Source organism: Lissotriton vulgaris, chromosome 12 (assembly GCF_964263255.1).
Source record: "Lissotriton vulgaris chromosome 12, aLisVul1.2, whole genome shotgun sequence".
Taxonomy (NCBI): Eukaryota; Metazoa; Chordata; class Amphibia; order Caudata; family Salamandridae; genus Lissotriton; species Lissotriton vulgaris.
In genome coordinates this window covers 291,544,356-291,616,444 of record NC_141700.1, presented here as the reverse complement: position 1 = coordinate 291,616,444, position 72,089 = coordinate 291,544,356, and the positions used below count along the sequence as shown (strand labels likewise).

General features: G+C 46.5%; 1 protein-coding gene across 2 annotated transcripts; it reads left to right on the top strand.

The window, feature by feature from the left end:
• The first annotated feature begins 44,477 nt into the window (after positions 1 to 44,477).
• Positions 44,478 to 71,613, top strand: DUSP23 (dual specificity phosphatase 23). 2 transcript variants are annotated; one of them, XM_086945077.1, is made up of 3 exons: positions 44,478 to 44,598; positions 46,536 to 46,824; positions 71,092 to 71,613. In XM_086945077.1, exons 2-3 carry the CDS (start codon positions 46,555 to 46,557, stop codon positions 71,275 to 71,277), a joined length of 456 nt encoding a protein of 151 aa, XP_086801203.1. In that variant the 5' UTR covers positions 44,478 to 44,598; positions 46,536 to 46,554; the 3' UTR covers positions 71,278 to 71,613. The 2 variants fall into 2 exon arrangements, with proteins under 2 accessions (XP_086801203.1, XP_086801202.1); XM_086945076.1 differs by lacking the exon at positions 44,478 to 44,598 and adding an exon at positions 45,415 to 45,677.
• Positions 71,614 to 72,089: the final 476 nt, after the last annotated feature.

Sequence of the window (72,089 nt, the reverse complement as noted above, 5' to 3'; positions counted from 1 at the left end):
CCCTTATCTTCCTTCCCTCCGTCTTGTTTGTGTCGCATTTTTTTAATATGTGGCGATTCTTAGACTTGCTTGATAGATTTGAGTGTATTCATACCACTTCAAGAGGGCCGCTATGTGAGTTTAAGCAGACGGGTACATCATGCAGTACCGTCGTTTATGTTGATGAGACATCAGGTGTAAACGCCATCCAGTTACTGGGTCGGTATCTTTCCGATCGCGGGTCGCGAGGAGAACACTGCGTCTTCAGTTTGATTATGGAGGTGAGCACAGACTGCTGTTTGTGTTCCTGATGGGAAGCATTAGCAGCGTAGCAGGTTTATAAAAGTGTATTCTTTTTTTTAACAGAACACGGAGGTTCGTGTGGCATATTAATGTTTTGCACTTCAGCGTTTCGTCGCATTTAAGGTTGACAGGGGCACCCTCAGCTTTACTTTAGAGGTGAGCAGAATTCTACTCGCGTTGATGAAGTGAGGCATTTACAGCGGAATAGGATACATTCTTTTTCAGAACTTCCAGGTTCGCGTGGCAGACCCAAACAGTGGTTGTGTATATTACACCATAAAAGTGTGCCCTAAGGGATGCAACCAATTTATAATTGGAAGCACAGTTAAAGCTATTAGACCCAAACAGTGCACAACAGTGTTTCAGTGTATCGAAGGTAAATTTCTCGGGGTTAAGCACCGCGTATATACGTTGGTGAATCACGAGCAGCCGTGTGTATTTTGTTCCAATATTCATTTATTCTTCATTCAGGTTTCCGCAATACGGACAATACTTGTTTTGTTTTTGGGAACCCGGTAGAAAACGGTGAAACATTTTGGATGTAAGTTTCCTTCATTTTTTTTACTGCGGTTGCCATTTGCGGCACGCAATGAGGATTGTACACAGTGGTGAAGGTTCACTCGTATCTATTATTTCCATTTAGCACCACAGACTATGTACCTTTGACTATTTTTCTCATTATATGAACACGACCGATATGGTGTAACTTGATGTGCAATGGGAATGTGTTAAACAGACAATAGTGCCAGTAAGGCACCCTCCACCCCGCCGGAGCCTCGCATCACTCTGCAGTCTCTGCCTCGCGCCCGCCATTGCCCCCTCCCCTTCAATCTCTCTCGCGCACACTCCACCCCGCCGGAGCCTCGCATCACTCTGCAGTCTCTGCCTCGCGCCCGCCATTGCCCCCTCCCCTTCAATCTCTCTCGCGCACACTCCACCCCGCCGGAGCCTCGCATCACTCTGCAGTCTCTGCCTCGCGCCCGCCATTGCCCCCTCCCCTTCAAGGGGACTGAGCACGTGCTCTCATTATCTCACCTCCCTTTATAATTAATTTACGGTCTTTGCAACTCCCCAGCCATATGTTGCTTTGTTTTCGCTGCTTCTTTGTTGTTGTGTCGCCCAACATCCGCCTCTCACCGCACCGACGCCACCTCGCCTCAGACGGCCCCCTCCCTCCTCCCCCCCTCTCTTTCTCACACACTTCTTTCGCCTCCCTTTGAACTTCTCCCAGCTCAATTACTCTACCCCTAATTTCCCATCACTTCCCTTTACAGCTCTTTTTCGCTCTCCCTCACAAATTCCCCCTCCTTTCCAATTCCAACAGATCACCCCTCCCAATACTGTTCGTCACTGGGCTATAAGTCGGATGCAAAGGTGTTTGGGGGAGGGGGTCTCCAAAAGGTGTTTGGCCTATTTAATTAAGGGTGTGGCTTAAATATGTAAACTCATTTTCTGTGATTTCCATAGTATGTGCCAGCCAACCTGACTTTTGGTTCCTCTCCCAGCTTTCCTTTATTGCATCCAGTTATAGAACACAAAAATTGACGTGCACCAAAAACCTAGCAGGACTATTGCAATTTATTTATTTATGTGTTTTTAACATAGCGCGTACTTTACCCAGAGTTGTCAGAGCGCTTTAGACTAGAGCGAAGTAAATTACATAAGGAAAAAGTGACATGGTAGTAGACAACACTACTTATATGTACAGCAGTTACTCGTGACGTGAGTTACAGATTCACAAATTACATATTCACTCAAGATTACATATTAAGTAAAATTGGAGCGATCAAGGCTGCACAGCTACATAATATATATCTATAAAATTGAGACAGAGGGTCCTAGTAGCTCTGGATGAACTAGCTCCACATCCACCACACCCACATCCACCACACCCACATCCACCACCACATCCACCACCACATCCACCACCACATCCACCACCACATCCACCACCACATCCACCACCACATCCACCACCACAACCACCACCACAACCACCCCCACAACCACCACCACAACCACCACCGCATCCACCACCACAACCACCACCGCATCCACCACCACATCCACCATGATATCCACCACCACATCCACCACATGCATCACCACATCCACCATCACATCCACCGCATCCACCACCACCACCGCATCCACCACCACATCCACCATCACCTCCACATCCACCATGACATCCACCTCCACATCCACCATGACATCCACCACCACATCCACCACATGCTCCACCGCATCCACCACCACCACATCCACCGCATCCACCACCACCACCGCATCCACCATCACCTCCACATCCACCATGACATCCACCGCCACATCCACCACCACCACATCCACCACATGCACCACCACCGCATCCACCACCACATCCACCACCACATCCACCACACCCACCCCCACCACATCCACCACCAGGTGCAAATGCAATGTTCTTGGATTTTCGTCACAATAAAATACACTGAACATAATCTTCACAAAATTAATTTACAAACGTTTAAGCTATTGCCATTATAAATTACAATAAATTTTATTTAAGTATTAATTATTTACAAAATTAAAAGCCATTGTTATTTGCAATATCAATACATCTAAGTCACGTAAAGACAACACACATTGCATTACAAATGCTATAGGTGTCACATTTGCGAAAGTTAAAACTATTGACATTGTAACTGACAAAGCTATTACTTTTGCTATTTTCAAAACCAACACATAAATAAAAAAAGTGTCCTTTACAATACCAATTGCTCAAACTTTCCTAATGCGAGACCTATTGCATTTCCAATGCTTGTTCTTTCTTCCTGACAACGCTGTTGTCTGGGCTTTTCCCTCAAGACACGTACTCTTAGTTAGTGCCGTTTTGGTTGTGTCTGTAGGGATAAGCTCCTCTATTTTCTTTGTGACCATATTGGTAAAGTGTAAAACCAAGGCTAATTCCGCCTGGTTTATTTCTCCTCCCTTGTTCTGGGTTATAGTGATTCCTGTTTCCCATCCTGCTGCAAACCCTTGACGTAAAGCTTGTAGCTTATAGATGGACTATGCCCACTCCCCCATTGGTCTTTGCATCTCTGTTGGAGATCCTGTTTCCCTAAGAGGTAAAGACTTATTTACCTACCAGTTGATTTATCAATACACCAGACGTGGATCCTTTTTTTTGAAGACATCAATGAGATGTCCAGCCGGTAAGAGATAGTGTGTCTTTTTTTAGAGCTTGCACTGAGTTGATTGTGGATTATACTATTGGGAACGGGGACTAACCTTCTTTATATGTATGTTTTTATTTTCTGTCTCCCTCTAGACCTTCGTGATTACCCTGGGGGAAAACCGGCTGGGGGAATAGGAAGACTTTTATGCTGTATTCCAATCCTCACATCTCTCTGGGACATTGTAGGGGTGAGCGTGTAATTTAGATTCTCGCCCTTGGACTGTTCCAGGGAGAGTGGGCGAATTATCGTCACTCCCGTGGATTGAGCCTTGAGTTGGGCCCCTGGTCAGAGGTAGCGGCGACAACTATTTTGTTCTGCACTGCAAAAAAAAAATTCAGCACCACTTTTTTGAGTTCATACAGGGCGGATCGATCATCTCTCGAGTACAGTGCAGCAAGGTTCCCCCGAGTCAGAGGTGTGCTGCACTAGATTAGTTTACTTCATTCCCAGAGGACGATGCTCCGCCAGTGTGGTGGGCTGATGGGATTCATCTCAACATAGTGGGGCTGAATCTGCATTGTTTCTACACTGTATTTATTATTATTTTTCTAGATTCTCGGTCTCTTTATAGATTGACCAGTTTTTCTCCCTCTTTGTTGTGCGTTTAGTGCCATCAGATAGTCTTAAACAAGAACAGTCCACCCATAGTTCTCCCTCAGGGTCTAACAAAGGTGTATCCTTTAGATCTATTCTTCCCTTAGTTTGTTCTTCTGTGAGAAAAATACAGTCATGCAAATCATGAGCTTGTTCTGCTGGCAAAGGTAACATTGTAGCTGGGTTCAATGTCAAGCAGCTCTTAAGTGTGATATGAGGTTTCAAAAGCGTGAGTTCATATCCTGTGAGCCTAGCACTAGTCAAGTGTTGTGTCTTAGTCTGATTCAGGAGTGCATCCACAGAATGTGGTACCATAACCATAAGCTTGTTACTAAACACTATTCCCTCAGATTGCCGTATAGAAATCGATGTGGCAACAACCGCTCTGAGACAACCTGGAAATCCTCTGGGCACTGGGTCTAATACAGCTGAGAAATAAGCACAGGGAGGATGCTTGTACCATATGGTGGGTCAAAACTTACAATGCACATCCTTAACTCTCGTGTACATATAATATGGAAGGCTTTGCATAGACTGGAGTGCCTAACACTGGAGAAGAATAAAAAGATGCACGAAGCTGCTGATATGCTTCCTGACATTCAGATGTCCATGGTAGAGGAGAGGGAGTGTCTTTAGTAACAAGAGACAAAAGCGGTGTGATGATAAGGGAGAAATTTTGGGATTCACTGCCTCCAGTAGGAAGTAATTCCAATAAGTGCTCTGACTTTTTTTGGGGTACTTGGAATAGGATTTTTTTGGATAGTTTGAATCCTGTCTTTAGTCAGAGTGCGACCTTCCTTAGACAAGAGGTGACCTAAATAACTGACCCCAGATTGACAATATTGCAGCTTATTCTTAGAGACTTGACAGCAAGGTGCTGTAAGAGAGAGAGCGGCCTCTTTACAGTGCTCAACTGTGTTTGCAGCTAGCAAAATGTAATCAACATATTGCACTAGTGTAACTCCTGGTGGCAAAAGAAGTTCATCCAACTGTCGGTTAAGTGCCTGACTATAAATGCTAGGGCTTTCTGTATAGTCTTGTGGAGCCCTACAAAATCTAAATGAGCGACCTCATAATGAAAACGCAAAAAGATATCTACTTTTTTCATGTATTGGAATAGAGAAAAGGGCATTTTTGAGGTTGATAACAGAGAATACAGTTGCTGTAGGTGGGATTAATGTCAACAAAGTCGTAATATCAGTGACAACAGGATATTGAGGGATCACTATTTTGTTGACCTCTCTCAAATCGATCACAAATCTGTAAATCTTATCCCCTGTTCCATCGCCCCGTTTTAGAATGGGGAGAATGTGGCTACTGCATACATTAGAGGAAACTTCCTCAACAACTCCTGTACGTATCATGTCGTCAATGATAGATATCAATGCATCCTCACCTTTTTTTGATATTATATATTGTGGGACCCTTGGTAAGGAAGCATCCTCTCGGACCTGTATATGTACTGGGGAAATGTCCATTCTTCCCACATCTGTGTCAGCAGTAGCCCAAATACATGAAGGGACAGAATCAAGATCCGAACATAAAGAAAAATTATATTGTTTAGGCAATGTCTTTTCCCCAAAAATAACACGTACTCCAGATGGGGAACAATGTACAGTAGCATGGAAATATTTCAAAAGGTCAAGCCCCATCAGATTATCTGGAACATGAGGGGGAAGTAAAAAAGGAGCTGTAATGATGAAATTCTCATCCTGCAAAGGTAGTTTTTGAGACACAGGGCTAGGAGTTGGTGTTCCATCAAATCCTATCGATATGATCATTTGGTCAGACAAGGTTGTCCCAGGGACCGGTTTCTGAGATATCGCACTACGTGTTGTCCCTGTATCCACTAAAAATTTCTGATACTGCCCAAGTATAGTGGCTGTTATATAGGGCTCTGACTGATCTACAGGTATCTTAACTGGTCCTCCTTGTCCTACGCTGTCCTAGGAAAAATGTGTTCCCACAGTTTCCTCTGATTCTCAATCCTCCAAAGAATATTGATTATTTTGTTGATCAAAATAATTTCCTGACCTATTTTTCTCTGGAGCTTGAACCTGCTGTGGCTGCTGTCGGGGAGCTGAAGTCCCTCAATTTCTATTCACTTGTCCCCTTCCTCTCCCTCCAGCAGCTAAAACAGGATATTCAGAATGCCAATGTCCTTTCTCTTTGCAATAAGCACACTGATCCAGCCCTAAAGGAGTTTGTCCATGTGGTGGCCCTACTGGAGGCACTTGTCTTTTATTCTGACCATAATTTGGGCCTATGGACCTTGGGGTCCATAGGCCTGAACCATCATCACCTTAGTTTTCAATTATTTTAGTTTTCCTTCTTTTCGTTCTTGCTCAGTGGTAACTTAATTCTGGTAATACTGAGCCATATCTCATAGCTTTCTGAGTCACTGAAGCCCATGTGCTCTCAGAATTCTTTAACCCTTTCGATGCTCATGACGAGCTCAGCTTGTCATGATGCACGGTTGAGCTGTGCTCATGACGAGCTGAGCTCGTCATAAAACAACAATAATGAGAAAAAGTCAGCACAGAAGGGGAAAACACCTAGCAGCCAAGGTGTTAAGCGAACCTATATCTCAGGAAGCAAATTCCCCACAAATCTATCTACAAATAAATGTGCACCAGTAGGTGTAGATGTATCTCGCCCACTAAAATCATGGAACACTTCCTCAAAGCGAGTAAAGAAATCAGGGACGATCTCTCCCTGTTTTTGTTTACAAGCAGTAAGGAGTACCCAATCTATTTTCCTAGCTGGAACCATCGTTTTTATGTAAGTAAGTATGTTACCAGGAAGATCCAGTAATAGCAGAATAGGTTTCTGACCAGGTTTCCTATCTCTATGAGCTGCTATTATGGTAGCCCAATCTCCTCCCAAATCAACAGCATGATCCTGTTTCCGGGTAAGTCACCACATATCTGGTGGCAGGATCATACCAAAAAACATATCAATATCCGCTAAAGTCATGATACAAGAACCATGGCTGCCTGTACACCATCATAAAATCCTCTAGGATTTTTCCGTATGTCTGGTAGGGAGGCTTTTAAAGTGAGTACATCCGTTCTTTTCCAGGGCGTATATATCCAATTATACAAAAAATGAGCTCTAGCATTAGCACTATTTGGGTCATCATTATCTGCATTCCCTCTTCCAGGAATGAACTGTGGCGCAGCTCCTTTCATAGGTCTTATTCGGTGAGAGGGAGAGAGTTCATTACAATATCCAATTATCGTTGCTATCCAATTATCGTTGCTATGGCAGCATTAACTCTACTCACAGGGAAGGTCCCATCTGACATTGTCGATTAATAGCTCTAACATCATCTGGGCCATTCTGTCATAGTCATCTCCCATTGAACCATCAATTGAAGAGAAAGCTTATTTATGAGACAAAGGAGCTCGCCTTCAGAAAAATCCTGTATCTGATTGATCATTTCTCCTACCTCCATTTCTAGATCACTCAACCAATTTAATACCATCAATCTTATTGCATCCTGACGAAACTGTTGCACAGTAGAGCGAATAACTCGAGGGGTCAGAACAGATGCAGGAAGTACTGGATAATCAGTCATTTGAGATGCAGTGGCCTGAGGTGGAGGTGCAGAGGCCTGGGATGGGGGTGCAGTAGTCTGGGTTGGAGGGGGTAAGGAATGTACTGGTTGGAAAATATGGAGCTGGACAACCACGGGCAAAAAAGGGGGAGCCGGGGGTACAAGGGGGGGCAACATTTGGTGGTCCAGGGGGAAGAGGTGTTAAGGGTATATATGGGGGCGGGGGACGTTCTATCAACAACCCATCAATATCTGAGTCCACATCTTCTTGGTGGACCTGATCTGCTACGGTTGGTCTAACTATATATTCTTTAGATGTTAGTAATCTATGCTCTCTATCTAAACATTCCTTTTTCTCCTGAACTTCCTTAGCCTTCAATTCCTTATACTTCTGATACTCTGTTTTCCTTTCCTGCTTCCTTTTTACCTTCTCTGCCTTGATATGCCGCTCCTTCACTTCTTTCCTTCACATACGCAAACTGTCAAAAACATAGCTGGCCTAACTTTCTATAAAAACAATTGTTTCTCTAAATACTCGAGTTTGTGTGGCTCCATGGTTCCCTCTAGTGGCCATTGTAACTGGGGATCCCCTTTTGTATATTTGTTCCATAATGTACTACACATGATGGGACAAATACCATATTTGATGCACATCTCAAAATTCGGCATACCTTCTGGTGGCGCCGGCTGACTTTTCTTCCAAAATGCTCATCGCAGCAGCAACAACAAAACTTCCAAAGGGTGCTAAACACAGGCATGTTATATAAGATATAAAAAAAACTTATAAACAGAGAGAATAAAAAAAAATCTGAAATTACCTGCAAGAAAAATGTTAGCCAAAACAAATAGCAAGTTTCAAAACAGATTTCTAAGATTCAAAAACACCAAGCAGATGCCAAACGGATATCAACAAAATACCAAGTCAAGCAAATACCAAATAAATCCTAACCAAATGAACCAGTTCAATACAGATTTACCTCATGTGTAGTCTTCAACTCCCACCTGTAGATCCTCCCTGATCCAAAAATGACCGTCTGAAGGCCCCAGTCAAGGCCAGCAGCCGCCAGGAAGATCAGAGTCGGAGAGCTGAAAAATCACCTTGGACCACGAGCAACTCTAATCTCTTCAGGTGGTGCGCCCCTCAGCAAAGTTAATCTTACCGACCAGTTCTCCTCCCCTGGTCCAACTGCACGCCTTTGATGGGGCACCGCGTTCGGGCACCAATTTGTGGAGCAGATTAATTCTAATCTGCTGGTGCAGGGTCGCCATTCTTGCCACGGGTTCAAGTAAGGAGGAATCGACACTGGAGCAAAGTCAAACCATAGGTCATTTATTAATCATTCATGAATGGGTCTCCATCCAACGAGCACCAAGGAGATACTCAAGGAGAGAGCACACTTGAACGATGGTTACATGGGTTTTTATAGGGAAGATCACAGACAAGGAATGCCCAGAGGTAAATAGAGCTCTAGGAAAGACACACAAATTGGACAATCGGTAAGAATCAACAACCTTGGTGCCTTGTGCAACTGTCGCATCCTGAAGCTGTATGACAAGATAGGCTATCTGAGCAAACTTTATCTACGGTTTTACCATTGTTTAAAAAAACATATGAGACCCACAGTGCAGACATCAGCTATTCTTTTGTGCTGACTTTGCATGTTTACGCAGTCTACAATGTCTCAATTTAGATTTGTTACCTAATGTTTATGCAGGTGTGGTGTCAAGGATAGAGCCAGCCTGAAAACAGGACAAAGGAGAGCATGGATGAGGCGCAGCTGAATTAAAAAACAAGAGATTTAGATCCTAAAACAAGAGCTTCAGATTTTAAAGTTTCACAAACGGATCTCACGTGAACAGACGGAGAGAAGGACTGCAACACCAGTGGCTGCAGGTGAAGCCTGCAGCGGGAACGATCCCTACCAGAATGCAGTTGAGGTTGTGGCGCCTATAAGCAAAAAAGGATTAACCCCCCCTGCCATAGCAAGGAGATGGGAGAGAGAACTCCGACTCGGACCAGGCTTCGGGTTCCACGCACACAACAGAGGTTTCCCTCCCACAGGTTACCCCACGAACAGCAATTACCTCATTTAACATTATGAGTCAGGGAGCAGTGGGACTATGCTTGGGGGTGGGAAGGATGGCAGAGTTTGCCAATGTGCAACATTCCGTCCATCATCCTGTGTGTTTCGCTGTTCACCCTATGTGGGAATGGTATGCCCAGACGTGGGTCCCGTGCTCACTACGCCACTGGAGTCAAGCTATCCTGGCTGATTACGGCTGATAGCCAGAAACCGGTCCTAGGATGCTTGTGTTATGAGCGCGTTCCCGGTAGCGCACTACAACTCCTGTGATCCTTCGCAAGTCACGTTTGACGTCGCGAGAAGACCGCATATGTAGGAAGTAGCTTCCTGGAACGATGTCGGAAATTCTTCGTCCTCCTTGTTCTCGGCGGCGTTCCTTGGATCTCTTAGAGGCTGTCTTTTAAGGGTGCTCGGCACCAGTTTTGTTCCTTCCACTTTACTCCGTTGGGGAGCATTTCGCTCGTGCGGAGGCAGGCTTTACCTGGATTTACATTGGCCGGTATTTTCGGCAGGCAGCGGGGGAGCTGGTAGTTCCTAGGGGTATTCGGCCAGCATTTTCGGCAGGCGGGGAGGCTCCCTGGAGTATTGGCTGCAGTGCCATATCCTTCTATAGCTTTTACCATCTTGAACTTGGCATATTGGTGTCAAGTTCTCACCTTAGTTTCTTCAGAAACGCCAAGGAACTGAAGAAAGGTCCACCACTTCACCCAACCACCTATTGTGTCTGGCTACAGCCAAGCAACAATGGTAATCCAGGGAAGAAGGGAAAAAAAAAACCAAGGGTAGGAAGGGAAGAAATACCTCAGCGTAACTCAATCACTACAGGATTCTTCTTCACAATCAAAAAGGCTGGAAGAATAGGAACAATGGGTTAGGAGAAAATCTAATAACTCTATGGTCAAATCTCAAAGCCCCTCTATGTTTACCTTAATTTTCCCTTCTTCTGTGTGGAAACGAAGATGTAAAAGGAGTAGTGTTGAGCAAGTGTCTGTCTGCGTAAAAAGAAATAAAGTTGTGAACATTCAAAAAGGCTAATATTCTAGAATTAAATCCACTACTGAGAAAACTGCCCACCTGTACTTGCTTAACAATGTAGAGGAATAATGTCCTGTGGAACTCTCACTTAGGTGCATCTAACAACATCATTAGAGTGCCTTTGGGCATATATCCTTGTGCTTTAAGGAGAGACCCTATTTCCTGTAGGATACGTATGTTAGGCAAGTGCTACAATAACTTTGAAAATAAGTAAAATAGAAAATGGCAGCGCAAAAAGCGCTGTTACCGTGTTCATGGTTAGAAGAGATAATCCCTCTGTTATCCAATTATTCACAGAGAGGATCCGAAGTTCATGTATGCACAGCAGTTTCAGGGAGTCCAGTGAGCCAGCGGGAACAGGAGCCCCTAAGTCCGGCCTGCGAGCGGGACAAGCAGCTCAGGAGTCCGGCTGGCTCAACAGAACCGTATACCGATAAGCCCGGTCAGCCAACGGGACCACCAACCACAGTGTCCGGCTCACTAGCGGGACCAAGAACTGAGATGTCCGGCCAGCCGGCGGGACGCAGTGTCCAAAGAGTCTAGTGCAGCATCGGGAGTCCAATGCAGCGTTGAGGGAACCGAGGAAGAGGAAGCGGGAGCAAAGGGCAAAGAGTCCAGACCAAACGAGAATCCTAGCGGCGAAACAAATCTTAGGAAACCTGCGGAGGGAGTGCAGAGCACGGCGCGACCCGGAAGTGAATACGACCGGAAGGGGGAAAACACTAGAACGCGAAGCGCAGGCATGATAGAAGAGTCAGGCTTTAAGCTTGCCTGACCTCCTCGTGCATGCGCGTTCTTGGGCCGCCATCTTGCTTTCCATTACGCCGGCAATCGTGACAGTACACCCCCCAAACAATCCCCCCTACAGGCTTGGGTTTATCGGGGTGTCTTCTGTGAAATGAACGCAACAATCTAGGAGCATGCACTTGACTAGCAGGCTCCCAAGTAGTTTCTTCAACTCCATATCCTTTCAAATGTATCAGGTACTGAAGTCTACGTCTAACTCTTCGTGAATCAATAATTGCCTCCACCTCGTATTCAGGTTCGTCATCAATTAATACAAAATCAGGAGTATCAGGAAGACGGGTGCCTGGTTCTACCGGTTTCAACAGGGAAATATGAAACACTGGATGAACTTTTAAGGAGTTGGGAAGCTACAATTTCATAGCAACCGGGTTCACTACCGTGTCTATTTTGTAAGGGCCTATGTATTTGGGTTTGAATTTACATGACCCTCTCAATGTCAAATATTTAGAAGATAACCACACTTCATCTCCCGGTTTGTATCCTGGTTCTAAACGTCTGTGGCATCCGCTCCTTTCTTGTACCTAGCCTTGGCTTGTTCTAGGTGTTCGTGTATTGCTTTATGAGTTGTCTGTATTTCTTGTATGAAATCAACTACTGCTGGTGTAGAACAGGAAGAGTACAGGGGACTGGGTAAGATCTGTGGGTGATATCCATATGAGCTATAAAAAGGAGTGTAAGTAGTGGAAAAGTGATAACTGTTATTATAGGAGATTTCAGCTAACCAAACCAACTCATTCCAATCCTTCAGGGAGTGTAGCACCAGGCATCTGATGTATTGCTCAAAATACTGGTTCACCCTCTCTGTCTGCCCGTCTGTCTGGGGGTGGTGACTGGAAGACAAACGTGCATCTATCTGCAATAAGGTACATAACCCCTCCAGAAATTGGAAATGAATTGAGCCCCCCTGTCTTAAACTAGAACCGATGGAAGCCCATGGAAGCGGACCACTTGTTACAAAAAAAACTGAGGCTAATGTTTGTGATGTAGGAAGGCCTATCAAAGGGATAAAATGAGCCATCTTTGTGAATAAATCCACTACTACCAAGAGAGTATTATGCCCCTTTGCTGTGCGTGGCAATTCTACTATAAAATCTAAGGAGACCGTATGCCAGGGACAAGGAGGTGTAGGTAAAGGTTGTAATAACCCTACAAGATTTTGATGAAAGGCTTTTCCCTGAGCACATACATGACATGTTTGTATGAATTGTTAGTGTCTTTTCCCATAGCAGGTCACCTAAAGTGTTTTTGAAAGGATTTAAGTGTCTTCTTGTGCCTTGGATGCCCTGCTAGAGGATATGTGTGACACCACGCCAGGGTTTGCACTCGTAGCTCTTGAGTTGGGAGTACCATCCCTCCCTGTACATACATGAATTCATGAACCTTGGTACTCTCTTGTGTGCCTATCATTTCTTCCATCTCTACGGATCCTTGTACTGCTTTGATCTTTGCTAAGAAATCTTACTCAGAACATACAACTCCTATTATTCTCTCTAGCAATAATAGGGGGTGGTTCTTCCAGAGATTCCACTTGATCATAGCCCAGACGGGACAAGGCATCTGCCTTTCCATTCTTTCTTGCTTGGAATTGAATGTGAAAATCATAGTCACTAAAGAACTGGGTCCATCGTAATTGCCTCATGGACAGCGCTCTTGCGGATTTCAAGAACTGCAGATTACGATGGTCAGTTAACACAGTGATCGTGTGATTGGCACCTAGTAAGTACTGCCTCCACTCTTCAAAAACCCTCTTTATGGCCAACAATTCTTTGTCCCCTATAGAGTAGTTTACCTCGGCGGGTGTCAGTTTTCGTGAATAAAATGCCACCGGGTGAGGAACTCCTGTGGTAGGGTCTGCCTGAGAAAGGACACCCCTAACTGCCACTTGAGAAGCATCAGCCTCAACCACAAACGGATAAGCGGGATTTGGATGTCTTAATATGGGGGCTTGCGTGAAGACTTCCTTTAATTTACAAAAGGCTTTTTCTGCCTCAGAGGTCCAGAGAAATGTCTTTCCTTTTCTCAACAATTTAGTGATCGGAGAGGCTAACTCAGAGAAATTGCATATAAATAGTCTATAAAAATTGGCAAAGCCAAGAAAGTTTGCGTTTCCTTTACGGTCTGTGGCGCCTGCCAACGATGGATGGCTGCTACTTTCTGAGGATCCATACTGAGTCCCTGTGGGGAAATGAGGAAACCTAGAAAGGCGACTTGCTGTGCATGAAACCGACATTTCTCTAGTTTGCAGTACAAGTTATTGGCTCTTAGACGTTCTAGGACGTTTCTCACATGTATCACATGTTCCTGCATAGATGAGGAGTAGATCAACAAATCATCGATGTAAGCTATAACATACTCTTCCAACATCTTTTTCAGAACCTCATTGATAAAAAACTGAAAGGCTGAGGGGTCATTACAGAGCCCAAAGGGCATCAACAAATATTTGTACAACCCATATTTGGTGCAAAAGGCAGTTTTCCATCCATCTCCCTCCTGGATGCGCACAAGGTGGTATGCCCCACGTAGATCTAATTTGGTGAAGACCTGTGCATCCTTTATTCGATCAAGTAGGGAGGAAATCAGTGGCAAGGGATACCTGGTTTTTATGGTAATGGTATTTAACGCTCTATAATCAATACAGCATCTAAGGCCTCCCTCTCTCTTCGGTATGAAGAAAAGAGAAGAGGAAGCAGGGGACCTAGAAGGGCGGATAAACCCTATCTTTAGCATATTGTCCAAGTATTCTCGTAAACATTTTCTTTCTCGGTTAGAGCATAAACTCTGCTACAGGGAATATGAGCTCCTGCCTGCAAATCAATTCTACAGTCGTAGACCCTGTGCGAGGGAAGACTTGTGGCCTGTTCAGCATCAAATATGGATCGTGGATCCTGATAGACAAGGGGCAAGAATCCTTCATCTGAGGTAGTAGATGCAACTTGATTTATACTGTTGTCTGAGGTATGGAGAAGCTGCTCACTACAAAAATCTGGACTAAATTCTAGTGTCATCTCTTTCCAATCGATAAGTGGGTTATGCAACCGTAACCATGGTAACCCTAATATAACTGGGAACTGCGGTGAGTGTATGAGATCAAATTCCAGATATTCTCGATGTTTCTGCTCTATGTTTAACTGCAAGGAAATGGTAATAGGGCCTGATTTCATGGCACTACCATCAATAGTAGTAACCTCTTCCCAGATTGTTTTGGGTATTCGGTCAATGTTATGCTTCTTTTCCCATTGGTCATCCATGAAATTGCCTGATGCACCCGAATCTATCATTACCTGAACCTCGAGTGCTTGTTGTTCCCAAGACAATTGGGCAGTGATATAAAAATGACGTGGCTGACATACCATTATATCTAGAGACGAGACAATTAATCCCGAATTACCCGAAGTCTTTGTCTCATAAGGCCTCAGGCTTATTAGTTTTTCGACTTCCTTGTCTGCTTTGGTTTTATGGGACATTCTCTAAGGAAATGGCCTGGTTTCCCACAATACAGGCACAACTTGTTATCTCTTCTTCTCTGTCTTTCTTCGTAGCTTAATGGACCCCTTAGGCTCCCTATTTGCATATGCTCTGACTCGTCTACTGCTTCTTCTGATTCAGGTTTCTTTTCTCGATAAGCAACCCACCTACTTTCGGATCTACCTCTCTCTCCTTTACGCTCGCTTATACGGTGGTCTAATTTTACTACTAAATCTATTAATGCTGAACATGTTTCAGGAGAATCTACCACCTGTGCTAAAGCATCTTTTATGACATTTCTCAACCCCTTATAAAATAGGGCACTTCGTTTTTCCTCGAGCCACCCTGCTTCTGCCACAAACCTGTGAAATGTGGAAATGTAAGAGGTTAGATCCCTAGTCCCCTGTTTCAAGGTCAATAACTCAGTATCGGCTGAGTGAGTGAAGGTGTGCCTGTCAAACAATTTTCTGAGTTCTTGTTTGAACGCATTGTAATCACGTAACAACGGATCATCTTTCTCTATCAGGGGTATGGTCCAATTAGCAGCTGAACCCCCAAGATAGGAAATAACAAAAGCTACCTTAGCTTGGTCGGTGGGAAAACAATTTGCTCTGCACATAAAGTGCAACTGACACTGGCTAATGAAAGCCGCGAATTTAGTAGTATCTCCTAAGAAATGTTCAGGGGGGGCTAGAGGAAGGGACTGAGGGGTGGATACGTGTATCACAGGACTTGGTGTGCTAGGACCTAGGCTACCTACAGTAGCGTCTGCCCTTCTTTCTCTCTGTAAGGCATCTACTCTTGCTCTGACTCATTTTGGCACTGTCATACGCTTGGCGGAGATTGATTGGGCGGGTCTGGTGAGTCTGGGCTAGCAGCAGGAGCAGCCGCAGGAGCGAGCCCCAGCGCTCCGGCGAGAGAGCCCGGGTTGTGGCGGTTTGCGGTGGCCAGAGACCAGGGACCTGAGAGTTTGCTGAGAGTGGCGAGTGAGGCGATCAAAGCGAGCCCCCCCCCCCCTGTCCGAGCGCTGAGAGCAGAGCGGAGACGGAGAGTTGGGCCATCAAGAGGAAGCCTCTCCTGCATCCGTCAGCAAACATCAATCAGTGTAATCCCTGTGATACTCGTGAGGCTACAGTAGGTCCGGAACGGTCTCTTTTTCCTTTTCACCATACACGCGCCTGCCGGCCTGCAAAACTTGTCCCAGAGCCCCCATTTTTTTCAGCCAAAAGGAGTATGCAGGGCCTCCGCCCCGAACCTCCGAGGCGCCACTGTGGAGTACACCGCCCCCCCCCCCCCCCCACCCCCACGAGGCAACTGAGGCAGAGAAGGTGGATCGATTGATCTGTTAATCAGGGCCAATAAAGCAGAGGGAATATTACACCCGAGTGTACAAGTGGGCAGGAACCACTAGGAAGCAGCCCCCAATCAAACTAATCAAATCAGTGCTGCAATCTGCTGCCTACAAAACTGTGTGAGCCATACCTTAAGACTGCCCCTGCCTGGTGCTTGGTGGGGGTGGGCAAAGGGAGGAAGGTGTTGCCCACTGCTTATGACTGCGTATGGCTGCTTAGGGCTGAAGCTCTCAGCGTTTTGTGGAGGCTGTGTGACGGTAGATGCTGCTGGAGCCACACAGCAACAGAGTCCTCTGCCAGGCCAGGTGCAGCAAAGACAGTGGCTAACAGTCGCTGAGCGGCAGGGACCACGAGTACTCACAAGCCCATCTCTAGCACTACAATTGTCAAAAGATCTTTCCCTGGAACGACAGGTGCCGGAAAAAAAAGGGGCTGGCGAGCGCAGCGGAACTCAAGAGTTATTTTCTGAAGCGGCAGGAGCAGTACAGGAGCAGTACAGTACAGTGTTGTGCAATCAGGGGATCAAGTGAAGACAACCATTGGTGAGACTGTCTCAGCGTAATCTCAGTCTAAGCTTCCAGCTTAACCTTCAACTTTAATTTCGAATTTTGTATACTACATCAATGGTAAGGTGGAATCTGCCATGGTGCCACAGGTTGAGCCGGGTTGAGTTGGGTGGAGTTAGGTTGAGTCGGGTTGAGCTGGGTAGATCTGGGCAAGAAGGTCCTTGCCTCCCGGCTTTGTGCTCTGCACCCCCTGCTCCCCTCGCTCCCCAAATACTACATCATTGGTAAACGTTCCAAGGGTTTTATCTCCCTTTTAAGTAAACCACCACTGACAAGTAGGCTTGGTATAGTGCAGCATGAGGTCAGGTCGCGTCTGAGGAGGTCCAACGATTAAAGGAGGAATAAAAAAGCGCAAACGACCCACTGAGACGCTAGAAGGGACCAGGGATGAAAAACCATCTAAAACCAGCTTAGCAGTACAGAGTGACTGCTCCTTAATTGAAATAACAACAGAAATAACAGATACAAACACTTTAAGGAGCAAGCAACCATCAAAAATAGAAAAAACAAACAAAACAAAAAACTGCCAAACCTTGTTCCAACCAAAAATGTACACTAAATTCTGCTTCCCCCTACGCTTCACATATTCCTACAGATTAACATGTACTGCAGTTATATTATCAAAAGTTGAATGGCTTGCTTTAAACCCTGCCTGCTCCAGTGGTATGATACACTTTTCCTCTGTAACAAGAGGGCACAGGCAATTATGTATCACATCACATGGATCGAGAGAAGATGAAGTAACTGTACCCATGTATTTAGTTTTGCCAATGCCTCCTGGCCCTCACTACCAATAGCAGGAGAGCATATTTATTTTGTCTCGGGACTGAAAGCAAACCCTTAGCTGTAGTTGGGGGGGGGGCGGTCTTGTTATTTGGGCCTAGTGCTCTCCAAATCAAACACAATCCTAAAGAACATGTCAGCAAATATCTTCTAAAAACAGTGTAGAGGGAGAAGGGAAATAGATCAAACTGATATCTCTGCTCAGAAGTTTGGTGATTTGACACTATGCTAGAGGTAGCAATGAATTCTAGAAGAATAAGACAATTAGGTCGCCTTCTGGAAGCAACAATAAATGAAACAAGTGCCCTGGCAAACGTTAACAGTAGAAATTGTAGCCATGAGGCAGGTAACGCTTCAAAATCGTATGGTGCTCTGTATGCTTCAGGCTGAAAAAGGGGGCGTGTGTAAAATTATATGTACGGAATGCTGTATATTTATACTCGATCAGACTAATGCCCTTATGAAGGATGAAGTGATTATGCAAATGATGGCCTATATGAAAAAACTGAACGACCATTTTATCTGTTACTCTATAGCTACTTTTCTATGGGCATATATAAAGCGGAGGAAACACTGTTGATTTGGTAATTTATTAGCTAGCAAGAGACTGTGGTGTATATAAGGGACTCATCGGGAGGGTTACGTGGGGGCATATTGTATTCTTTTTAATCTGATGTTTTTATAATACATTTTTCCCTTTTCTGTCGCTCACTATGGGACAGAACTGTTTGGTCAATGAGAGAATTTTTGATTTGTAGATGATTTAACAATCTTATTAGTGCGTATAATCCCTGTGTTATGGAGGAGAGAATGGTTTGATTTGTAATTTTTAACCAGATTTGCACTTTTATGATCTATGTTTTTAAATGGATCGAATGAAGTGCAATTAAGGAATGGACACCGATGGATGGGGGAGAGAGGAGAGGTGAGGTGTTCAAAGGGCAGATTGAAAAAAGCAGATAAAGGGCCACCGCTGAGAACAGTAACTATTTTGTATCACTTGCAGCAGTTTATTCTGGTCTTACCCATTTGAAATAAATCTTGCCTTAAGCTCCCTTCTGAAAAGTGAGAAAGTGTGTGTGTGCATAGAGAACTGCTTACTGTATTTGTGCTACATCCATTATGAGTTATCTGAACCTTTTAAAGGAAGCAGAACATTTTTAACTACAGGCTTATGTGAATATGAACCGGGCGAACCATTTGGGTGCAGACTGTGCTTTCGGACACGCTATGTATGAATAATGGGAAATTGCACAGCTTAAAATATTCTGTGAACGGCTATAAATAATGTGAACTCGTTGCATCCAGCAGAGCTGTTCGAAGCGCCTGGCTTCACATCTCTCATTTTAACTTGCAATCAAACACTCTGCACGACTGACTGTGTGTCTCCCATTTGAAGTACCAGATTTTTTGCGTTCCCACAACCCACCACGAGAGGTCCATTCTCTCTCTCGTCCTCCATCGTGGGGCACAGAGCCACGGCAATGTACATTTTATAAAACACTACAGGTGTAGCAAGAGGACAGGAGCAGCACCACTGCATGTCTTGCATAACTACAGCATGTAGAGGGTAGGAACAGCAGGGCATGGTTGCCAAACTACAACACAGAACTGATAGAGAGAAATAGGAGAAGTGTAAACTTCACACACAGCTGCATACCCTTCTCAGACAAAAAAAAGTAGTAAAAGTACAGATGTCTTGAACATACTTGTCATTTACTGCATATATAGCATCACAACTGTTAATATGAGTTAAAACTCACCTTTTACATTAATGCTATACTTGCACTGGGGGCATATGACAGCATCCGGCATTCCTGGCAAAGGCAGCACTGAGCCACAATCTGGGCAAAAGTCAGACTCCGAAGTGAAAAGCGAACAGTGGATATCCATTTCTGCAAAAATAAATTAGAAGGCAACTTGAAAATAGTTTTTCTGTCAATACCACAGCAAAGCTGAAACCCATGTTTATTTACCTCTATTCTTAATAAGGTGAAAGTAGGGAGCCCTGGAGGCTGGTGCCTCCAATAGCTCGGTAACACTCAAGTAACATCAGGTTGATAGGTGGCAGGGCTATACGTCTGCATTTCAATTGAACAGATCTCAGTCTGCCACAAATTCCTTAGTTTTCCATGCAGACAGTCCACTTTGCTTAAGAATATTGTGCATGTCCGTCTTAGGATTTTTTTATTTGGGGTGATTGAATGAACAGTAAAAGGTTCTCACTCAGCACTGTATAAGGCTTATTCAGTTACAATTCTAGGAATCTATAGGATTAATTTCTTATAAACATTAAGAAGGGAAACAAAATCTATCTTTGGACAGCACCCAATTAAGCTTGGGTGCGATTATTCGTCATAAATATAATAAAGGACATTGATGCCTTAAAAACAAAGAAATAAGATTGGTTATTTACTTTTGTGTTATTGATGTAAATATCCAGGGATGTGTCCCAACAGTGTTTTGTAAAACCATTTAGCCCATCTATAGACAATCTCAATTTTAGGAAGTAAGGTAATAAATGAAGGACTGCTTATTTAAATATTAAATTAAAACTATTCGGAAAAATAAAGAGTTAAACAAAATAAAAGTGCACCCCAGGACATAGGATATCTTTTTCCACCACTTCAAATTATAAAAGGAATATTTAAAACCAACAATTCAAAAATATAGACTACAAGGAAGCCACTCAATTTGCAAACCCAGCACTGTAGTACAAAAATAAAACTGTTAACTTACTGGTACTGGGCACACTGAGCATAGTTATGTATTAGAATACTTCGATTGATAATGTTCTGCCTTATACATGGGCTATTGTAGTTGAAGTATTATAAATATGGAGGGAGATACCCTTTTTCTGGAAAAGGAATGGGTAGATAGATTCAAACAACAGAAAGTTCCCTTTTCCACAGAATTATATAAGAGAGAGATCCTATGAGTTCCCTGCCTTCTTGTGAGAAGGGGATGTACTATGGGGACAAAGTTTACCCAGGTTACCAAATTTACAAAACTTCGGTTCAAAACATTGTAATTCCGTACATGAAGCAAATCAAATGTAACTAAAATACCAGAATGCGATATATATCTTCTTTTATTATTATTGTTCTTAAGTCACCAGTACATTGTCAAAGTCATTATCAAAATAATTTTTTTAAACACTTAATCATATTATTTATTAAAACATATCCAATTAAAAATTAAAAATTAAAAACATGTTTATACAATCAAAAAAATCAAATGTGATGTTCTTATGGAACAACTTGTAGTTGAACACATTCCAAATATGTTATATTTTAAATCTTTCATATTCAACAGCCTCTTAGCGACTTCCAAGAACGTAAATATTTTAAATGTCTGTTGCATGTTACCACTTCTTATTCACCAAATCATTGCCTCTACACGGACAACCAGTTTAGTCGGTCACAGAGCCATCTCTTACGCTCACAAAAGAGAGCAAGACAAAAACATAAAATGTGCAGAGCTAACTCCTGCTTGTTAGTTTACATAATCTACATATTTTTACTGTAAACCTCTTACTCCAATGCGGCACAAAATCCATTATTGGGATTATTAACCTTCATTTAAATCTTGCCGGAAAGCTTGCAACTTGATATGGTTGTTTCTGAAGCTGGGCATGTGAATTTAAAACTACATCAAACATGAATCCTTTTCCGAATTCTACTTTTTCCATTGTGCACAAGATTGTTTCGACTAATGTATTTACAACAGGTTTTAATGAAGTACGGAGCAACGTAATTCAAACAATTAAGGACATATCATTTTAGTGTCCTGTATGTAAAGTGGTGAAGTGCAGGAGCAGGGCTTACAAAACATATTTTTTTAGACTGTTAGCAGTTTAAACATTAAACAGTACCTCATTTGTTCATAGCTACAGGTCAATGACTCAGTATGTGATTCTGGAACAAAGGAAGAACAGGAAACGTCTAACATAAACGGATGCTACTGGAGTTGTATGCAACGTCTGCAGTACAGCCTGCAGAGAAAAGCAAAGAATCAACTCTAGAGCACTTTATCATTCCACTTGTGGCTGAATGAGCATTTGAATTAGGCCCGTCTAGTACACGAAAGCACATTTGCGCCTTATGAGCAATTTAGCTGCTGTTGCCAGACCAACTAAGTGATAAACAGCTGCTTTATATTTCAATCAGCATTCCAGGTTGTATTCAAGAATCGTGAATAAAGTAGCAGTGTACAAGCGTAGCACAGCAGAAATATACCAAATACATTCTTCAAAAGTTGCGTTTCTGCTGCTCTTTTTAGGATTCTATTGTGTAGAAAATCTGCCTTTTCTGCACGCTCACCTCAGATGTTTTGATTTTTACTGGACCTTACTTTTTGCTACGCGCTCTACCCCCTACTAACTAGGAGTAAAGTCTATGTGTCCCCTCCCACAAATGGTTAGATTGCCTTCTTTGTATGTCAATTACGATTAAGCCAAAGGGGGTCCAAGGGAATATTTACCGACCCTGCATTGTTATCATCCCTAATAACTATGAATACCAACAACTAGGATAACAATGGGTCAAATAGCAAACTATCTATAAACTGTGTGTCTAAAGGGTACAACCGCGAAATCCACTGAGAGTATATCGTGGTGAAATAATTATTCCCATCAGATTACCAACCTGTACCGCCCTACATCATTTGGGATCCTTCACCCTGAAGGAAAGTGGTTTTACCCACAGTAGATTAGGCAGGTCGTAGCCTAATCTAATGAAAATGCCTCAAATGTGAGTGTGGTATACTGTAGCATCAGGAGGTAAACTGACTAGCAGTGCAAAATGTGATGAAATAATATGTGCCGAGTGCGAAAAATTGTTAAAATTGGGTAGTGGAAATGGAAAAACAGTTTTAATAGAGTCCTATCCACTCCCAAAATAAAAAACAGTGCATAGTAGTGTAAACAAATAACTACTGGAATTGATGTTTGGTCGACATGTTTCTGCAGTGAGTGCGGAGCCTATTGGTCTCCTACTGCTTCTTCAGGACCTTAGTTTATGCTACTGCGTGATGTGAATAAAAGGTGAAAAGAAATAAACGATATCACCTAAAATTCGCCTGTTATGATGGTCCAAAGGTCACCCAATGTCCGCAGACGAATATATGAAAGAATACACAGAGAATTTAGATAGTAACAATACATCCAAAACATATGTATTATATTTCATACAGACGGTGCCATGAACTTCGTAGAGCGCTTCTATATCTACTTTGTAATTAACACGTTAAATGGCCACTAGAGGAGCCGCAAAAAAGACATACTACACCATGATAGAAACAGAGTGTTTATACAATACACTTTGACCCTGACCAACTGGGTTTTCGTCTAATATATACCATGCAGCTTTTAAGTCCTTCCCTTACTTTCCTTTCTTTCCCTCCAATAGAGCGGTGCTCCGTTTTACCTGAGCTGTAGCCAGGTGAGGTGGGGCGTGCATTCCCTGAAAATTAGGTGAGTGGAAACTACAAAAAAGTTTTTTTTTTTTTGCCTAAACAGTAACATGGCATTTAATAGGTTACTTGAATAGAATCATTGACCAGTAAAATAAGTTGGCAAATGAAATATAATACATATGTTTTGGATGTATTGTTACTATCTAAATTCTCTGTGTATTCTTTCATATATTCGTCTGCGGACATTGGGTGACCTTTGGACCATCATAACAGGCGAATTTCAGGTGATATCGTTTATTTCTTTTCACCTTTTATTCACATCACGCAGTAGCATAAACTAAGGTCCTGAAGAAGCAGTAGGAGACCAATAGGCTCCGCACTCACTGCAGAAACATGTCGACCAAACATCAATTCTAGTAGTTATTTGTTTACACTACTATGCACGGTTTTTTATTTTGGGAGTGGATAGGACTCTATTAAAACTGTTTTTCCATTTCCACTACCCAATTTTAACAATTTTTCGCACTCAGCGCATATTATTTCATCACATTTTGCACTGCTAGTCAGTTTACCTCCTGATGCTACAGTATACCACACTCACATTTGAGGCATTTTCATTAGACTAGGCTACGACCTGCCTAATCTACTGTGGGTAAAACCACTTTCCTTCAGGGTGAAGGATCCCAAATGATGTAGGGCGGTACAGGTTGGTAATCTGATGGGAATAATTATTTCACCACGATTAATCGTAATTGACAAATGTTTCTTGCTGGTGAGTATGAGGAGTAGATAATACACCTAGAGCCTGAAAGTTTAATACCACTTGTAAACTACAGCACATATTGAGCCATCAACAAAACATTTCTTCAAGCCTATGTTGTAGCTGGACCGCTGCAGTGTAAAACCTGCTGTGCAACCTGTCAAACTATCCCTTTTTGACAGGCAAAGAACACCCTTTTAAATAGGTCACTTTTATGAAGGTCTTGAAGTCAACAACCTATGGTGCATGATCTTTACAAGTGGGACATGTAGAAAATGAATGTCACCATGACCCTACAGTGAAGGGCACCAAAAGCTATTTTCACTGACCTGGCGGTCCTCTTCAGAAAACAAGAGTACAGATTAAAATATTAATATGAATAAATCCGGTTTGGGACCAGCTGGAAAAGTAATGAAACCACCATTTTAAGTTATGAAAAATCTGACTTCACCATTGAATTGGAATTTTAATAAGTATTAATGAAAAGTTACTTTCAACCTTCCTGATGCTCCTGTGGGCTAATCAGTATTAGCCCTCCAGCAGCTGCTCAGCTTCTGCTTGGCCTTTCAGGAGGTGTGATATTCCTTCTAGGGGCTACGCAAAAGTCCACTTTGATTGATAGGTCCACCTGAATGGGTAGGATGACTCCCCTGAGCTGAGATGGACAGTCAGGGTGGGGGCTGCTGCCTCTCCTGATGCCACAACAGTGTCAAACCCTGCCTAGAAGGCCTGTCTAAGGCATATGTAAAACATCTGTGCAGTTAAAAGGTATTAAAAAGGCCAATTAGTGTGTGTCACCTGTCTGTTTGCTGAAGGACCGCACTTTGTATTACCAGACTTGTGTCTCATTTGTTGTTGTGTGTCTAGGGCTGCTCCCAACTGGATTTTATTATAGACGTGGGAGGACACTGGTAAAAATGTCCATCATACACTCCCCTACACGTCTGAGCTCTCAGAGCCCAAGTTCAATGTGGCTGAAGACTTCAGACATCTTGGAATTGCCCTGACACACACCATTTTATGCAGTTTGCAGAAAGGAAAACAGAACTACAGAAATATATATATATATATATATGTAATAAGGTCCGTCAGGGCCAGGTAACATATACCAGATTGGTTAGGGAGTGCCCTGGACCCACCCTGTCAGATCTCCATTCAGAGAACCATAGGGAAGGCTGGGATTACTAGGCAGACAGTGGTGGTTGGGGCTTTTACTCCTGCTGACATGGGGCACAACCTGCTATGAGCTCTGCACACTTGTCAAAGCACTAGATCAGGACTTGGCTCAGTGGTCCACGGGTAGAGCAGTCCAAGGTATTTGAGGGAGAGGTAGAGTGTAAGTTTATGAGTAAACACACTGTCCAGCAACCCTATTAAATCCGGTACTGCACCTATACAGCATTTTATGCAATAACAAGTATTTATTACACACATTAGTTCAAATCTATCCCAGCGAAATACTCAATTCCTTGAAGAATAATTTCTAGGACTTCGGACAAGTTCAGAGTCCATCCGGCTTAGACCCCTCACCTGTTCCAAAGTGTTAAAGTTATATGTGAGGCGACTCTCCCATAGGATCAACCCACTCTGCTCTAGCCTTCTGTCCACGAAGTTCGCAGAAAGAGTCTGTAAATCTCTTACACAGTTACCACATCAGCACATCACGCCTTTGTCCCCAAGCATTAATGAGACTTTGCGCGAGGGTTCATACTAAGGCTGCAGTAACAACGCAACACTCCCCTTCTATAGTTTTAAATTACGTTTATTTGGACAATTGGTCCACAAACAATACATATATTGTTAAAAGTTCATCTAAAATACACTTCATTAAACACACTAAAACATATCTTAAAACACATTCAATTATAAAACCTTCCAATTACTATGATAGGAGCTAAACTATTGCTAAAACTCATTAAAAAGGTAAAAAGGAGTGCCTTCACTCTTTGCATAAATTTCCCAATAGCAACGGCAATATCTAAATGGGTCATTTCAGTCATCAAAGTTACTGCCTGGGCCCTTGTTTTGAATTCATATTTCTTAAATATCGGTTTTAAGAACATCATTCGTAAATCAAGAAACTTCTGACAATCTATTAAAATATGTAACAAGTCACATGAGGTGCCCAAAGTACAAGTGCATCTTCCCGTCTTATCAATCATTACGCGTTTTGCCACATTATTCATATAACACAGGTTCACCCCAATTCTTACCCTTAGAACTGCACTTCGCAGTCGGCAATCCGGTAACCTATCAGTGTAGGGAAAGCATTGTTCATTTTTCCATGCAACAGTCATAAAATGCACTGAGGTTTTATTTGCAAGGTAGTTTTGGTCCTGTGCATGAGATATTTCCTTCCCCAATGTCCTAAGTATCTTCTTGTCAATGCTAATCATAAGGGTAGTGGGGCACAAATTAACCTCCAGCATACGACATAGCTTCATCATAATCGCCCTAGTCTCTCTTGCCCATTTTAATTCGCTATTCTGTATTTCGTTTTTACACCATTGTGATATTTTGGTGTTTTAGTCTACTCCTTGACGTTGCCAGAAGTGAAGTAGGTCTTTGTGGGAAAAATTGGGGCCCCTGCCTTAAAGGATGAACCCTGGCAAGGTAAAGTATTTTTGGGAAAGGAAAGAACACACCGGGTTATGTGTACTGATTATTCATGAGTATCTTAGACATGTATTATATAATAACTAATTTTCCACTCTTAGAAATCTGATTTATGTTATTTATTTATTTATTTATTTATTTTTTTTTTTTTTGCATCTTTGATATTTTTTTCTCTTTGTAGTTATGTTACTAATCTATCTTTTTTTTCCTCTTTTTTTTCCACAGAAGTGAAGTAGGGCCAGACCGGCTAGAATGCCCCATGAAGTCAGTCCTAATTCCAGTCTTACTGTCTGGACCATTGTGGACAAGGGAAGTGTGAATAGATTTTTTAGGTTTTTACCTTCCTCAACATCCCAGCTCTCTTTACCGCTCAAGTATAGCAATTCTGCGCCATACAGAAATTGCGGAGATACCATGGCCGAATGAGCTTTTAGCACTGGCCTGTCTGACATCGCACCATAGGCTTTGTTAAACAGTTTCAGGCTGCTAATCGATGCGGAGGCTCTTACTTTTGATGCCTCTAGATGGGTGGACCATTTCATACTTCTTTCAAACCATAGCACCAGGTACCTGTATTCAGTAACCAATTCCACTTTCTCTGTCCCCAGCCACCATGTGAACCCAGCTTTCCTTCTGCCAAAGCCCCTTCTATACTCCGGCACGTGTTCCAGTGATTTAAGCCTAGCTGGGCAAGTGTCCTTTGGTGGCGCAAGAACCTTCTTGGGCGGTGAAAGACCCCTTCTGCAGGAGTTGCCAGTCTAGCGGGAAGGCAGAAACCTTCCAATCGCTCAGAATCCTCCTCAGAGGGCATGACTGGCAGTCAATGACAAGTAAGCAACTCACAAGCTTTTTGTGCCTGGTGGTGTGCACACACAGGGTCACCTATGACGGCCTCGACGTCACGAGAGCACAGTCTTTCAGATTGGAAGAATGGGGGGGGGGGGGGGACAATGGTCCCAACGATGTCCTTATGTGATAGCCCATAATGCACAGGCAAACCTGCCCTTGGTGAACTGCGCCTGTCCCACAGCGAAGTCAGTATCTGATGTACCTTCCACTTCACATCTCGCTCACTGGGATCTTCGTCTCTGGATTCCCACTGGGCCTCCCTCGTCTCATTCTCACAGTACACACCAGTCTTGGGAGGCAAGTAGGTAGGTAGACTACTGCTCCAGGCTCAGGGTAAGTGTTCTTTCTGTCCTGTGCAGTGTACCCTGCCCGGCTGGGAGCCCATTAGGCCTCGATACTTGGTCCTGATTGCAGTAGCTCAAGTCATGGTGATCTGGACACAGTGGATAATTACATTCTTACCTATTACAGTTAAGCTTTGTTGTGAGACTTCCTATATTTCAATCTATTTTTTTACATTTGTAATCACGTACAAATGACATGCATAGGTCTCTTTGTTCTTTCATATTTGAATGAATGAATATTTCTTTATTCGGTTTTGTAAAATTTGAAAAACTATAAAAGCATTATCAGAAGTTAAAAACCAGATAGTTCAATTTTAAAAATTTGTTACAGATCAATATAAAACGCAATGTCCGAGGATAACAACAGAGAACCCTAACCCTAGTGTCTAATACATAGTAAAACTGAATCTATCTAAAACAATTCATTAAGGAATTATCACAGGTTCATTCGGTGTCTATAAATGCATTTCAGAAATTTAACTATGTATTTAGAAATCCATTCCGTCTCTAGAAACTGAAGGCGTGGCAATGCTGGACGACATCTTCTAATACCCAACAATTTTAACAAAGGTAGCAGCCAAATCTTTCGGTGCCCAACATAAAATTTGCAGAACAAAAAAGTATGGATGGTTGACTGTGCAGAAATCTCATCGCAAGGGCAAGGTGGTAAAGTTGGAACCCAACTGTTTCTCTCTGGGAAAGTAACCAAATGATGGAAGATATTTAGCCTAAACCTCGTCAGGAGCAATCTCTCGAATGTAGAGAGGTTAAAGGCTAAATATGGCTGGATTAAAAGAGTGGTTTGAACCGCCATTGCATGTTGAAACGAAGCTTTGGATACTTCCTTCGCGATTCGTAGTTTTTTCAGACGACTAAGGGCCATTACTTTCAAGGTCTTCCTTGATATTGCCCGGACCGTACTTGGAGCGGAATAATAGCTCCCCAGTCCTAGGTCATTATAAAACTTTTTTACGTACGATAACCATCTAATTTTGTATGAATAGTCCAGTAGCATACAGTCTGCAATTATTTTTTGGGTAAATACGTTTTTTTCCGAGCTCCAGATTCGGTGCCAGAGGAGAATTGTTTCAATTTTGGCCAAATCTATTAGGTGGGGGAGCCCCAATTCCATGTGACATCCAAGAATAGACGCACTTTTGGGTACCGCTAGCAAAAAACTTTAAAAAGTGTTCTCGGCCACTTGCAAGCTACTAATGTTCGCGTACCCCCACAAGCCAGTCCCGTAGAGGGCGACTGCCTGGCATTTAGCTCTGTATATCCTTAACAGTTCTACGGGTGGCCTCTTACCCAGCTTTTGAGAATAATTTATGAGTGCAGAAATTGCTCTCATGAGGTGGTGTCTTCTTGCCTTAATCGCGGGCCATTTAGTTTTTGGTCAATGATAATGCCCAAATATGAGTATTGGCCAGTAGTTTCAAGTTTCTCTTTGTTAAGGTATATATCCTTTACCACTTTTTTCCCCTGGGCCTGCTGTCATTACATACATTGTTTTAATGTTTATGTGTAACTCTAGGCTCCCCATAAACTCTGAGTATCTGTCCAAAGCCTTCTGGAGTTCGCGGGGGTACGAGCCAATATCACGGCGTCGTCCGCGTAGAGCAGAGCGGGAATCGAGCGGTGATTTACTTGTGGAAGATCCTGGCCCCCCCTCAGCATGGCCGCATCCAGGCCATTAGTATAGAGAGAAAACAGAAAGGGGGGCAGGACACAACCTTGCCGGACCCCCCGCTCCACCCCAAACAACGTCGACAATTCGGCTTTCACCTCAAACCGCACCCTTGCAGAGGCGTTTGCGTATAGTTCTCTTAAGAAGTCCACCAGAGGTGATTCAACCCCCATTGTCAATAGGACCGCACATAATTTTGCGTAGGAGACGCAGTCAAACGCCGCGGACAGATGGACATATACCATGTATAATCTGCCCGGCTTAGCACAGACGTATTTTCCCTGTAACATAGATAGGTTCAGAGCTTGCTCAGTTGTTCCAAAACCTTCCCGAAAACCAAATTGAAGGTCCGAAAGGACCCTGCCGTCGTCAGCCGACCACTGGAGACGCTCAAGGACAACTCTACCAGCCACTTTGCCTAGCGAATCCAGCAGCGAAATCGGGCAGTAGAAAGAGACCTCCTGTCTGTGTCCTTTTTAAATATGGGGACCATGATAGATTTGGTCCAGGAGTCCATTAGTCCCACCGTCGTTACTGCATTAAATAACCTTGTCAATATTGGGGCCCACAGATCCAAGTTGTATTTGAATAGATCTATGGGAACCCCATCTGGACCCGGGGCCTTACCATTTTTGCTTGCTATGAGGGCTTGATAAACCTCATCTAGGGTGAATTGTAGAGCAATGGGGTAAGACACTACAGGAAGGCTATTGGTGGTACCTGTATCAGCGCCCATTAACACTGGGCTTTTCTGGAATATCTTTGCAAAATGAGCCACCCAAACGGACTCCTCAATAGCTACGTCAAGGATCGGGCAATTTTTCGTGTACGCCAGGAAGGGAGATTTAATCACTGGCCAAAAAGCAGTGCTGTTTTTTTCCATGCAGCTGCTATGTAGTTGGTCCCATAAGTCTGTTTTAACTCTACCTTTCTCTCCTTTAGAGCAGTCTTATAATCCTTTCTTAAAGTTGCTATTTCCTGTGGTATTCTTTTCGTTTTTTGCAAAGCTACTTTTAATTTAGTATGTGCGGCCGTACATCTGAGGTTAAACCACCCTGTTTTCTTGGGGCGACTATTTTTTAGCTTAACCATCAATGAATCTTTTATTTTACTTAGAATTACACCAAAATGGTTTAGAACTTCCTCATTTACTACTCGGTGATCTAAGCACTTAACAATTGCGGGATAGGCTGCTTTTATAACTTTGCTTGTTATCTCCAAAGGGTCTACCTTCTCCCATTTTAAAGAGAAACCATTAATCTTATCCAGATGCAAGGCATTTTGACTTAACATACTAGGTATACTTTGAGTTATATGTTGGTTGATCAATCAGAGTTCTAGGCTGAGGGCACAGTGATCGCTTAAAGTATTAATTAGTGAGGCGAAACTCATTACACGACTGACCAAAACTTTTGACATTAGAATATAGTCGATCGTTGTCCCACACCCCCTCCCCAAAAAGGTCGGATCCAACTGCCGTGATACTTTGTCCATTTTGTTAGCAATGACAAGACCCAGATCTGAGAGAGTTTCATTTAAATACTTTCCTATGGTAAAATGATGGAAATGGACAACAGGGTCCTCATTTTCATCCACTAACCCACAAAGATTACTGTTACTAAGTGAACAAGGATGTTGATTGAAATCGCCCCCCAAATAATATTGACCCCTGCTCTAACTTCTGAGTCATACGTTAAGGAAGATAGCTTTTCCCGTAAACTATGCAAAACCTTCAGCGTCTCCCCTTCCAATAAGTTGTTATAGAAATTAAGCAAAAAGACATTGTCCTTGTTATTAACCCCTCCCCTGCTGGTGACGGAACCACTCCGTCATCAGCCGCGGTCGCGCTGTGCTGATGACGGATCGGTTACGTCATGGCCCGCTCGGCACGCCTGCGTGGCGCGGATTCCGCACCTGCGCTGAGCGTTCCATTGAGCGGGCGGGGCCGTGACGGAACCGCTCCGTCATAACCACAGCGCAACCGCAGCTGGTGACAGAGCGGTTCCGTCACCAGCATGGACCCGCCGCGCGGCCGCCCTGCCCCCTTAGCACTGAGGCGGAATAGCCGCCGCAGTGAAGGGGTTAAAAGACAGGCTGAGGAGCTGATAGTTTACGTCCAACTCTAATACTGTTGTTTTCAGAGCCCCTAATGTGTTAGCAATAAAAATGCTCAAACCTCCTTTAGCCCTACCCGATGGAACAGCTAGTGCGGGGGAAAAATAGGTTTTAAATCCTGCCAAATGGATTTCAGACATGGACCAAGTCTCTTGAAGACAAATCACGTTGTGCTTATCAAGAAAATTCAGGGCACTCCCATCCCCCACCTTAGAGCGAAGGCCAGCTATGTTCCAGAAAAGTAATTTAATCGATGGCTGATCGTTATCAATGGGACTGTCTAATACAAAGGTGGGAGGGACTACCTGCTCGGATAGGCCTTAGTAGATTCCACCTTGTTGTTACTACTAATGAGAGGTGGGACATACCCTGGTAGCAATTAGTCATTATTACTGAAAACTCTACTGCCTCTCCTAATTCCTGAGTCATAGGGCTCGGGCACTGGAAGGTCACTACCCGATAGAGTAGATGGTATACATATCTTGGCCGATATTGGCAATTCAATCATTATCGGGAAAGCGTCAGTGGGTGCATCCCCAGTTGCCTCTTCTTCAAGTCAGTCGACTCCTTCCAGGCCCGAAAGCATTGAAAAATAGTTAAAAGTGGGGACAGTAAAACCGAAACCTTCTGTGGTAGGCCTGTGAGAAGCCATATGCCTTTGGTGGTGTCTTGGCGGGTGAGGAAACAGCGACTGTGGGTAGAAGTAACTTAAATTGTAGGTAGAGATACCTTCGCTACTTCCAGTGTTAAACCAATGACCAATATGTCTCACGGCTCTATGGTCCTTGAAGTTAATGATTATAACGTCCCCCCCTCTATCCTTAGGCCGATTCCCCACCCAACCCAGCCGCCTTACATTCAGGTTTACTCCATTGATGTGTGCAGGCAAAGGTCTATTGTTGCTCAACCAAAATATTACTTTTTTTTTTCAATGCTTGGTGGTCCTCTATTGTTCCTACTGGGAGTACTGGAACCCCTGCCATCACTACGACAAAAGGTGCAGCCTCCGGAGGTAGGTCTATTTTATTATAATTTGGACTACTCCTCTTATTGGGGGCCGTAGGCCCGTTTGCCGTTAATTTGCGGGTTTCCCGATTATTGGCCAGCCCTTCAGTTCTTTCACCCTTATTTATATTGTTATTAGTGGGTTTAGCCCTAGCATGGAGCACCGAAATGTTCTGGGGTTCAGACAGAGGTTGGTCCGTGGTGAGGGATTTAGGTGATGGTCTCTGTCCAGATACAGTAATCTCCCTATGGTCTGTGGAGCCTGAAGGAGCTAATTTATTAAGCAACTCTGTATGTCTTACCATTTCAAGCCTATTCTCTTAACCCTCTCTACAAGGGGCAGGATTAATGATTTAACCAGTTTATCCTTGCTTAACAATAAATCATTGGCAGGTGTGGGCGGGGGGGCTGTTGATCTAAGATGTTTTTAAAGGTGTTTACTTGGACGTCCCCCACCGGGCATTGAGATGGTTTTAAGTTTTTAGCCCTCGTTCCACCCTTACTAGTCCTCCCACGTTTCCTCTTTTTTGCCCTAGGTCCTGTGTCTGAATTCTTTATAACTGCACTATGTCCTGAAGAAGGTATTTCAACCGGTAATATTATTTCTGAAACAGACGAAATATCCACAATAGTATCCAATGTTAGGTCTGTTCCATTAGGACCACGGGTGGGTGGTTTAATTTGTGACAACCGGTTTGGAGCACCTGTCCCTTGTGGATATTGGGGTAGTGGTTGGCTATCATCTACACTTTGCCTTGGGGGAGTAACTGCTAGGTTTATTGTACCCAAAGAGGAGCGTTTTTATTCATTAGCTCAAGGGAAAGACGTTTTTCCGTCAGGACTATTTCCTTCTCTAGAAAGAAGGCATCCCTGGTAATGAAGGCATTTAGGGTTCTCCTAACCGAACCACCCACCAAAGAAAGTCGACCCAAACTGCTACGCTGACTCATGTTCCCTACTTAGCCTTACACTAAGAGAAATTAATGGAGGGGACAATCGTGAATTAATTACGAAAGTTTGTAATGTGCAAATTGGAAAACAAAGAGTCCCAGTGTCAATAGAAGGAAAATAAGCACAATGTTCCTTACGTCGCAGTGTGTCCTGCATCAGATGTTAGTAGGGTGGCCCAGCCCAGCCTTAGCCAGCCCCGGACGGCCACAGACGGAACGCCCTTTGCCCGGGCTTAGCCCGGCTGGTCCCGCGCGCGTCCCGCGGAAGTAGTTGAAAATATATACGGGGAGGAAGGGGGCGGGAAGAGGGCCCAGCTGCAGCGGTGATACTCGCGCTGTGCAGGCTGGTCCTCGCAGTCCCACCCACGATGTACAGCCACTCCTCTGCTTGCCCTAGATCGGCGTTTCAGTCAAGGAGTCTTCACGGTTCTCTCAGTCCCAGGTTGTGGATATTCGAAAGGATAGCACCAGGGAATCAACAAATGCGGTACAAGTCCGTCCTCACGAACGGCTGCGAGCGGCTCCCGCGGAGCGGGGGCTGCGAGCCGTTTTCAGCTACTGGGAGGAGGGGGCGGGAAGAAGACCCAGCTGCAGCGGTGATGCTCGCGCTGTGCAGGCTGGTCCTCGCAGTCCCACCCGCGATGTACAGCCACTCCTCTGCTTGCCCTAGATCGGCGTTTCAGTCAAGGAGTCTTCACGGTTCTCTCAGTCCCAGGTTGTGGATATTCGAAAGGATAGCACCAGGGAATCAACAAATGCGGTACAAGTATGTCCTCACGAACGGCTGCGAGCGGCACTCTTTCATATTTACACATTGCTCAAATAGTTATGTATTCAAATACTGCCTCAATATTGCACCGCCATTCTCCTACAAGAGAATGACTGATGAATCCTCTTTCAATGTCTATAATCCACATTATAGAGGGCTTTCACGGGCAACGTGTTTCTTGACGTTCATGTCTTTGCATCTGTCACTGCAGCTGCAAAGCAGGAAGAATACTCATATTATAGGGAATATGTATGTATTCATTGTAATCTTTATATTTTTGGGGATGTTTGCCATATACCACAGGCCTCATTGACGGTTACTAGTCGTTTGTTTTTAGATTGCCTCCATTATGATAGGGAGTACAGGCCAAGACTAGCATAGCTCAATGACTTTGAATATTTGATTTACATTTTTATAACTTTTTTGGTATCAATTTTTTTATTGGGTTACTCGAAATGGTCTTTCTTAATGATATACCATGGATTCTAACTTAATTTTCCTTCTGTTTCCTTTATTTCCAGTGCCCAGATATTTTACACTATTGGATTATACTTTCCATTTAATTGTCTTTTGGTACAGACTCGCAACACAATGTCTAGAACCTGGTTAACTATTTCAGTCTTATCATTGGCAATTGGGGTATCGTATATAAGAGCTTTATTTTCTCCTTTTGTAATATGGCCCTTTGAATAGTTTTTGTGGTTTAAAAAAAAGAAAACTCACTAAAACATATCCATTGGGGATTTTCTAACCTCTTTCTTATATTTGTTGTTTTTCAGGATTTACCTTTACATAAAGTTTATAATTATTCCAGTTGTTATCATTACAGTCACTGTAGCTATTGTTTATGTTTACCCTTTATATATTGCCATTCTTTTTACAACACTCAGTTGGATGGTTTTATAATTGAGAGCACAGGCAACCTGTTTGTCTTTTTCTTACTGAGTGACCTTAACATTGCTTGGAAGCACGGAACCTTTTTCATACATGGGCATTTATCACAATTACATCTTCATTGATATTCTTACTAACCTATTGATGTCAATTGTATATTGGGGACTTTGACATACCAATAATTGCACAATACAGGCGACGTATACTCGCACGTTTCTATCTTCTTTGTTTCTCTCCTAATCAGTCTTTGTTAACACTTTTGTCTGTACCTTTCATAATTTTTATAAGGATATTATTACAGCCTTGATTAAGACATACTGACGAAATACGTGTTGGCTGGTTCTTTTCTTTCATCATAAACATTCTGCATCAAGTCATGGTCAAGATACATCTGATTTTTGCCCTTTCGTCATGAATACTTTGGGACAATTCAAATCAAATTTCAATAAGCCATGAACTTGAACTTGCTCACTGTTACATTAGAATATGCACTGTATAAGAATAATCTGTCATTTATTTATTATTTGTTATTGTTATTCTTGTAATACAAGGTTGCATCAAAGACTGCACGTTATACTTTTGTTACAGACTTAACATAGTGCATAACACAGCAACTTTGATTGCTTTTAATAACAAGCATTTACAATGCAACAGTCTCGCTTTTGCAAAAGGTAGAGCTATTGGCACTGTAAATGACAACATTTTTATTTATGTGTTGGTTTTGAAAACAGATAAATAAATGGCATTGTCATTTACCATGCCAATAGCTTAATCTCTACCAAATGCCACACACAAACACACAGACCCACACACAAACACACAGACCCACACACACACAGACCCCCCACAAACACACAGAGCACCCACCCACACACACACAGAGCACCCCCACACACACAAAGAGCCCCCCCCCCACACACACACACACAGTCACACACAGAGCCACAAGGATGTGAAATGAAATTCAAGGACAGATATTACCCCAAACTTTCTACGAGAGGGTACACTCATGATTAACAGATGTCAAAGTAAAAAGTGACCACACCTGGGAAACAGACCAAGGCTTTTAAATGTAACCCCCAAATCACCAACAGCTATCAAGAGTCCACCCTTACACAAAGGGAGGCAAGTGCATAATTAGCATGCTGTAACAGGTTTACAAACCCTACCATAAAGTCTCATACACACAGCCACATTCACAAGCCACTTTTGAACTATGTATTTGAAGTTTTCCGGAGAGATGGGCTACCCAGTACCACAAGGTGAAAAGCAAGGTTCAGAATGGCAGTGCTCAATCTAATGCTGCACACCAGCTGTTTCAGGTAAATAAATGGGGGGGGGGGGGGCTTGTTTGAAATTTACAATTATTTTTGACTGGTATTTAAGGCACGTTTGGGTTGTATTTAATGTGCCTCATGCTGTAACATATTGCTGGTGTTTTTTGGTGGCACACTAGGCTGTAACCTTAAGGGTTTTACAGCTCATAGAAACCATTTTCCAGGGTGTTTTTGTAAGGGGGAACGAAGCATTCAAATATACCAAGCAATTTTACAAATAAAACCAATGCTTGCCTGTACTCACACGAGAGTCTGGGGTTGAGGGCCGTGTCGCTGAAATAGCAGTGGTGGTTCCCGTTGTCCTAGGCATGGAGATTCAGCTCCCAGAGCCCACCGCAGCCGTGCGGTGCTCTGGGCTGTGCTACGTGTGCTGGGGCTCGCTGCTCCCAGTCAGGCCGATTCCTCCCCAGAGCCTGCTGCCGCTATGCCGGGCCCTGGGACCTGTGTGCTGCCTGGTTCTCCTGCTGGGGAATGCGGTCCCTGTTTCACAAGCCATGCCCCCAGAGACCGCTCCGCCAGTGTGGCGCTCTGGGGGCTGGGGTCGGTGCGGTCCTATATGTGGCCCCGTTGTCCCAGACATGCCAATCCACCCCACCAGAGCCAGATTAACCGTGCAGTGCTCGGAGGTCTGTGCTCCAGTGCTGGCCGGTCCTCGAGGGGCCTCTCGGGCCCCAGAGACTCTTCATCTCTGCGGAGCTCGGGGTTGTTGTTGTCTGGGCGCGTTGGACGCCTGCCGCGACCTGAACGCAGAGGAAGCAAGACCAACCGCCCTTGTCTGGATTACAAATACGCATCCTATTTATAAATATTATGTTTTGCAATAGTGACTGTCAGTAAACAAAAGGGCAGGACGAAGGGGGATTTGGGGGGCAGCCGAGCCACGAGGTCTGCCCCCCGGGCAGGTTTGGGAGGGGGAAGGGGTTTCATGGGCGCGGCCATTTTGCCGCCGGTTGGGCTGCCTGGGAGAGCCCAAAGGCAGCCCAAAACCTACCAGCAAGCCCAAAAACGGGCTACATAAGGGGGCTTCACTTCCGCCCAGCCACCATTTTAGGTATTGTAACCTGGTGGCTGGGTGTGAAGTATTTTAGCTTGTCGTCGGTTGGGCTGTGTGGTAGTTTTTCTTTCAGGTCGGATCGTGATGGCAGCGGAAGATATACGGGTGCTTGAGGCCATCCGCCTGCTGAGTGAAGCAGGGCGGATGGACCTCTTGGTGGGGCCGCTGGAGGCGCGGCCGGTGAGGCAGGCGTCGTTTCGGGTGGCGGCGGCCGTTCTGGCCTGCTCGCCACCAAGGAAGGCGCAAAAGCTTCAGGTGAGTCGCCGGGGCCGCGCCGATGTCAGGAGCGCGGCCCCGGATGACGGAGGATCGCGGGCGGGGCGCGTTGCCAGGGGCGCCTCGCCGCGTTTCCAAGGAGCGCGGGGAGGCGGGAAGGATGCAGGAGATGGAGGCCGAGCGGGCGCGCGTGGAGTCGCGCGGTCGCCCGGCTGACTGTGAAGGTAGCGGGGGGGGGTGGCGGGGCCTTGGACGAGAGCGGGAGGCGCGGGGGAGGGGCGGGGGATAGGGAGAAAGGAGCGTGGTTGGGGCGGGGGGGAACGGAAGAAGGCAAGGTCGGGGAGAAAGCGTGGTGGGGGACCAGGCCATGAGGAGGCATAATGAGAGCCCCTCGCCGGCCCGGCAGGGGGCGGGAGAGAGGGGCAGGAGCACGGTGAAGAGAGGAGGGCAAGGGGGAGGGGCGGGGGTTGCAGGCAGGGGGCGGGGCCAGGTGGGGACGGCTGTGGGGGGGCTGGGGGGGGACCAGGGGCATAGGGGGGGTCCCCGCTTCTTTTTGATTCGGAGGAGAGCGAAAGGGAGTGGGAGGGGCTGGATGTGTTTCCGTCGTGGGAGGAAGGGATCAGAGAGGCCCGCATGGCGGCGGAGGAGAAGCAGGTGGGGGAGGCGAGGTCGGAGGGGGCGGGGCCGTCGGGGCGGGCAGAGGTGGTTTATGGGCGGGGTGGTGGCGGGGAGAGGGCGGAAGGGGGGTGGGTCGGGGCCGGGGTGGAAACCGCGGGCGACGCAGGGGCAGGAGTAGGGGGGCTCTGTTTGAGTGAGGACGAGGAGGAGGGGGGAGCAGGGGAGAGCTGGGGGAAGTGGCGCTGGGCGGGCGAGGCGGAGCAGTGGCAGGGGACCAGCACACCAGCAATACCTTTTTTATTGCAGGGAGTTGGCCGGCGAGGGGAAGCAGACTTGGTACGGCTTGGGGCGGCCCAGCGACACCAAGGAGAAGGGAGGGCGGAGCCTCCGGCGGCGAGCCTGGAGACCACGCGGGATCACGGCGCGGCTGGCTCAAGAAGGCCCCAGGCGGGCTCGCCGGTCCCAGCACCCACAAGGCCCAAGCGGCTTGGGGAACAGCAGCATGCATGGAGCAACGACAAGGAGGACTATCTTACTTTGAGCGAGGGCAGAGGCGAAAGGAGGGCCTCTGGCAGGTTTAGGTCGGCGCCGCCGGGGGCGCGCCGGAAGTATAGATGGGGAGGTGTGGAGTTGATGGAAGGAGAAGATAGTGCAGAGGAAGGTGAAGTGAGAGAGGGGCCGGGCGGACGGGGGTCCGGTAATGGTGTTGGTTCTTTGTTACAGATGTCACGGGGCCTGGGTGCTGCGGCGGCCCGGACACAGTCGGGAGGCAGATCGGCGGACAGGAGAGTCGAGGAGCGGCAAGGGGATGCTTTGCTTGCAGGTAAAAGCGGGGAGACGCCGCGGATGGTGTCGGTGGGGGTGGGGGGGGGAGGGGAGGTGGGGGCGGGTGATTGCTTGTGCTATGGGAGGTATGTGGTGGACCGGGGTGTGGGGACGGATGCGGCTGCGCTTGGGGGTAAGGGCGGGGGCACTGCGGGGTTGCCGGAGGGGAAGGTGGAGAAACCGGACATGGGGGGCAATGCAGACAGCGCAGCCGCGGGCAGCTCAGCAGCGGGCAGCGCAGCAGCGGGCAGCGCGCCAGCAGAGGAGGAGGGCGCGAAAAAACCTGACAGCAAAGAATTAAAGTTTAAACGACTTCCTTATATGGGGGTTACGAAGCCGCTAGGGGCGCATTTGATGGCAGCTACTAATGAAAAAATATGGAAGGGAGAGTATGTGGAATTGTTGAAGCTGTTGCATAGGGAAGTTCGGTCGAAGGAAGGGTCCAAAGAGGAGGAGTACGAGCTACAGAAGCGCCCGAGGGTGCCGCTTACAATTGAGAACTGGACGGCGGCATTTCTGATTTTCGCAAGTGTGTATTGCGAGAAATTCCCAGAGAGGTCGGTGTCCCTGTTTAAGTACATGGACGTTATCCGGAAGGCGCAGATTACGGGGGGGGGGGGGGTTTGCGTTGGCACAGTACGACGAGGAGTTCAGGGCAAGAATGGCGTGGGACACGGAGGCGAAGTGGGGCGAGCTGGATTGCGATTTGTGGCAGCACACGATGGGTCTGGCGGGGTCGGGCAAAACTATCTTTACCGCCAGCGGGCTCCCGATAATATATCACCCCTTTCAAGGGCGCCCCACCCGAGGAGGGGTGGGGGCGGGAGCCAAGAGCCAGCCCGGGACCGCGGGGCCCTGCTGGGACTTTAATAGAGGGGCGTGTGCAAGAGAGCACTGTCGTTTTCGGCATGAGTGCTCGGGTGCGGGAGGTATGGGCACCCTGCGACACGGTCCTGGGGCCCGCCCGGTCAGCAGTATGGCGGCGCACACACGGCGGCGGGGGCGGCGGGAGCGGCACGACCCGGGAGCGGGCAGCAGTCGGGAAGCGGCAGGGGTGGAAAAGGGCCTGGGCCAAAGGGCTCATACGCCGGTTAGGGTGGATAAGTTGACGGCGGCCCTACGCAATTACCCGGACGCGGGGGCCGCAGAACGTCTGCGGAACGGGTTTCGAGACGGTTTTCGGCTGGGTTACGAGGGTCCTCGGGTGCGTCGGTGGGCGGACAATTTGCGTTCAGCGCGGGAGCCCCCGGAGGTGATACAGACTAAACTGGACAAGGAAGTGCGGGAGGGGCGCATGGCGGGGCCTTTTGGGGACTGGCCAATGACTGACTTGATAGTGTCCCCTATAGGCGTGGTGCCCAAGAAGGAGGCTGGGCAGTTCCGGCTCATACAACATTTGTCGTGGCCGGACGGCGAGTCTGTAAATGATATTATCAGTGAGAGTGAGGCCACGGTAGTGTACTCCTCGGTGGAGGCGGCAATGGCCTTGGTGGTGAAGGAGGGAAGAGGCGCAGTGATGGCCAAGTGTGACATCAAGTCGGCTTTCCGGTTACTGCCTGTTCACCCAGACGACTGGGACCTACTGGGGATCCAGTTTCACGGCCGCTGGTATGTGGACAAGGCGTTGCCGATGGGCTGCTCAATGTCCTGCGCGCTGTTTGAATGTTTTAGCACGTTCCTGCAGTGGTTTTTTACGGAAAGCACCGGTCACCAAGGAGTCACGCACTACCTGGATGACTTTTTCTTGGTCGGGGCACCGGACTCCACGAACTGCCAGGTGGCTCTGGACAGGTTTCAGGAGATCATGGTGGACCTGGGGGTGCCGCTGGCACCGGAGAAGACAGTGGGGCCAGGCACGGCGCTGTCGTTCTTGGGTATCGAGATAGACTCACAAAAGATGGAAGCAAGGCTGCCCGCGGACAAAAAGCAACAGATGCTGGGGCTGCTGCAGGTGATGGTGGCCAGGAATAAGGTGACAGTGTTGGAAGTGCAAGTGCTGCTGGGGCACCTCAACTTCGCGTGCAGGGTGGTGCGGGTCGGTAGGACGTTTTGCAGACGTCTAGGCCGGGCTTTGGCGGGGCGGAGGCCTCCACATCATCGCGTGCGCGTGTCGGCGGGGGTGAGGGAGGACCTGCGATGTGGCGTTTTTTGCTGCACCAGTTCAACGGAGTGCCCTTACAGCGGGACGTGGACTTGGTGTGGGATGTGCAGATCTTCTCGGACGCTGCGGGTAGCGAAGGTTTCGGGCTCTACTGGAACGGGAAGTGGTGCGCAGAGAGATGGCCCCCAGAGTGGTCAGGGGGCGGAAGGAGCATTGCGTTTCTGGAACTCTTCCCTTTGATAGTGGCAATCTGGCTGTGGGGAGAGGTGCTGGCGCATCGCCGAGTGACGTTCAATGTGGACAACATGGCAGTGGTGCAGGTGGTAAATCGCCAGTCCGCCAGGGATGAGCAAGTGCTGAAGCTGCTGCGGGTGTTTGTGCTAGGCTGTTTGCGCCATGATATTGCTTTTCGCGCGGTGCATGTCCCAGGAGTTGACAATGACATTGCGGACGCTCTGTCTCGTTCGCAGTGGGGGAGATTCCGTGGGTTAGCCAAGGACGCGGAACGGGACCCGACTCCACTGCCGGCGCGGATGTGGGACATAGGCAACACCGGATGTTGCAGCTGGTTCTAGGATCCTTGGCAGAGTCAACCAGAACAGCGTATGTGGCAGCCTGGGGGGAGTTTGTGGCGAATGGGGCGCGGTGGCGGCCGCCGGGCAGGGACAGACAAGAAGAGGTGGTGCAGTACTTGCTGGAATTGATTGGAAGGGGGTTGTCGAGAGTGACGATAGCGGGTAAGCTGGCAGGGATCGGGTTCATGGGTAAGCTACTGTGGGGGTACGCCCCGTCCGCAGGTGAATTGGGGTCCAGGATGTTGGAGGGTTGGGCGCGGGAATGCGGGCGGGGGGGGGGGGGGCGGTTGGAATTGGGGGGACAGTGTTGATTGACATATGTTTCTAATTCCAGGTTCGGTGGCGGGACCCGAGTCCCGAGAGATGTTGATCTGGATTGTGGGTCACTCGTTCGTGAAGAGGGCGAAGCTGCAAGCGCAGGACAGCTATTTTGGGGATGGTTTGGGGTTCAATCCTGATTTGTTCAAGGTGTTTTGGTCGGGGAGGGGGGGGATGAGATGGAAGGAGCTGGTCACAACCCTGAATGGTTTAGTTTGCGGGGGGCGGTGCCCCGACGTGTTGGTCCTCCATTTGGGGGAGAACGACCTGGTACAGGAGACAGGCCTGGTGCTGATGAGGGCGATGCGGCGGGATCTGGCAGAGCTGCGCAGGTGTTGGGCGGGGTGTACGGTGGTGTGGACTGAGTTGGTACCGCGCAGAGTGTGGCGAGGAGCGGTGAAGCCGCAGGCGGTGGATAAGGCGAGACGGAAGATAAACGTGGAGATGGTGCGTTTTTGTCGCCATTTGGGTTTCACGCGCATATGGCACAGGGACATCAAGTATGATGCGCCGGAGATGTTTAGAGGAGATGGTGTGCATTTGTCCCGGATGGGAATGGATCTATACCTGTTGGAGCTTCGGGAGGTGTTGGCGAAGTTGTTGGGGGTGCGACGGGAGTGATGGGTTGGTGACGTGCGCGGAGGTGTCGGGGGGGGTTGGGGGGGCAGGGAAAGGGGGGGATGAGGTGTAATCACCTACCCCACTTTCCCTGGGTGGCGGAGTTTGGGTTGATGTTGGCCAAGTTTGGCTGGAGTTCGGGTCTTTATCAGGATGTTTGGGTATTTGGGGAGCGGGGAAAGGGAAAACAGTTTTGGAGTTACATTAGAGGGGCTTAGTTACAGTTGCAATAAGGCAGATAGGTCTGCAGGTTTGACAGGGTTTGGAGTTAAGATGTAGGGGAGAAAATGGATACATGACGATGTTATGGAATTGTATATCTGTATATGCAGGGTGGGGGGATTGTATCATGTGGGGATCGTAGGGGTGGAGGGAGACACAAACCTAAGGGGTCAGGTAACTCGATGTTTAGAGAGGTGTTAGTTTTGTGAGGCGGTTGCCAGTTTGTAATACATGTGATGTGCACCTGTTTCAAATAAAGCGGCCTTTTACACACAAAATGGTAGTCGGTCTTGATTGCCCCCTTCATCCCTCCCAAGGGGGATTTGGGGGGCAGCCGAGCCACGAGGTCTGCCCCCCGGGCAGGTTTGGGAGGGGGAAGGGGTTTCATGGGCGCGGCCATTTTGCCGCCGGTTGGGCTGCCTGGGAGAGCCCAAAGGCAGCCCAAAACCTACCAGCAAGCCCAAAAACGGGCTACATAAGGGGGCTTCACTTCCGCCCAGCCACCATTTTAGGTATTGTAACCTGGTGGCTGGGTGTGAAGTATTTTAGCTTGTCCCACCCTCCCACCCTTAAATTAGGCCCGGGGGGGGGGGGGGGGGGAGGATTCTGACGGCCTATATCGGGTCAGGTGGCGTTGTCTGGGACAGGTGCACAGGGGAGGTTTTTGCTGTATGGATTTGTCGCTTGGAGCAGGTGCAGGCGGAGTTTGGGTTGATGTTGGCCAAGTTTGGCTGGAGTTCGGGTCTTTATCAGGATGTTTGGGTATTTGGGGAGCGGGAGCGGGGAAAGGGGAAACAGTTTTGGAGTTACATTAGAGGGGCTTAGTTACAGTTGCAATAAGGCAGATAGGTTTGACAGGGTTTGGAGTTAAGATGTAGGGGAGAAAATGGATACATGACGATGTTATGGAATTGTATATCTGTATATGCAGGGTGGGGGGATTGTATCATGTGGAGATCGTAGGGGTGGAGGGAGACACAAACCTAAGGGGTCAGGTAACTCGATGTTTAGAGAGGTGTTAGTTTTGTGAGGCGGTTGCCAGTTTGTAATACATGTGATGTGCACCTGTTTCAAATAAAGCGGCCTTTTACACACAAAATGGTAGTCGGTCTTGATTGCCCCCTTCATCCCTCCCAAAGGATATGATGTTTGCCCCCGGGTCCCGATATCTTTTCTCCTCAGGAGCCCAGAAGCACTTGCCCGTCTGCTGCCACTTGGATGTTTTGGTGGTCTGCACTGAGACTGGAATAAGAGAAAGCTGCAGATCCGGATCGGAGTTTTCCACCCCGAAACCCCCTCCCTGTCCCCGAACTCGCCAGCGCTGCCTGCGGGGGTGGGTGGGCACAAGTGGGGCGGCATGCCACAACTCTCCAGCAGGGGGCGAAGGGGACCCCTAGCTGAGCGCCACCGACGAGATGATCCCCTTCAAGGACGAGGGGGGGCCGCAGGAGGAGCCCAGCTACACCGAGGTCAGCCACCCGGGCACGGAGGAGGAGGGCGACCTGACCGACATCAAGTCCTCCCTGGTGAACGAATCCGAGGTCATCGGCCACGGTCACGAGGTGAGCGCGCGTGACGGGCACAGTCCTCCCAGTTTCAATATAGTGCTTACATCCTGCAGCATTCAGTAGCGCCTTTTAGTATTCTTCTAATTGAATGGTGCGCATTATTCGCACATGGGGAGGATGAAAGGCCGAGACAGCCACACTGGGATTCACACACGTGACCCCCAGCATATGAATCTCTTGGCAGCGTGCGCTATAGCTCCCCTGGGCGAAATACCACCCCCTGGCATTGTCCATCTCAAATGCTATTTTCTAAAACGCACTTAGAAATGCGTCAGAACTCGTTGAAATATATTTGTATCCATTTAAAGCTTTATCCATCGGGTGCTAGTCTCGCGACTCGAGGACAATCTGCTCAGGTGACAATGCTAGGTCAGAATCCCGAGAGGTTGAGCCAGCACCGGAGCTAAAGTCCCAGACGCAGATCGCGCTCCTCCGTCTCCTTTGCGCTGCAACTCAACAGCACCTCTAGGATCTCAAACACCCGTACCACCCGGTAGTAATACTAAACAAGTACAATACACACCCTATCAAAAACAGGAGCGACGTTGTCAAACGTGGGCCTTACCTCGAATCTACACAGATTTCAAACTTCCAGGTCCCTTGATTTAGCTGCCAAGTCTAACAAACTTCTATTTACGAAAGCAAATGAAGATAGGTTGTTTTAAGCTGATTCGCGTAGTAAGAGGCGGTACCAAGAAACCGTGGCGGCTGCAAACACGTTGATTGGTTAAAATAAAGATCCGTCCCTCCTCGAAGTTCACTAGTCACTTAAGCGCTCCACACCTGTTGTGCCTCTTCCTGCCCTGCACCGGAAGAGATCGCCTCGTACCAAACAAGGCATTAGTATACTGCTGCACTTGACCTAGTGTTACAGGTGGTTTTTGATTGGAGAAAGCACGTAGGAGCGTCACCAGTGACGTTCCACCAATGAGGGGGACAGCAGCTGAGATTGCAGGAAGTGCCGTGAAAGTTGCGGGCATACACTTTTGCTGCTTTTCCTTCCTAGTTTCCTGTGAATGTTTTCCTACCTTTTACCGTCGCCTCGCTGTGAAGGGCTGCTGAAATCTGCATAGGTAAGAGGGTTTTTTCAAAGGGGAGGGGGGGGGGGGGGGGGTGTTGGGCTGATGTTCGGCTGAAATGGAGGGAGGGGAAATCGATGGGGCACGACGTGCACAGGCTTCTGGAATTTCACAGGATTAATTCCTACAGCTGAAATGCTCCCAGCTGCAGTGGGAGGCAAGGGTTATCCTTTGCTAAAACCGAAAATTAACGTGCGCTGGCTCAGGCGAGAGCTAAAAAAGCAATGGTCGTAATTTCTGTTCTACTGAGAGTGTATTTAGAAACTCTAAATAAGCAGATGCCCCACATCTGCCAAACTCTAAATTAGGTTCCCAGTGTGTGGTTGAATACAACCGCATCCAAGACTTATATTTGTCGTGGTATTGTCTTTAATAAAAGCATTACTGAATAAAAGTCAAAGGTGAACAGTGCCAAAGAGAAAGGGACAACAAGGACAGTTGGCTAAAACAAGTGTTAATTTCCAACAATCCTGGGGGAGTTGGGGATATAGTTTGGGTTCATACCTCAGCAAAGTATTGTGGGTGGTAATTTTGTGTCTGCGTGAGACATTTAGCCACTGTTTAGGTTTTAGACAGTGGTACACCTCTTAGTGTTCGAAAAATCCCCAGCACCTTATTTTTGGACATTAAAATTGAGCCGAGAGTGACAACAGACAGGAGCTGGAACGTAACAACGAGCAGGATCTTTTCCTTTCAAGCCTGTCTGTAAACCAGTGCACCCATGCACTGATAAATAGGACATATCAGAATTTTTATGAATATGCAAAACGAAAGAAATATCTTTTTTGTAGTTTCATGGTGACACTGTTTTATTTTAAGTGCTTTATTAAAAAACATTTTCTTTGATTCTAGTTGACTTTTCCAGAGAGTGATGGCACCACTGAATCCACCAAACTTTTCCTGGGTCGAACCGAACCTTCTGGCAGGTCTTGCATTGCCACGGCATCCAGGTCACTATGAGTATATGCACGCAGCTGGTATCCGCCACCTCGTGAGTTTGACAGAGAAGAACCCTCCGTATCACGACACATGCCCAGGCATTCAGCTTCATCACATTGGCATTGTAGATTTCTGCGCCCCATCTCTGGACCAGATTAAGCGCTTCATCAAGGTTGTGGAAGATGCCAGAACCAAGGGTGAGGTGAGTACTGGTGTGTGCTGCTTAGTCTGAAATTCGAAAACGTATTAAACGGTATGTGGTGACCTGGTGGGCCATAGGTAGGGAGGTCGAGTTGTGGATCCGTGAAGGATCTAAGAGGTAGCAGAACGAAACAGAAATTCTTGTGCTAGAAGTTTTGACAAAGCCAATAGGTCTTTCTTGATGCTTTTGCAGGACAATGTGTGTGCCTTTACTTATAAGATATGTTGGTGCCAGCGTTTTTTGTGTAAAGTTAATTGCTAAGAACAGCACTGTTACAAAGAGAGAGTGTGTGTGTGTGCATGTGACAGATACGGTGGTGATGGTTACTAAAGATATTTTATTGTAGCAGTCAGGTGATCTTAGCAGTGAAGGTTAAATTTATACTATTGTATCACATGTGTCATATTAGACAGCAGTAATTAATTTTTCGGCTTTCACATCTTGTTTCAGTAGTTTTACATTGAGATACCTCACATACCTTTCTATACAAGGTAGCAATTAATGTGTTTGTTACCTATCATCTAATTCACATTAGTGGAGGAGGCTTCTTTCATATTTAGAAACAGCAGCATTACCTAAAATGACAGATTATACTAGCGTAGCAGCATTAAGTATTTTCACTTGTTTCTATAGATGTCTGTTCTTGCTTTTTACCTTATTTCCCACGATACTAAGGCCCTGATTACAAGTATGTCAGTGTTTTTTTAGCCCTGCATAAACCCTGTTGTTGGGTGGTAGTGACCACATTCAGTAATTACTGGGTGTTTTAAGTAGCTCAATCTTCGTTGCAATTTATCAGGGAAAGGTGTACAGTATTAACTGTACCATACAGATTGTGGTGCGGGTAAACACCAAAATCTGCATGTTATTCCCCAGAAACTTGTAATAGAAACAGTTTATCTCACCCAATAAATTAAATAGCGCAGGGTATCATTATTTAGCTGGTGTGATAAAAAGCACCTATATTCCAAAAAACATGGAATCGGAGCTTTAAATACTAGAGATGCAGTGCATCGCACTCACGAAAGTGTTATCATCTGCCACAGAACAATGAAAATTGACAGTTTACAGGGTAAAATAATAATATTCAACAGTGGGTATAACCTCTTCCTTTGGGTCCACTGGACAGAGAACAAAACAGGGAGTATAGAATCTTCACTGCTCTCACATATAAGTGTCACCACAATACTCCTGGTCTTACTTTTCCAGTTTAAAGTATAACTGTTCATTTGACTTTCACTCAAATGCGGATGACATCTATATTGTCCTAATACCACTGATGTGGAACATTAATATGAGCAATGCATGGCCTACTTGGCCATATTTGTATACTAAATTAAACACCATTCCCTACAAAATAATGTTGTAGAATGGAAAACATTATTTCCCCTCTAAAAGTCTACCCCGGTAAACATCCTGGTATTTTTTGTTTTTGTTTGAGTTAAATAAGGATTTGACTATAGACCCACAGATTAATACTACTCTAGATAGCATTGTTTACTATCCATAGCTTGTTAAAAGGAAATTGAAATATTCCTGGTCACATTCTCCCTGTGAGAAGTGAGTATACGTTTCCTAACTAAACTCTAATTATAAGATGTCACTAACTTTTTAGGCCTTGCATACCAACCAGCGCGAGCTGTCTGTTTGCAACAAATACCTTTTGTCAGATTATGGTGAGCATAGAGCCCGCCCATTACTTACCACCGATTATCTTTATTGTTGCTCTCATTTGCTTGCTTTTTTATTTGTTTTCTTGTGTGGGCTTTGTGGGAAGGTGGATACCTGACTATGGTTACCCCCAACTTTTTGCCTAGCGTTTAGCTGGTTTTCGACTTAGCCTGGGGCCCTGATTAGCAGGATCCCAGGCCAACTATCTGCTCTCTCTGTAAAATGGACTTCATGTACTTTAGGTACATCTCCACTTGGATATTGGGTCACCTTATGAGCCCCTGTATAGTGTACCATAGGTACCCAGGGCATAGGTGCATCCAAGGCCTACCAGGGGCTGCTGCATGTATTATGCCACCCCTGGTTGGTCATCCAAATTGACACAACTGGCTGATCACTCAGCTGGTGCAAGGTCGTGTAATCACCCCTTGCTTAGGTATAGTATTCCTATACCTACCATTATATATAGACACATATATACCCATTAGTCACTCCTATGGCAGGCCTTGACAATCATGAAGGCAGTGCTTGGTATTATGTGAGGTGGTGCTCTAGCATGAGCTGAGCCTATCTGCAGCTTTCAGAACCATGTCCTTTTAGATGTTCTATGATATAGCCATACCATATACTCTGAAGTGCATTATAATCCTCGCGGTTATTGCTAACTTTGGTTTGGCTTTATCAAAACATGTCGTGTAAGGTGTCATATGCTTTGGAATAACTGGCGGGGGTAGCATTCCACCCTTCTAGAGGGAGAAGACATGTTGTTCCTGTTAATCCCAGTTAAAGTTAACCAGAGCCTCCCCATCACAAAATGGATGCTGCTGCAACAGACACAAGTCTGACCTCCTGCTGCTGGGAGTCCTTCCAGCGAGGGAGGCCTGGAAAATAGGTTTCCTGTTTTGGGAGGTGCTAGCACCACCCCAGACAGGCCATAGTGTATTGGGGCAGGGAGGGCTGAATGAAATGAGACACTGCCTGGGGCACACAAGGTGCTCCATGCATAGTCCGGTTCAAACCAGTTGCTGGGGCACTCCAGCCCCAGCTCTGGCGCGAAACTAGACACAGGGAAAGGGGTGTAACCACCCCTTTTCCTGGTCCCACCCATAGGAGTGACCTAGCAGGTAATCTAGCCCCTTTTAATCAGTATATAGGTAGGAGCTGAGTCTAGAGAATTTAGATTATCCTGAACTACAACTTGAAACGAAACTCTGGACCTTCGACATTCTACTGTTGGTGAGAGGCAGTGCCCCTGCACTGCTGACTGGTCGCAGAACTATTGAAGGGCCATTTTAAATGTGTACTGGTTACAGTGTTGCTGCCTGCATTTTTATTTGATTTTAATTGTTAATTCGGGATACTCTATTGTTAGCACACCCCTTCTCAGGGGCTGTAATTCCCTACCGGGTGCCCGCCTGCAGCTCAGTTCCTTCGCCTTCCCGCCCGACGCGGTGTTACACCATTGCGCGGAGGGCGTGGAGGCAGAGCCAAGCACTTCCGGTGAACGCTGACCGGTTAGCGGTCTAGCGCTCACGGAGGGAGGGGGATATAACCGCCAGATGAAGCAGCCGGGCATCGGACGCACACAGCGGGCGCGCCGCTGCGCCGGAGGCGCTAGAGGCAAGCCCGTCTGGGGCCTGGGGCCAAAAACTCTGGCCGTGTTAGACCAACTATACGGTATGGTGCCCAGGTACTCCATGACCTCTGTGGGCCGATACCGGAGGTATATAGGCACAGTATATTAGGTGGGAAACACGGATGGAGATGCAGGCACTGCCTATGGGATGCTTCTCCCGCTGAAGCAAGGCACGATTACCTGGACTGCTGCCTGTTAAACTGCTGCTCCTTGAGGAAGCACAGTTTAGAAGTTTTTGATCTATTGGTTGATAGCCAGTTGGATGGAGTATTCCTCACTGAGACCTGGCTAGACACAGGCTCTGAGGCAGAGATTGTGGAGGCGCTTTCGAGCGAGTATATTATTACTAGGATTGATAGGACCACCGGCAGAGGTGGCGGAATAGCGATAATTTTTAAACTCACCCTCCAATGCACACTAAAGCTAATTGATATTACTGAGAGTGAGACGGGGGCTTTTACGATCAGAGTGAACTCTAACCTCACAGTGATGGGCCTCTTTGTTTACAGAGCCCCTGGTCCATCTACTCGGTTTTTACCGAGCCTGATCGAAAGCCTTACCCAGAGAACACTACGCCATAATAGATTTTCAGTCTTGGGTGACCTCAACCTTCACTTTGAGGAGCCCAGGAGTGGGGGGGTTGACGCTTTATGTCAGGAATTACTGACGCTTCAATTAACGATCGTCTCAGACCTCCCTACCCATCAGGGGGGGTCATACTCTTGACCCAATTTTTGCCAACTGGCAGCTAAGGTTCCTCTCCCTGTCCTGTGGTCTGACCACTTCTTGATCCACTTTGCCATACAGATACCTGAGCCGACTGCTCAGATGAAACTGCTGTTGGCAGCAAGAACCCGGAACTGGGTGGGCTTCTCTCGGGTGAAATTCAACAGCACCCTTACCGAGGGAGGCTCCCCGGGAGGTGTGGACATCGAAAGCGCCTACACCAACTTAAATAGGCGCATAACAGAAGCCTTGGATAGCACAGCTCCTTGGGTAAGGAGAAAGATGCAGGGTAGGGTACAAAAACCTGCTCCCTGGTACAACTGTGATCTACGCCTTGCCAAAAAAGAGTGTAAACGTCTGGAGAGAAGTTGGAGGAAGGGTTTTTCGGAACAGTAGAGGAAAGAGTACCACGCTAGGTTACACACATCATGGACTCATTAGGAAAGCGAATGCTAGCTATTATCAAGAAAGAATTGGGTCTGCAGATAATGCGGCCAAAGAACTGTTCAAGATTTATAAGGAAATCTCTTCTCTGGCTAATCGCACTCCCTCTGTCTTGGGTTCAGTAGAGGCTTGCAATCGCATAGCTGACTTCTTCTCTAACAAGGTAGAAAAAAATATACTCCTCCTTCCCTGACTAAGCTAGGGATGGTAAAAGCATCGGGCTGTGTGAGAGAGGTGTCTGGGAGGGTGAAGGAATGAGTAACCTCTTGATCCCACCTCCTGAGACACTCATTCAAATATGTTTGAATGTGAAGTCAGGCTCTCCTAGGGAGCCTGCTGCCCCTAAAGCTCTTAAGGAGAGCATCTCTGTCCTGGAACCATATATTAGACATCTTTTGGAGATCTATTTTGGGACTGGTGTGGTACCTAACTGCTGGAAAGAAGCAGTGGTCCTGCCCCTACCCAAAAAACCTCATATTAGCCCTGAACAACTCGATAATCTGCGTCCCATCTCTCTTCTTCCCTACTTTGCTAAAGTGGCGGAGAAAGTAGTAAATAACCAACTAACGACGCATGTGGAGAAACTCCATCTTCTTCACTCTTCTCAATCGGGTTTTCGGGCTGGTCACTTCACTGAGACGGCGCTGCTCTATGCCATGGAAACTATCAGGCAGAGGGTGGATGCTGGGCAGACAGTGGCCATGATCCTGTTGGACCTAAGCGCCGCCTTTGACACTGTGGCTCATCACACCTTGCTACAGTGTCAAAAGGCGGGTGGTGTCTCTGGTCTTGCCTTGAAGTGGCTGGGTACTTTCCTGGTAGAGCGCAGATTCCAGGTGAGACAGGGCTCCTGCTACTCAGAGAGCATCAAGCTACTTCAAGGGGTGCTGCAAGGCTCGGACTTGAGTCCGACCCTTTTCAATCTTTATGTTGCCCCGCTTGCTAACATCGCTGAGAGATTTGGGATAAGGGTAGTGTCTTATGCTGACCACACACAACTGGTGGTGTCCTTTACGCAGGATCTGGACTCGGCGGCCGTCAACTTCATGGCATGTCTACAGGAACTGGCATCTTGGATGTCTAATAATTGCCTGAAGCTGAACGGCAACAATACCGAGGTGCTGATTGTAGGCCGCACCCCATCAGTTTGGTCGTCGGCGTGGTGGCCCCAGACCTTGGGTCCCACTCCCATACCGAGTAATCAGGTGAAGAACCTGGGCATGTGGTTGGATCCTAAGCTCTCTTTCGAGTATCAATCTGCACGGGTGGCAGGTACCTGTTTTGGGGTCCTAAAAAACCTTCGTAAGACCATGGACCTGCTGCAGGTACCTGCCAGGAAGTCTATGGTGTACGCACTTGTAACTTTCCGCCTGGACTACGGCAATTTACGGTACCTGGGTGCGACGGGGGCGTGTCTAAATAGGCTCCAATGTGTGCAGAATGCTGCGGCTAGGCTGGTTCTCATGTTACCTAGAAGGGCGTCTACGAAGAAGGCTCTGGTGTTTCTTCATTGGCTTCCTATTAGAGAGAGGGTGATGTTTAAGGCACTCTGTGTGTGCCACCGCATCTCCCAAGGGAAGGGCCCTGCATATTTGGCGGACTTGGTCTCTCATTATGTGCCCACTAGGCAACTGAGATCCTGTGGATCGGGTCTGATGACTGTCCCTAAGATATTGAAGTCCAGGATGGGTGGCAGATCATTTCGCCGCCTGGCCCCTCAAAACTGGAACAAACTGCCATGGAGTCTTAGGCTGGAGGCAGCGGAAAACAAGTTCAGGAAGGACTTCAGCTCATCTTTTTTGTGTGGACTTAGGGCATCCTTAATCTCTGCTCTCGCTCTCTAGCACTTTGGGGCTGCCTCTCACCATAGCGCGGGGACACACCAGTGGGTGTAACCAGGCGCTCTATAAATTAAAACAAGCACTGGCGTTGCCAATAGGTCTCGCAGTAGGAAAGTTGGAGCTATTTGTTTTGTAAATGACAAAGCCCTTTATGTTTTTTAAATGAAAACAAAAATAAAAGGCATTGTTATTTGCAATTGTAATAGCTCCAACTTTCCTACTGCGAGACCTATTGGCAACGGAGAGAACAACACGAGTGATGGGTGAAAACCACGAGGGAGACGCACGCACGGAGACAAGGGTAAATAATGCGTCACCAACACGACACACGAAAGAAAGAGAAAAGGAACGACGGAACAGTGGGATAGGAAACATTACCTATGAAAAAGGGAGACACAAAGGAAAATAATGGAATGTAAGGAAAAAGAAGCAAAAACATACGTGAGAAAAAAAGAATTGAAAGGAAAAATAAAGACAAGTACGGGAAATGCAAGGGGGGGGGGTGGATTGGGTTGACAAGGGAGAGAACAACACGAGTGGTGGGGGAAAACCACGAGGGAGACGCACGCACGTAGACAAACTGAAAAAGGTGCAGCTTCTTTTGTCCACAAAGCCATGGCAATGACTAATTCTGACAAACATACCCATGCATACAATACGAAGTGAGCACACTCCAGGTGCACCTTTAACCTCTCACTATTTACTTTAGTTTTAAATGAACTTAATAAAAATAAATGTTAGTTCAATAATGGTGTCGTAGCATTACAAAAACAAACTGCTTCAAAGCCATAGAAGTTAACTAGTAAAATCTGGCACTATTTTATCCACTTTTTTGTGAAATGTTATCTGGTTTTGGAGTTTGGCTATAGACAGCTTTCGTTTTCAGTTGCTATAGATGTGTGCATTGTGTACCCATTGTGTTGTTAGTAAACCTTGCTACATTTTCTGCTTATAATATTTAATAATGGGATATCGGTACCTCCATGTATCTACTTAAAACCGACACATGTGAATTGCCAAAGCATGGTTTATACATACTTAAATGTCTGGATGTCAGTCCTCCTGCATTTTAAACCCACTCAAACAAATGTACATTAATGTGCTATTTCTTGCACCATAATGACATCTTTTCCAGCCAATGTTTGCTTCTACCAGCCTCTAAAGCTCACAGCATCCTGACCACTAGCAGCTTCGTGGTTAGTGGGGTAGCTGGGATTCTCATTGGTTTAAAGGGATTAAAAGTCAAACTACAAATGGCGGCAAGGAAAAAAGTAACCAAAGCTGGCTCCTTACTTCCACGCAAGTTTTTGGGCTTCAAGCAGTCCCATCTCTTGTTTTCGCTAGTTTGCAATAAAATAATCTTTACAGTTTTTGTATGAATCGCAACATTCATGCAGCAGCACTTTGTTGTCGACCCAGAGGTGTAAAAAGCTGTGGAAACAACCTTGAATGTGTACTTTGTTTTAGATGTGAATTTCGGCGTACAATGAGAGCTTGGCTTATAATCAAGGGCTGAGAATGTGCTCTCCTGACCCCACCACACCCAGGCCACCAACCCTGACATAACAGATTCTAAGTGTCCCCTCAATGGAAGTACATCAGCTGTAAACCTTACATGAGGTGCAATGGTTTAGTATGCATTGGAATTCAAAGAGTAAAGCGACCCAGGAGCACAAACGTAACGCACAATGTGCAGCAAAGAGCTCTATACATTGAAGGAGAGGGACATGCTGTGAGGATGGACCTGCCTCCCCTTTGCTATTCATACCGTATCTGCGTGGAATGATCCTGTAGGTCAGTTCTCACATTAGCTGGGGAGTGCTTTTTCAAGTCTCCTGGTGCAAGGAGCGCGGCTCGGTTGCAGGCAGCAGGCCTTTCTCCTGAGGGGGAAGAAGGAGGCAGCTCGAGCCACGGAGAAAGTGGGCGGGTATCTGCGTGGAATGATCCTGTAGGTCAGTTCTCCCGTCAGCTGGGGAGTGCTTTTTCAAGTCTCCTGGTGCAAGGAGCGCGGCTCGGGTGCAGGCAGCAGGCCTTTCTCCTGAGGGGGAAGAAGGAGGCAGCTCGAGCCACGGAGAAAGTGGGCGGGTATCTGCGTGGAATGATCCTGTAGGTCAGTTCACACGTCAGCTGGGGAGTGCTTTTTCAAGTCTCCTGGTGCAAGGAGCGTGGCTCGGGTGCAGGCAGCAGGCCTTTCTCCTGAGGCGGAAGAAGGAGGCAGCTCGAGCCACGGAGAAAGTGGGCGGGGATCATAAACATCAAGCATGGCATGCTGCTGCCTAAGAAAGTTTAATTTTCAATAAAGAAATGGTTTGGGGAGCCACAGTAGAAGAAAGGCACGCAGGCGTGATTCTTCCAAATGAAATGCTACGTGCCAGGGGAGTGGGGGGCGGAGATGAGACGGAGACAGTGCAGGCAGCAGGCCTTTCTCCTGAGGGGAAGAAGGAGGCAGCTCGAGCCACGGAGAAAGTGGGCGGGTATCTGCGTGGAATGATCCTGTAGGTCAGTTCTCACGTCAGCTGGCGTTGGCGGCGGTGGCGGAGTCGTTCGGGGCCCAGATCGTATCCTATGCCGACGACACCCAGCTCCTCTTCTCTTGTAAGAGAGGAGGAGACTTCGATGGGGAGAGTATCCGGGATTGCCTTGGGGCTGTTTTTAAATGGTTCCAACTGAACAGCCTCAAGTGCAATTCCGATAAGTCCGAGGTACTCTTCTTCGGGTGTGCGACGGAGCCAGACTGGCAAGCTTGGTGGCCCATTGACATGTTTCCTCCTTCTTGTTCATCCCACACTGCTAAGAACCTGGGGGTCAAGATGGACAAGGGTCTCACACTGAAAACCCAGATCCTCGGTGTGACGGGCACCTGCTTCGGCCTCCTTAAGATGCTGCGGAGGTTTTTACCTCTTTTGTCTGAGGACCATAGGAAGCTGACTGTGCAGGCTCTGATAGGCTCTAGGTTAGACTATTCCAACATTCTGTACCTGGGCCTGCCAGAGTACCTGCTACAGCGGCTCCAAGTCGTGCAGAATGCTGCCGCGAGGGCCATTTTTGGTCTGAACAGACGTGCCAGTGCCGCGGGCTTGCTGCAGACGTTACACTGGCTTCCCATCCGCAAACGGATTGCTTTTAAGACATTAACGTTGGCCTATAAGGCTCTCCATGCGGTCGGAGCAAAGTACCTCCAGAAGAGACTTGCCTTCTATCATCCGGCTCGCTCCCTGAGGTCTGAATCTCTGTTCCTGGCGGTCGTACCGCGAGTGAAGAGAGCTCGCATTGGAGGCCGCTCCTTTGGGTTGCTGGCGCCACAGTTGTGGAACTCATTGCCGCTCACACTCCGTGGAGCCACCAACCTACTTGCATTTAGGAAAGGCCTCAAAACCTGGCTATTTACCCAGTAGGTTGTCCCGCTGGTTCTCCTGTTTTTTCCACTGTACCCTTCTCCCTGTTTTTTAATGTGTTGTGTTATTGTGCGGTAAGTCTCCTTTTCAAAAGCGCCGGACACTCTTTTTGAGTAGCCGTGCGCTATACAAAAATAAACATAACATAACATAGCTGGGGAGTGCTTTTTCAAGTCTCCTGGTGCAAGGAGCGCGGCTCGGGTGCAGGCAGCAGGCCTTTCTCCTGAGGGGGAAGAAGGAGGCAGCTCGAGCCACGGAGAAAGTGGGCGGGGGTCATGAACATCAAGCATGGCATGCTGCTGCCTAAGAAAGTTTAATTTTCAATAAAGAAATGGTTTGGGGAGCCACAGTAGAAGAAAGGCACGCAGGCGTGATTCTTCCAAATGAAATGCTACATGCCAGGGGAGTGGGGGGCGGAGATGAGACAGAGACAAGATCAGGGGGAGAAGAAAAAGAATCATAAACAAGTTAGTGTGTTTGGGGGTAGGGCTGAAGCGAGAGACACTCGGAGAGAGAAAGACAGGCAAAGACAGAGACGGACCAAGAGTAAATAGAATCAAAGACAGCTAGAGATTAGATGTTGCAAAGAAAGAGAGAAATTAATGAAGGTTAGAACGAAAAAGCACCAAAGTAGTGAAAAACAACACGTACCTGATAATGCCGGGAAACTGAAAGTACGGCCGGCCTGTGGCCGGCCATGAATAATTAGGGGAGGAGAAGCCCTTTGATGTGCTGTGCGGCCGGGAATGCGCGTGCATGTTTAATCACGTGGTTCACGTGAACTGCATGAAAACCGTGGGGCTGAAAGCCCTTGGTTTGACGATGATTTTCGCCACTTGAATTCTCGCTCCGCTCGATGCGCTTGCGCGCATCGATAGGTCGCGAGACCTAAAAAAATGAATAAATACTGAAAATAGAAGACTGAAGAATCTCCCTTATGGTCAAGGAGTGACCATCCTGTGCAAACGGGCACCACCAGTGATTTGCCGGTTTGCTTTATCGATGCTCCCGCCGGAGCCCGAGCACAGAGCGAGACAGGAACTTGACTTCCAGACCCCTCTGACCCCGAGCCACATCCACAGCAAAGCTGAGACCTATGGCGGCGATGAGAGACGTGGGACCGGACACCCTGGAAAACCTGCTAATTGTGCAGCGTCTGAGGCACTGTCTAAGCTGTGCATTGGGGATTGAGAAGCCCCAGCATGAGCCACATTTGCACCGACGCACAGCCCTCCACACTCCACAAGTGCCTCGTGGGGCCTGCTCTGCTTTTGAGCTCGACGCGCCTTCCCGGTCACTTGCCCATTGGCTAGTGGCCCCTCTGAAGGCGATCCATCAAACCTACACCGCTGGCCTGGTTGCTCCAGGCTTGCTCCTGCTTCCCTGATAAGGAGAGCGCCCTAGACCTTGCTGGTCTAACTCCAAGCCAATATTCGATGGGTTGTGTTTGCCAAGGCTTGTTGGGTCCACTCCGGATCCCGACACCGCAGACACCTAGATCCATCTTGGGACAGCTCGATTCCAGCGCCTGGTCGTCGTCTACGCCACCTGGACCTCGTGGCTGCAAAGACCAGCTTCACGACATCACCTGATTGCTTCACGACATCGCCTGGTTCCTTCCTGGTCACTGGCTAGTGACCCAGACTCTGTCCCCTCTGCTTTCAGGTACTCTTCATCCTCGATCCACCCTTGGATCCAACCGGACACTTCTCTTCTGGTCGCCTACAGCATCTTTTTACAGGTCTCCATAGGATTCAGCGACGAAAACCGACACGATTTGACACCTATGCACCCGGCTTCCCTGGGTGAGGTATTAACTATCCAAGTGTCCTAGTTTTAAGTGGCTTTCTCCTAGTCCATCAGGATGAAGCCCAGGTTACGTGTGTGGTCCGTAGGTTTGGGTGCGTTGCCCAGGGCTGGTGGCCACCAAGAGTCGTCCCAAGCGGAGGGGGATGATCCTAAGATGAGGACTTCCGTTTTGTCCGAGTTCAGTTTTAAACAGCTGTTCTTCATCCACTCGGCTACTTCTTTCATCCCTTCGTGTAGGTTGGTTTTGGCGGTGTTTGGGTCTTTGGTGAGGGAGAGGATCAGCTGGGTGTCGTCTGCGTAGGAGATGATGTTGAGGTTGTGTTGGCGCGCGATGGGACTCATGTAAACGTTGAAGAGGGTGGGACTGAGTGATGATCCTTGTGGTACGCCGCAGATTACTTCAGTGGCCTCTGATTTGAAAGGGGGGAGGCGGACTCTCTGGGTTCTTCCGGCGAGGAACGAGATGATCCAGTTCAATGCTTTTCCTTGTATTCCGACGTTGCTGAGGCGTTGTATAAGGGTGCTATACCAGAATTTGTCGAAGGCTGCGGAGAGGTCCAGTAGGATGAGGGCAGCTGTTTCTCCGTTGTCCAGTAGAGTTCGAATGTCGTCTGTTGCTGCGATGAGGGCGGTCTCGGTACTGTGTTTGGCTCGGAAGCAGGACTGTGATGGGTCGAGGGAGCCGTTGGATTCGAGGAAGGCGGCGAGCTGACTGTTGACGGTTTTCTCAATGACTTTGGCAGGTAATGGGAGGAGCGAAATGGGGCGGTAGTTCTTAAGTTCGGTGGGGTCTGCTGTGGGTTTCTTCAGGAGGGCGCTGAGTTCGGCATGTTTCCAGCTTTCCAGGAAGGTAGCGGAGTTGAGGGAGCAGTTGATGGCATCTCGGAGATGGGGTGCGATAATGGAGTCTGCTTTGTTGAAAATATGGTGGGAACATGGGTCGGTTGGCGATCCGGAGTGGATGGAGTTCATCAAGCGGATGGTGTCTTTAGTGGTGATTGGGTTCCAGGCGCAAAGGTTGTTGGAGGGGGCTTTTGGTTCGGAGGTGGGTGGGGTGGACTGGTCGCCAAAGCTGTTATGTATGTCAGCGATTTTGTTGTGGAAGAACGAGGCTAGAGAGTCGCAGAGGTCCTGAGAGGGAGTGATGTTGTTGGTGCCGGCGGTGGGGTTGGTTAACTCTTTGACAATGTTGAATAGTTCCTTGCTGTTGTGGGCGTTGTTGTCGAGTCGATCCTTGAATGCTGATTTCTTGGTGGATCGGATCAGCTGGTGATGTTTGCGGATGGCGTTCTTGAAGGTGGCCAAGTTGTCAGTGGTTGGGTTTTTTCGCCAGGCTTTCTCGAGGGTGCGACAGATCTTCTTGGATTTCTTAAGGTCGTCATTGAACCAGGGGGCTTTTTTGCTACCTTGTTTGATTTTATGGTTTTTCATCGGTGCTAAATCGTTAGCGCTGTGGGTGATCCATTGTGTGAGGTTGATGACTGCTTGATTTGGGTCCAATGATTTGGCAGGAGGGTTTTCGTAAAGCGATGTGAAGAGCTGGTCGGTGGTAATTTTGTTCCAGTTTCTGCGGGGGATTGGTTGCGGGTGGTGTGGGTCGTGGTCTTTTTGTAGTTGAAGTGAACGCAGATGTGGTCCGTCCAATGGAGTCTTGTGGCGTGATTGAAGGAGATGTGCTTGCTGGAGGAGAAGATTGGGTCGAGCGCGTGCCCGGCGTAGTGGGTGGGGGTGTCTACAAGTTGTTTGAGTCTGAGATTGGCGAGGTTGTCCAGAAGGGTGGTGGTGTTGCTGTCGTTGTTCTTTTCCAGGTGAAAGTTGAGGTCTCCCAGTAGAATGTAGTCCTCGGAGGGGAGGGCATGTGGGCTGATGAAGTCAGTGATGTCTTCGCTGAATTGTGTGCGGGGTCCTGGGGGTCTGTAAATGAGGGTACCTCTGAGTGTGGTCTTAGGGTCGGTGTGGATCTGGAGGTGAAGGGGTTCGGCGGCTGCGAGGTTATCGTCGGAACTGGTCGTGATGCGGATGGTGTTCTTATGGACGATGGCGATGCCTCCTCCTGTTTGGTTGATGCGGTCCTTTCGGATGATCTTGTAGCCTTCCGGGATGGCTAATGCGATGTCGGGCGTTGATGAGGCGCTCATCCAGGTTTTTGTAAGAAAGGCGACATCCGGCGATGTGGTGTCTAGTAGGTTCCATAGTTCAGTTGCTTGTCTGTGAACCGAGCAGGTATTGAGCAGGATACACTTCAGGTGGTTAGTGTCGGAGCTCTGTTTGGAGTTTGTGGATTTGGTGTGGGTCCTGATGCAGTCGAACTTGCAGGAGTGGCAGGTGAAGGGTCCATGGGTGTGTCCTGGGGCGGCTTGGTAGCAGTCTGGGAGACGGCCGGAGTTGAGTGCTGAGAGGGTAGCGGTGTTGTACGTTATGCGGGTGGAGTGGAATTTGCGGGGACCAGGGGGTCTAGCGCTGGGCGCGGTCCAGGCGCGGACGGGCGTGGACGGGCGTAGACGGGCTTACCTTTGGCGCACCTTCGGCGCGCATGGGGCGTGTTCGCTGCGCGTAAGCTGCTCTGACATAAGTGGATAGTGGGGGGGCGGAGCGAGGGAGGGGCAGCTGGGAGGCGGGAGCGGGGTGGAGAGACTGGCTGTGAGGCACAACAACAAAATGGCAGCAAAATAAAAGCGAAACAGGACGAGATTGGGGCACAAGCAGGAATATCGCTATGATGTGGGCAGAGGCACCGGCACAATCAGGCACAAATTATATTAACAAGCAATGCGAACTTTGCAATATAGCGCTACCAGATCAAACAGGCACAAATGATAATACACGCAATGTGGGCTATGCAATATAGCGCTACGCTATTAATCAGGCACTACTAAAATTACAATCAATGAGAGCAGAGCACAATTAGGTATTTGCAGCAATGAGCAGTAAAGCGCTACGATACCAGGTGAACAGGGAGCGTGGGCCTCCTACTTCCTAACTACTGGTTGTTTAGTGTAGCCCCAGCGATTCCTTAGGCCTTGTCTGTATTTCTGTCGTGGTACTTAAACCACTTTCTTAGTATATGGTTTGCTTGGCCCCTAGGCCAAAACTGTATTTGTGCAACTTAACGTATGCTATTTAAATAACTTGTATTGTGCTTAGACCCCTGACCTCATAAAGAGTTCAGAGGGTATGTGTTAAGAAAAAATACATCTATATTTGATATATATCTTGTGTGGTGTCCTTTCATTTGGTATTCAAGGGATTGTATTGGTAAAACAGCTGGCTTCACATGCCCTCTTGAGTTTAGCCTAAGACTGCTTTGTCCATGCTACCACTAGGATAGCTGGTCTATAAGGTTGACTTTACAACCATCACCATAAGGGTTGTTTGGACTGATACAGGGTGCCCACTAGAATAGTGGACATCACATATCAGGCCAACTCACAGGCTTGTCTTCTTGTGATTGTCCCTCCCCTTGAGCATGGACAGATTACTTGTGTACTTCCACTGCTTGCTTTTCAAGCGCTACATTTTTTCTATTGAGTTAAGCACTCCACAAAAGTGCATGTGCTTTCCAGCTGTCTCCCTTGTGTACTTCTCTGCCCTGCCCTCACTCTGTATTGTTCTCTGTCACCTGTGTGCTTCTCCACCACCCCTCCACGTTCCTCCTGCCCTCATGTACTTCACCCTCCTTCTCCCACCCCCGCGTACATGTTGCTTCCTGCGCTCTCCTCATTTGTTTCTCCTCGCCTACGCCCTCAGTGTTGTTTCCCCTTATTCTCCTCCTATGTGATGCTTCCCCCCACCCCCGCCCTCTGTGTTGATTCCCATCACACATGCTTCAATAACAAGTGATTGTGTCATTTTGTAGGTGGGCTTGTGTCTGAAAAATGGGGCACACACCATGGCATAACACCTTTTTTTTGTTTGCTTTTTTTTAGCCATGCTGCACCGCATCGGGATGCTGTACAGCATGGCTAAAAACTATTGTCAAACAGACCTAGTAGTTTTACCAGTCCTTGTTTTAAACAGCGGATTACAGTGAGGGGCTGAGTATTACTTCCTGTAATATGTCTGAATCCTCATGTAAAGCGCTCTGATACCTCCAAGCCTAGACTGGCCTTCCTTGTCTCCTCGCGGTGTCTCCTACCCCCACCCCCACCTCTTCCCTCCTTCATTCTTTGCTTGCCTCCCCTATTCCTTTCCTTTCTCCCCGGAATCGCTTTCCCCCTGCCTGCTTTGTTTATCCTTGTGCCTATACTCCGCTCAATCTCCCTCTTGCCGCCCTTTTACATTATCCCCTTACCCACGCCATGAACCAACGGATATAACTCGTAATTGACATACCTTCTGTAACAATGTGTAACTTGCAACACATGTAACCCTATTAGCCTGACTCCCTAAAATGGCTCCCTCAAGTATGCCCTAGTCCAAAGCACTCCTACTCCCCTTGTTTGGGATGGATCCAGCATCTTTGCCCTGGAGTCTCAGAGACCCTTCTGAGAGAGTCCACAGTGACAAGGGAGTCTCACATAGTGGGGGACTGGGATTGATCCCCTTACCACTGGGAACCGTCTCCTACCATCGCATAAGTCGGACACTGTTCACGCTGGGTTTTTCTACCCCCTCCTCCTTCTTTCTTCTAAGTGTGCCCATGACGTAAGCACCGCGGGGATGCTGTCTCCCACCCAGCCGGACATCAGACACAGTTACTTCCTCGTCTCCTCGCTGTGTCTCCTACCCCCTCCCCCACCTTTTCCCTCCTTCATTCTTTGATTGCCACCCATATTCCTTTCCTCTCTCCCCTGAATCTCTCGCCCCCTGCCTGCTTTGTTTTTCCTTGGGCCAATTCTCCTCTTAATCTCCCTCCCCGTCGCCCTTTTATGTTACCCCCTTACCCATCTACACACCATGAACCAACGGATGTAACTTGTAATTGATGTACCTTCTGTAACAATGTATAACTTGTAACCTAGGTAACTCTTCTCATTTAAAGCGCTCTGATACCTCCTGGTCTAGTCAGCGCTATATAAAACTCACACAAATAAATAAATAAACTTCCATGACTATTCTGCGGGAGATGAGGGATGTCACTGTAGTTACACTTCAGAACTTGGGAAGCATCTCCCTGGTTAGGATGTGGGGTGTTAGAAATTGGATTACTGGTTTACTGGGGTGTAAGTCCTGGTCAAGCAGCAACCACAATTCTAGGTAGGGTAAACCCCAAATTACACTGTGCTCAACCCCTCTGGTAGCTTAGCACATAGTAGTCAGGTTTAACTTAGAGGCAATGTATAAGTATTTGTGTAACACATCAAACAGTAAAAACGCCAGACAAAAAAGGCCCCACACCAGGTTAGTAAAATAGAGTTTAATTTAATCAATTTAAAAACAGACAGAAATGGAGTTATTGAAGTTTATATTGAGAAATAGTGCCAAAAAGCATGAAGCGCTGTTGGGGATATCTGGTCACACCGGCCCAGGATAAAGTTACAAGTTCAGGCCGACCATGTTGGAGCAGAGGCCGGCTACAGGGACTAAGTTGGGCCTGCCGAGCAGAGCACCTTAAATCCTGGTTGTGGAGCGTTGTCTGGATCTGCATTGAAGATGCATCGCAGAGCCACGTGATCCGTCAGTTCCAAGATGCAGTGAGGCTGTGGTGTGAGGTCCTAATGCGTTGACATCAAAGATCCCATAGATGGGGCTGGCGTTGCGATGTCTGGTGTCAGGGATGTGATGCCCAGCTGAAGTGATGCTTCGATTCCGATAAGCATTGAAGCTGCAATGCAGTGTTTTGCATCGTCGCTTAGCCGTCCATTGATGCGAAGACCTGCTCTGGGTATAGCGCTGTACATTGGCGGTTCAGAAGATGGTGTGTCAATCCCAAGATGTGAGTTGAGGCAGCGATGCAAGTCTTTTGCAACAGGCACAATCGACGCAGCAGCAGCAATGCATCTGTTCTGCTTGGGGATGTGCCGCTCAGCCAAGAAGATGCGTTTGTTCTGCTCTGGGATGCATCATTCAGCAGAAAAGAGAAGTTGGCTCCACTGACAAGCCCCTAGGCCCACTTTCAAGGGTACAGAACTGGGGTGGCACCACTTGGCATAGTAAACACACAGATGGCAGAATACAGGTGCAAGGTGTTGGAAGCCTGTTCTGTCCCTGAGGCTTATGATCAGGAGGCCAGCCAACTAGGCCTGGAGTCAGGCTGGGTTGTGGGGTCAAGTGATGCTGCTCCAGTCCTTCTCTCCTAGGCAGGAGACAACAGATCAGCAAAGCAGGAGTCCGTCAGAGTGCAGTCTAGCAGAGTAGCATTCCTTCAGCAGCACAGCAGTGCTTCTTCCTGGCAGAGTATCCACAGGTCCAGACGTGCACTGAAGAGGTTGTGCCTGAGGTCCAATCTTTATACCCAGTGTTGCCTTTGAAGTGCACACCCTGCTTCCCTTGCCCTGGCTTTAGACTAACTCATGGGATATGCAGCCCTTTTTGTGGGGACAGGACACAGCCTATTCAGGTGTGAGTAAGTCTGTGCCCAGCTCCTCCCTCCCAACCTACCAGAGATGGAAGATCGAGAGACACCTAAGCTCCTATTATGTGTTGCTGCCTAGGAGGAACACACAAAGTCTAAGTGCCAACTACATCCAGTCAGGGGACCAGAGAAAGGGTGCAGGAACCAAATTGCTAAGGCAAGAAAATGCCAAAATCAAGATCTGACCTAGTCTTTGTCCTGAAGAGAACCCCAATATTGCCAAGGGGGTATGAAACGTGTTGGATAGCCTTTGAGGAAAGAAATCTGCAAGAAAGCAATTAGACAGTGGAAATACCTGCAGATTGCCAATTCCTCTATACCTTATATATTCAACTAACTGTACCCAAGAGTGTACACAGACAGGAGTGGACTTTCCAAATGAGTTAGTTGTAATCCCCGCAGTGCTATGATATTAACAAATGAGTGGTCAAAGAAATGGTTTTATGATTTATGTGGTGATTTTGATTTACCACATAACGTTATTGTTCTTTGTTTTTTTTTCTTTTTGTGCATTTGTGACAGTACAATATGTCTGACAGTTCTGTGTATGCTTAAAATGAAAAATGTGGCCTGTTGATGACATGCTCGAAAAATGTCAACGTTTTAATTAACTGAGACGAATATGTGAATAAAATACAAGGGCTAATGAAAATTTAAGTTATTGGTCCTTTATTGTTGTTATCCCAGAAATTAGGCAACTAGAGTCTTTTTTTGAACTACACAGTAAAAGAGGCCCACTCTAGTTGCCTTGAAGGGCCGAACCCCTTAAAATACGGAAAAGATTCTAAAAGTGGTATTTTCGGAATTGTAATTTGAATTCCACTTCGTCACAAATTAGGATTTTAAATTAGGATTTCAGAGACACCAAACTTGAATCAGTTATATCTTCCCATTTGGAAAGTACACTTATAAAATGCAATTAGGTAATCTCAATGTTATCCTATAGAAGATGTAGGCCTTGCAATAGTGAAAAAGAGATTGAGTTTTTCACTACCTGGGCATGTGAAATTTAAAAGTACATAACCTGCTTTTTAAATACATTGCACCCTCCCCTCCGGGCTGTTAAGGGCCAACCCTAGGGTTGACTTATATGTATTTAAAAGGAAGGTTTGGGCCTGGGAAAACATTTTTTTGCAATGTGGAAATGACATTTTAAAACTGCACACACAGACTCTGCAATGGCAGGCCTGAGCTATGTCTAAAAGAGCTACTGAATTGGGTGGCACAATCAGCGCTGCAGACCCCCAGTGGTATTTCATTTACAGACCCTGGGCACGTGAAGTGTACTTTACTAGGCAGTTATAAATAAATTAAATATGCCAATGGGTATGAAGCAATATTGCCATGTTTAGAGGAGAGAGCACATGCACTTTAGCACTGGTTAGCAATGGTAAAGTGCTCAGAATCCTAATACCATTAAAAACGAGGTCAGAGAGTGGAGGAGGAAAGCAAAAAGTCGGGGTCCCGAACACCCTAAGGTTGACAGGTGTAACACGGGGAATGAGCAACCTCTCTCTATTGCACTGAAGAAGTGAAGAGAGGATTTTGACTCTGGTTACAATATACAGGTTGAGAGTTTGTCCTTGAGTACTCTTCAGGAAATGAGGGATCTCTTCCTGTGTAAGTGAATAGATCTCTGCCCCAAATTTGTTAAAATATGTTTATTAATTTCCCTTTACAAATTGGAACAGAGAAATGCTTACATCACAACATTAGCATTGTAAAATGTGTTTCATTTAACCCATTTTAAGTGTAACTTTTCATAATAAAAGTAAATTACAATATAATAAAGTGATACAAGGCATTAACTTGTGCTAATCCATTACTGCTTCTTTGTGATCTCATTTTACAATATAGACATAGTTTTTAAGTTGGTGTTCACTATTGGGGCTTGGGCTTCACTCTGCATGTGAATACTGAAATTATACCGAAGCATGGTGGGTTTCCCCACTGATGGAAAGAGGTCAAAGGGGATGAAAGAAGAGGGCAAATATTGATGTTACTGTGTGTAGATGCTTGTTTAGATGTAATATGCACAAGGTGTCATCTGGTGGAGAATTGTAATCCGAAATCTGCATTGATGGGAGACATTACTTTACTGTGATCTCCTACGGATTAGATACATCCCTGGCGCAGAGGGTCTCGTCTACTCACAGGAAGCCACTCCATGTCAACCATATCTTGAGGCAGGATTGGGAAGGCAAGCCATACAGAACATTCTGCGAACCAGGCTCCAAAAATTACCAATATGGGACTACAGGGGCCACTTGAAAAACACATCGCCAAGAAGCAGGGGATGTTACTTGTGCCAATACCCCACAGAATCAGCTGAACATATCATTTGTTGTTGACAAGCTTTGCTGGATCCAAGGTGATTATACCTAGGGCTCCCGGTTTATAGTTTAAACAGATTTTTACATATAAATACAGACCAAATTTTTCTTTCCTTTTTTTCCATATTTATATGTTAAAACTGCAAAATACTAGTAAATTTTGCCAGGCTGCTGTGCTTCTGCCCAGAGTTGCCACGCCCCTGTTCCTTTTCTTTCTGCCCCAGCCCTTCTTTTGAATTCAGCATCTGTTCGGCAAGTGTATTTGTGTGGCCTCAGTGGACAGATTAATGGCGCGCAACGCCATTGGCCTCAAAGAGCTTCAGACCTGCACCCCCCCCCCCCTCGTGTGTGTCAGCCCAGGCTGATAGAGTTTCCCAGGCACACACAGCCTCACCCGAGTACTTCACAGGTCTTTAAAAGACCATTTATTTGCTAACGAGGCTTTGTTGTGTTTTCTCACCCCATCTTAGCATTCCCTGCATCTCCGCTCTGCATATTGCTGGGAGAATCAGCCCCCCCACCTCCTGCCCCTGAAATTTATCGTAGCCCCCACCCCGAAATTTGGCTCTACATCCCAGCCCAGGTAGAAAGGAGCAGGACATTAGCAAAACAAAGGATTCTTGGCAGGGCACATTAGCGAGCAATCACTGAGGTGTTACTCATGCAGCGCCAAAGGAAGGCAACCTGTGTCATCAATCTCCATAAAAAAGGGAATAGGGCACTCGAAAATCAAACACGGACACCCACACAGAAGCCTATTTTATCTCATTGTTGCGCTTTGTGCTCGATATTTCCAGAACAGAAAAACAATTTGCGTAAACTCAAGTGTAAAGTTTTAAAATGCCTTTTCATACTTTCCTGGGTGCTAGTACCTTGGGCCGTGTAGTTAATGGCCGAGGATGGTTCCATGAAAAAAAAAGGGCCCTCTTTGCCAATGTTCTCCCACACAGACACCGCTAAACAATCGTGTGCGCATTGGAGTGGACGGGTCTTGACCCTGCCACCACCAACGAAAAGCCCGCAAGCACACATTACACCAAGAGCAGCAGCAATACCTGCAAATCACTCAAGTGACCACATCACATTTCATGACGCCTGACATCATTGATGAGTAACAGAAATTCTGTCATGAAATGTGAGCGAATGTTACAAGTAGCGTTGTGCAAATTATAAACTTTACCGAAATTAGGTGAAATTAGAAACGTTTTCAGAATCCTTATCCTAGTCCCTGCATCTTGCAGTCCCATGAACCAAGTGTCTGCCAGCTAAAAGTGGTACTGGGCAAACACACTGGCTCGTCGGCCACAAGATACGTGCTTGACATTGTTGAAGTCCTGCCCCCATACAGGTGTTGTTAAATACAGTGTGAAAATAGTCAGCCTTATTAGATGCATGTAAGAAGCAATTCAGTCTGTTTGCCCAGTGACCGAATACGCCGTAAGGTCGGACTAGGTCTGTATGTGTTGTGGAAGCAGGCCAGAAATCTGAACAGTTTACTCAACTGAAATGGCATCAGTCATTTCATGTCAGGATCCGTTGCACATTCTGTATCCGCAATTTTAAATTCGGCAACCATGCTGTGATGACACTGAACAGCACTGTGTTTTTATAATGCCAATAATACAATGCAGGATGAATAGTTTTTGGCCAAGCAGCATTTGTTTTACATCAAGGGCTGGTATTCTACAGATACACGTTTTGTTAAAAAAAACGTTAATAAACGTTAGTGCGCAAACGCAGTTACACAAAGGAAAACGGAAATTCTCAAATTGAGAGTACTTGATAGTTATGTAGACAGGTGCAGCCTTTGAGAGGTGTGAGGTTTTGCGTTCCCCCAGTCACTGTTTTCACTCCTATATTTGAGGACAATATTCCCCAGTGTAAAACTGTATTTCTCATTACACAGAGATCACCTTCTATTGCAAATACCTGGAGTTTAGCTGTCTCTCATTAGCTCCTTCCTCTGCTGCATGTGCCTGTACAGTGTTCAATGGTGAGTGGTATGTATGTGCTGAGGGCTGTCTGAAATAATGTGGTCAGGCCAGGATGTTGGGGAAACATTAACCTATGTTCTCTCTTGTTCTGGGTCTGAAACAACTAGTACTAGATCCAACTCTTGTAGCCGGACGCACACTTAACCCCATGTCTGTCTGAGGCCTGATGGCTTGTGGTGTCCCTTTTGCATTGTGATCAGTGTGTGTTGAGTTTGTTACCATTTAGTTTGTTGTTCCCTCGGCTCTTGTGTCCGGGTACTAGCAGTTGCACATGTGTTTTTGGGGACTGAAATAAATGTGGAAAAATACTAGCTGTAGCATAGTCTTTTGCTTGTGGCAAAAATAAATGCTTATAAATACAGAAAAAAATCTCCCAAAAATAAATATGGATAAATACAGACGGAAATGGCAAAAAAATAGATACCATAAAACCGGGAGCCCTAATTATACCAAAAAACAATGTTCCTTCAAAACGCTGTAAGATCATGCAAGGAGGCTCTAATGTTCATCTACACTACCACAGTGCTGATGAACCTTGCACAAATTGGCAAGTTCTATGTGGCAGCTGGAAGGACTCTACGAACAATGCAAGAATCGATGATGAAAGTTATTAAAACATGAGCTGCTGATCACCTACTGTGGCGGCAACACTGGCACCATATGATTCTATACACCAAACACCTGTACCACTGTTCATTCTTTTACATTGTACACTTTATTTTGGGAGTACTGTTTTTCAATTGATCCCATATGCCTGCCTACGCATACAATAATTACATTTATGCTTGCACCACACAACATTGCATGATCGCGCACCTATGCCTTACAGTTTTGCCTGGTGGTGCCTTTCTGCATTTGCTAAAAAAATTAAGTATCTGCTGCACCCATATTATTTTGCTGTTGCACTTTCAGATGTTCGTAAATTTATTATGGGTGACACATTTTTATAGTCCTTATATTAGATGTAGTATGTTTATAACAACACACACTGTATTTGTAAATGATTTTAGGTAATCATACAATAAAGAATGTTAACCTACTTTACTGTGTTTGGTTAAGGTCCGATGTGTCTGTGGTTCTAAGGCACCAAAACAAGGTCTATTATTTGATTTGATTATGGCCAACTCCTAGAGGATTGTGTTCCACACGATCTCTTCCTGATTACAATTTCTGCGGTTGTGGGTCTTATCCAGGTACCTTTTTGGAGGTTGGCTGTCTGTCCCTGATTATTCTGTTGGTTATGTGGGCTCTGTTTCTGATCACATAACGCTGGGGAGGCAAATGAAGGCAATGGGTCTATGAACAATGACTCTATAATACATAGATGTATCCGTCCATGAACTGTGGGAAGTGAGGACTGTAACCTTGATTAGTGTGCAAGATGAAGTGTTACGTCCTTGATTACATACAGTACAGTGAGAACGTTATGTGTAATTGCACTTGGAGAAGTGATGGGGTCATACCCTATTCATAGTGTCATGGATGCAAGGCTTACCCATAATAACATTGGGGGAGCTGTTGGATCTCCTGTTAATGCGATTGTGCAAATTGTTATTACTCTCACTAATTTCTGTAGAAGGTTAAATGGCCTGACCTGGATTAAAAAGGAGGAACAGCGTTTATAACTTTGCTGGTGATAAATCTAATATTTAGTGTTAATCAGTTTTATTCTAGTCATGATAAATGAATGCTAAGAAAAATACAGATATATATTTTAGATTTATGGCATTTCGAACAGCTTATGAAGTTGATTAATGAAAGTAAGTAATTTTCTGTTGTGTCTCAGTGTACTTTAGCATGCAGGGTGTTTTTGTCCACTATTTCTGAACTGGAAGAGTCTCTGATGTGCATGATTTTGTTTTTAAACTGTGATGCCATTATTCTGTTCTCTTGTTGTTTCTCAGGGAGTTGCAGTGCACTGTCTACTTGGGTATGGGAGGACAGGCACTATGCTCGCCTGCTACCTGGTGAAAGCCAAGAAGGTGACTGGCATTGATGCCATCAATGAAATTCGCAGGCTGCGCCCAGGATCAATAGAGACATCTGAACAAGAAAAGGCCATCATCCAGTTTCATCACCATATCAAGTAACATCTCAGCTGAAAAGGAGGAGATGTGAACTACTAAATAAATTGCCAATTTTGTAATCGGGGACTGAAGTTCACTTCACTTAACGGCCTGTCTATCATTATAATCCAACCAGGGGGATCCTTTGTTGATCGTAATGAAACACCACTTGCTTGGGCTAGAGGATCCTCCTGTACCTTGGAATCTTGGGTGTCATCTGCAAGAGCATGAGGATCACAGAATGGAGTCCCCTGTGTTTTTTCCCTTCAGTTTTGAGTTTTTATATTTTTATCTTCTTAGCATAAACTAATTTGTTCTGGTATATCAAATATAATAAAATGGAAAGATTTTGTTAACTGCTTACATGTCTGATAATTTTCGGTCAACGTCTAGATTTTAGTGAGACACAATTGTGAATTGATTTTTTTTTTAACTACTTGAATAAAGCTACAGCATTGTGTCGCCCAAAATAATGCTTATCACCTGTTGTGACCCTAATCTAACGCTTCAAATTAAATATGTAATTTGAGTTTATAGAATTGATACTATTTTTTTTAAGCTACCATGATAAACTCGAGAAAGAACCAAACCACCTGCTGCTTTTCATCATCCTGAAACTCATCTGATGTTTGCCAACACAGGGCCGATATAAAACCACCGTTACCTCCTGCTTCTATTCCCAAAATGCAAAAAAAAACAAAAAACAGTTGTGCCCATCTCTTCGTTGGCTGCCTGCAACTTAGACGATCCCCTGCCATGCGTCCACATTGACTTTCCACACGAAAATGAAACCTGTGTTTTTGACAGATTCATGAGAGTCCTGTAGATCCTCTGAC

What these genes read in the sequence shown, in the direction of transcription:
- DUSP23 (XM_086945077.1), top strand. Translation starts at nt 46,555, where the DNA reads ATGGCACCACTGAATCCACCAAACTTTTCCTGGGTCGAACCGAACCTT. An exon ending in ATGCCAGAACCAAGGGTGAG is followed by an intron (nt 46,825 to 71,091) that starts GTGAGTACTGGT and finishes GTTGTTTCTCAG; the next exon opens with GGAGTTGCAGTGCACTGTCT.